We start from the raw sequence: 72,089 nt of genomic DNA, 5'->3' as shown, positions 1-72,089 counted from the left end.
GCTAGATATGTGCTTGGTTAACCTTTTTTCTCTCAATGGCAATGGTGTTGGGGATGCTAAACCTAGATACGCACCACTAATTTTGATTTGAAGAAGCCAAATAAGTGCTCTTTGAGCTTTTGACCCATAATTTTGTTTTGATGATTCATCTAATCATATGGAGCTTGTTTTGCTTTAAAAATGTCTAGAATTTGTCTTGGTTTGCAGGTGGACCGTTTCATTTCTCTCTTGTTTTCATGGAAATAATGAAATGTTACTTTCGAAAAAAAAAAAAAAAAAAAAAAACTACTTCTGGTTAATTTCCTCTTTGTTGGAGATCTTGTTAATCTAACACTTCCTAAACCGTTCAAATCTTACACTACTTATTTCCATTTTTCTTGCTTCTTTTTCTTAATGTCTACCTTATACCACTAGATGAAAGAAATGCATCAATCAATTAAATGTCAAATCTTCGCATAACAACTAGTTTACCACCATAAAGTTATACCTCTAATCCCATTATGGTGAAAAATTTGCAAGATGCCCTCTCTACCTTCTTAGCATTTACCACAACATGGTTGGTATTTCTAGAAAAGAAATGGCTCGACTACCTTCCGATCTAGATATTGAGAACAAAAGATAATTCTAGTTAAAATGGCACTTATTAAAGTACATATTCACTTACTCAAAAGCCAAAAAAAGAGAGTACATAGTCACTTACTTAAAAGTAAGGTTAGGAGTACCTTTTGAGTGGTGGCATTTTTATGATGCATCTCTGTGACAAATTGGTTGGCTTCTCCATATTCGACTATCTCTTCATCCTGTTCATTACAAAATAAGTCAACAGCATATTGACACACATAGAGACTAGAGACAAAATGAATAAACCTTACCTTTTTCTCTTGTTTCAATGGACAATTTCTTGAGTTGTGATCTGACTTGAAACACAAATGTAATGTGATTTTTGTGCCTTGTCTAGACCCTTTGAATCCATTGTTTAGACTCTCCTTGTTTTCTTATCCTTTTATGCTTAGGCCTACTAAGCATAACCTGAGGCGTTGGTGCCACTAAAGATTTTCTATCGCTAGAAGGCCAAAGTTATTGCCCTTCATTGCTTTCAAGCAGTGATTGTGTGTATTTAAATATATATTCTTATTGTACCAATGGGCAACAAAAATTCTATTTCCTCCCCTTTAAATAGAATGACACAGATTGCATGTGGATATGAAATCCCACTTAAATCCCACGCTCTGCAAGGGCATGAGTTTTTATTTAGTTATTTATTTATTATTTTTTTATGTCAACTACAAGCTTATCATTCCTATGGCATACTTCAAATCCATTTTCTCCATTCCAAAGCACATGACAAAAGTTGCTTTCTTTTTTATTGCCTTCCATCGTACCTGATATCCTAGGCACAAATTGTTTTGTCATTTTTTACATGCATCTCTTCACACATTCTTTTCAATATCTTCTCTCCAACATCCTCAAGCATAGAGAGGATAGACATGCATCTAGCTTCTAGTATCGAATAATTAAATGCTTCTAATTATCATCCAAAATATTTGACTTGCGCACAGTTTAAAGTAAAGCCTTGCACTAATATTTCAGAGCAATCCTCATCAAGTCCACCTTTCCTCTCTTGCTCTTCTTATCCAATTCCTCGGGCTATTTTTGAATTGCAGGTTTAGAGTTGAGCTTGCACATAGCCAAAATTGATTGCAACACTCGTTTCCCCATCGCTATGGATCCCACAACGTCCTTCGTCCCAAGATTATACTTTGAAGCCACTGTAAACCAGCCTCATGAATCCTTATTCTCAACCTTAACAACGGCCCTTGTGACGGAATACATTTATTATTTGCATCCCTTTCAACAACGATCAAGAACTCATCCATTAACATTGCTTTTAGAAAACATCAATCCAATCTTATCAAAGATCTACAACCTTCAAGTAATGCTAGATATGTCTCAAGTTAAGCCGGAAAAAGGAAAATTTCCTAATGCAAGTAGGTTTCTTATTTTGAATAGGTTTCATAATTGAATGATTTTCCTAATTAGAGAAAGTTTCTTTGAAAGAGGTTTCCTACTATGGATGTCACGCCCCAAACCTCGAGCGCGCACACATCCCTCGATGGTCGATTTAAAATGCGACGTCCCAGGATATGTCGCCGACTCAATCCTTTTTTTTTTCTTTCGATTAAGCACTTGTGGAAGCTAATTAAATACAACACCCATTCAAACATCAGAAATAGGGATAGTACAAACACATCACAAAAGTTGCCGAAAAAAAAATTATTCAATTAACTACTGTTGTCCCTAGGGAGTTTAATGATTTACAAGTCCATACACTACCAACTTCCGACTAACCCTCTCAAAAACCTTTAGGGATCAAGGTCACCCTAAACTTCACTAACGGCAAGGCCAGCCAAAAGGTGTTGCATTTCGTGCCAACCACATGTACACTCAGCAGATCTCCACGCTATGGCCATGAAAAAGATTAGCCTACAACAGGGTGAGATAAAATCTTAGCGAGTCAAAACCCTAAACCCCGATTAGGATACCAATTTACTCAGAGGCATCCTAAACATGCACCAGATAGGACTTACCTCGCCTTGGCATGTTCCTGAACATTAGCTCATCACATATACCATATGAATACAACAAGTGTATTTAATAACCATGACACTTCATTTCATTCTCAAACAATCACATGGGTCCGATTATAAGGTCAAACCGTTATGACACATCCCATGTCGTACCACACAATTTTGTCCCATAATTAGGCATAACTATCTCAATCACTCATGCATGTCCCAGTTATTATGACCTATCGGTCACAGCCAACTTAACAGTCGGCGGTCATCCAGCATAACCGCACGTCATCCTGCTCCGTCGAGCATGGCAACGTCTACATCTAGATGGCATTCCATAAAGGAGCATCGACCCAGCCTTCACTACAACCGGCATTCGTTGACTTGCGCCATTCAAACTTAATCAGGCATCGCCCCGCGTATTCATACGCATCAGGACAAGTTCCGATAGTGACTACATGCACATCCATACTCGGCCAAGAATATCGTGCTTTGCACTCAAATGCCTCAATTTCAAATAATGGACTTGGCTAAGTTTCTTCATATTAAAAATTCCTGGTAAAATAATTGTGCGTAGTCACACATTCCAATTGAACCATAAAACGTGATACTCTCATTTCAAAATTCCACGATTTTATATAGTACATAAAATATTTTGGCATAAAAAACCGGCACTTGGTATTTTTCTATTTAAATACCAAAAAATCAATTTTTGAAAAAATAATCCAAACCAACAACCAAGCACTCAATTGCACAAATAAGCAATTAATTGCACATATAACTTCAACCACAATGATCAGCGTAAAATTCTAAAAACGGCTATTTCGTCACAATTTACGATAATTATAATTAATTAAATAAATCGCGAGTAATTAAATAAATTGTGTTTAATTAAACTGAACCACTTAATTAACTTAACCATGTAGGCACATCATTAATCAAGTCAACTTTTACTTGCCATCATATAGCCGAAACACCAAAATCCCCTTTTTAAAAATAAACTTAGTAACTCTTTTTTTTTTCCAACTTTCCGAAATAAACTCGCACGGGGTCACGTATATGAAATTAACCCACCAAACTTTGCACGCATCTAGTATAAAACCTCCTCATTTTATTGAACACGTAAAATTCGGCGTCCAAACCCAACACCTCATTTATTTTCTATTTTCTTTTCCAAACACCCCTTTTAAAAGACAATCTTTAGTAACCCTTTTTTTTTGTTCAATACTTTTAGAAATAAATTCATAGGTGCTCATGTACTCAAAATTAATCCATCAAAATTTGCACACACCTAATTTAAAACCTAATTGTTTTATTGGGCAAATAATTTTTGGTTCCGGACCCGACACCTCATTTACTTTCTATTTAATAGTCCATAAGATCACCTTTTGCAATAGTAATAAACAACCAATATAGAGCAATCAACCTCATGATATCACACATGAGTTCGCGGTATGTCAAACATCAACCAAATCACAACATATTCATTTCCCAACAAGTAAGATACCAAGAATAACTACAAAACCACAACTGGCCTTAACCAGCAGAAACCGGTCCACTCGCGCGTCTCCAAATTTAAATCTAGAAACCTAACTATATGAGTTCAAAAAATTCACAAATTGTAATATGTTATAAAGGACACTTAGAAGAACATTTTTCATGAAGACACCTTGACCTAAATCTTTCTATATTGAGAGCAGTAATTCGTCCAAACCATTACAAAAACTGTGACCGTGTCCAAAAATTATGTTTTCCGAAATCAGTTTAATTCGAGATTCAAAACTTGTATGTTTGCTCTGAAATTTGACTATGTTAAATTAGAAGATGTGATGAACAGCTTTCATGAGAAACTCTTTCAAAAATCGAACCCTAAGAGTTGATAAAAATACTTTGAACACCCAAAGGTCACAAGTTCCAGCACTAACCCGAGATTCTGTTTTGCAATGACGAAGCTGAAATCTCATTCTTTTGAATTCCTAAAATCTTGAATAAAATATATGCCATATTTGAAGATGTCTAGAACATTTTTAAGAATGAAGTAACCTCAAAATCGGAGCACATTTTTCCCCATAAAAATAGCAAAGGGCGAGTGTTCAGTAAACCGAATCTGAAATTATGCTAATCCACTTAACACTAACCTAACCAGACTAATTAACACTAATCTAACTAAGATAATTAACACTAATATAACCCCTAAGCACAATTAATAACCTAATCAAGGATTAGAGAGTTAACTCACCGGAATTCGATGGCAGCGGGTTAACGGCGACAGCAGTGAGGACCCGAGTCTACCACATCTCCAACGAAGGCCTAACGGTGAAGGAAAACAGCCCACAAGCTCATAGCTTGTGGCTGGTTCGGTTTTGCTTGGCTAAGCTTGCTGGGGCTGGTTGGGTTGTTGCTTGCGGGGTTGAAGTCGTGGTCTTGATGAAGCAGTGAGCTGGTGAGGAGTCAGGCGTTGGGGTGGTGGACGTGTGGGCTGGGTTCGCTGGATTGTAAGGTGTTGGTGAGGTGGCTGGCTGTTCTGGCGGTGGTTTGCTAAAGATGGGTGACGCTGTGGTGTATGGGGGATGATGGCGATGGAGGGAGGTGGTGGGTTGATGGGGATGAGGAGAGATGATGATGGATGGTAGGATGCTGGTGGCATGTGAAGTGGATGGAGGGTGAGGCTACTGAGTGTGAGGGAAATGGAGTTAGTGGCAGAACCAAAGAGGAGAAGAAGGTGAGACGTGCGTGAGAGAAGGGCCGAGGGAAATGGGCAGGAAGAATTCGATAGAAACGGGGGAGGGGAAAGAAGTGTGTGCATGGGAGAGGAGAGAGGGAAAGAGAGAGAAGGGGGGAGAGAACATGAAAGTCCAAACTCTAACCAATGGGAACCTAGGGAGAAATATCTAATGCATCATTGCATTGCCCAAAAAGTCTTCATGCACAACTTAGTTCATGTTTCCCTCAATCGCAATTTACCTCAATTTTCCACAAACAAATCCATTTTGGGCAGCCAATTCCCCATTTTTCCTCTAATTTTGAATTTCCTCTTTTTTTCCATTTTGTTCGAAAACCAATTTTCCGTAAAATTCCGGATTCGACAAAATTTCTCTGAAAGGTGAGATGATATCCTAAAATAAATCGTGACACGCTCGAATGTCCGATTCCCGAAACCAAATTCAATTTTGTGATTAAAATTGACCGAACGTGATTTTAGTACAACCTAACATATCGGATAACTTTTAGGGATTTTAGCGCATTTGACCCGTGGTCGATAATTTTCGATCCACGTTTGCACGTTTGTGCATCTCCGACTCATAGGTGACTCTCGGTTATCGTAAAAATCACAAGGTTTCAATTACATGTCCCAAGTGCACTATCGATAGAAAATCAGGTTATAGCGGTTCGATGTGAATATCGCAATCGTGTAGAAACACCTGCAATTCAATTATGTTTTTCCATCAAATCGACTTATATCCAATCTCAATTCGATTATACAGTGTTGTATTGACCCTTGCCGATTATTATGGTCGAGCAGTCGATTTCTGATCAAATTCTCTAGTCTGCCACGTTTATATCCCTTAACGACTTTACTTAATAGATTAGTTAACTTGTGAGTGGCCAACTTAGAGTAAAATGACCATAGGCGCGTCGACGAAACAACTATTTCATAAATTCAAGACGGGGTTGAATTTCAAGATGTCACAATGGATTTGATTCTCACCTATATAAAAGAAATTGAGACACAAAGAGTTCAAGCTTTCCAGAGTCACTTTTTGTAATCTATGATTTCTATAGTGGATTTTGCGTTTCCTCTCCGTGGTTTTTCTCGCAAGGGTTTCCACATAAAATGTGGTGTTCTTTATTCTTCTCAATTTCAATTTTGTTATAGTTTCCACATCTGCCATAACAATATGGTATTAGAGCCTTAGGTTTTTTTTCTTGATCTTTTGGTTATCGCTTTAAGTGCAGTAATGAGATTTGATATTGAGAAGTTTGATGGGAACAACAATTTCAACCTATGGCAAGTTCATATGTTGGCTGTTCTTACACAGCAGGGTTTGAAAAAAACTTTGTTCAAAAAAGGGAAGAAATCAAAAAGCACGTCAAATGAAAAATAGGAAGAATTGGATGAAAGAGCTGTGTTTGCTATTTAGTTGTGTCTCATGAATGAAGTTCTATAGGAGGTACTGGATTAGAAAATAGCTATAGGTTTATGGAATAAATTGGAGAGTAATTTTTTGACAAGATCCCTCACCAATCAATTGAGGCTCAAGCAACGACTCTTCACTCTTCATATGATTGAAGGTGCTTCTTTTAAATCTCATATTTCTAAATTCAATGATATTGTCTCTGAATTAAGAAGTATTGATTTTAAGGTTGAAGATGAGGATTGAGCTCTCTTATTGTTAGTTTCACTACCTTCCTCTTATAAGAATTTTAGAGAAACCATGATTGTTAGTAGAGAAACTATTGATGTTAAAGATGTCAAAACTAGTCTCCTAAATAAGTCTAAGGGGTACATCAAGATAAATTGTATGGAATTGAAGGCGAAACAACAAAGAGAAAATAACATGAATAAGCAAAATCAAGGGAGCACAAATTGGCAAAACAATCAGAACTACTAGATCAGGCAGAGTCAGGGAAACAAAAACCTCACTCAAGCTTGTATTGCTAAAAAAGAAAATGAAGATTTGTTATTGGTTTCAAATGATAAAGATAAATTTAGTGATGGTTAGATTCTTGATTTAGGTTACTCGTACCACATGTGCCCTAATCATGATTGGTTCTCCACATACAAAGAATTTAACAGTTGAGTTATTCTAATGGGAAACAATGCCAAATGCAAAGCAGTTGTGATAGGGACTGTCAATATTAAGATGTATGACAACATCATTAGGACTTTGGATAATATCAAACACACTCTTAATTTGAAGAAAAATCTCGTCTCTTTGGATATACTTGATGCTAATGGTTGTAAGTTTACAGCTGAAGGTGGAGTTATGAAGATTATGATAGATTCACTTCTATTGATGAAAGGACTGAAAACTAGCTCCTTGTATTAGCTACAAGGCACTATAGTTACCGGTTCAGCTGCAGTCTCATTTGCTATGTCGGACTTAAACGACACTAAATTATGGCATATGAGATTTGATCATGTGAGTCTTAGAGGGATGGAAGAGCTGAGTAAGAGAGGTTTTCCATGTGGTCAGAAAATTAGAAAACTGGATTTATGTGAGCATTGTATCTTTGGAAAACATAAAAGATCAGTTTCAAAATAAGAATTCACACAACGAAGGACACTTTGGATTATATTCACTTTGATCTTCAAGGGCCTGTGAAAGTTCCTTGGAAAGGCCTTGGTTCGAGGTACTTACTTATTTTCATTGATGATTTTTCAAGAAAGGTTTGGGTCTATTTTCTAAAATAGAAAAGCGAAGTTTTTATTACATTTAAACAATGGAAAACATTAATTGAGCAGTAAACCAGTAAAAAGATTAAGAACAGATAATGGGCTGGAATTTTGTGGAGGTAAGTTTAATGAGTTTTGCAAAGTTGAAAGTATCATGAGGCATCACACTACAATGAATACACCATAGTAGAATGGTATTACAGAATGCATGAACATAACCTTATTAAAAAGGACTAGGTGCCTATTGTCTAACACTAGTTTAGGCAAAGAGTTTTGGACTGAAGTGGTCAATACAGCTATTTAGTTGATAAATCGTTCTCCTTGCACATCTATTGAGTGCAAGACACCTGAGGAGGTATGATCAGGTAAACTTGTTGATTATTCTTCTCTTCGAGTGTTTGAATGTCTAGCATATGCATATTTTAGTGAAGGCAAATGAGAGCCTAGAGCAAAAAAAATGCATCTTTCTTGGTAATACTTCTGATGTAAAAGGTAATAGACTTTAGTGTGTTAATTCATCTAAGATTATTATTAGTAGATATGTTACTTTTGATGAGTCTTCTATGCTTCATTCTAGAAAGAATCATCTATTTCTCGTGATGAAAATTTAGAAAGTGTTGCAGAGAAGGTAGAGCTTGAAGTAATTTCTTCGCAACCAGTTCAATCGTCTACTAATAATATTGAGTTTAGAGAATGTGAAGAGGAACAATATTCTATTGTTAGAGATAGACCAAGAAGGACGGTGAAACCTCCACATAAATATGGGTTCTCAGATTTTGTTACTTTTTTTTTTTTTCAGTTGTAGAGTCAATAGAGTATAATGAGCCTAAAACTTACAAAAAAGCTATTTCTTCAAAAGATTTAGCAAAGTGGTTAGTTGCTATGAATGAAGAGATGGAACCTCTTGAAGAGAATCAAACTTGAGAGCTTGTCAAACCACCGAGAGGAAAGAAAAACGTGGGCTGTAAATAAGTTTTCAAAAGAAATGAATGTATTCCTAGAGTTGAAGACATTAGGTTCAAACTTCGTCTAGTTGCTAAAGGCTATAGTTTGCTTGAGGGAGTTGATTTTAATGATGTGTTTTCACCTATCGTTAAATATAGCTCTATTTGGGTTTTTCTTTTGTCATGCATGATTTAGAGTTGGAGCAACTCAATGTGAAAACAACTTGAAAACAACTTTCTTGCATGGTGAACTTGAAGAGAATATCATGGGTCAACCATAAGGTTCTCAATTTGAAGGTAAGGAAGATTATGATTATCTATTGAAAAAGTCTATATATGGCCGTGCCTAGACAATGGTATATAAGGTTTGATTCATTTATGGTGCATCTTGACTATTGTAGGAGCAAATATGATAGTTGCGTATATTTGCGCAAACTTCCAAATGGCTCTTTCATTTATCTTTTATTATATTTTGATGATATGTTGATTGTGGCAAAAGATACATATGATATATAGAATTTGAAGGCACAGTTGAGTGTTGAATTTGAGATGAAGGATTTAGATGTAGTGAATAAAATCCTAGGCATGAAAATTCTGTGAGATTGTAAAAGAAGAAAATTATATCTCTCCAAAAAAAGTTACATTAAGAAGTTGTTAGATCATTTTGGCATGAAAGATGCCAAACCAGTAAGTACTCCTCTTGCTGCTTATTTTAGATTATCAACTAATTTATGTCCACATATAGATGAGGATGTAAAATATATGTTACATATTTCATACTCTAGTGCAATTGGTAGCATTATGTATGCCATAGTTTGTGCTCAACCCGATATTTCACATGTTGTTAGTGTGGTAAGTAGATATTTATCATGCTCGGGGAAAATTCATTGGCAAGTTGTGAAGTGGATTTTGAGATATTTGATAGGTAACTCTAATTTTGGTTTAAGTTTTGGGAAAATTGGTGACATTTTGATAGGATATGTTGATTTCGATTATGCTGATGACCTTGATAAGATGAGGCCTTTGATTGGATACATCTTCACTATTGGAGATTGTGCAGTCAATTGGAAAGCTACTTTATAACATAAAGTAACTTTGTCTACTACAGAAGCAAAGTATATGGCTATTGCAAAAGCAATTAAAGGGGCCATATGGTTAAGAGGCTTATTTAGAGAGCTCAATATGGATCATGTTGTGATTGTTGTCCATTGCGACAATCGGAGTGCTATATATCTTACTAAAGATCAAATGTATCATGCGAGGACAAAGCACATTAATATGCGATATCATTTTATTTGAGAATTCTTGCTGATGGCTATATTAAGGTCTTGAAAATTGGTGCAGAAAATAATCCAATGGATATGTTACCAAAGCCTTTGCCTATCGCCAATTTCAAGCATTGCTTAGATTTGGTTAATATTTACTGCAATTGAGTTTTACTCTAATAGGAGGAGAAGATTCTCTATTGCTTATGTGGAATTCAAGTCAAGTGATTGTAACTTGACTCAAACGTTGAGCCAAGGTGGAGATTATTAAATATGTTTCAAGTTTGAGCTCGAAAAGGAAAGTTTCCTAATTCAAGCAAGTTTTTTATTTTGAATAGGTTTCCTAATTAAATAGTTTTCTTGGTTGGAGAAGGTTTCTTGAAAAGAGGTTTCCTACTTTGGATTTGATTCTTGCCTATATATAAGAAGTTTGGATAAAAAGAGTCTAAGCTTTTTAGAGAAGACTTTTGTAATCCTTGATTTCTATAGTGGATTTTGCTTCTCCTCCCCCAATGATTTTTCCCACAAGGGTTTCCATTTTAAATCTAGTGTTCTTTTATTCTTCTCAATTTCAATTTCATTATAGTTTATGCATCTGCCATAACAAGTAATTTCTTTCCTCACAGCATCAAAGAGAACATAAAACCGTTGGAAGATGGGTCTTTGAATTTGGTTATTCTCTCATAACCTTTCCCTTCATAGTATTTCAAGGATTTCTACAAATAATTTCTTCATAATAATTCCACGACATGTCGAATTTATAAGTGGATATCCCATTTATTTATGATTATCCTAGGCTTAGTCCTTCTGCATTGGCAAACATCTAAGTTCATTTGCTTTCGCGCAATTTTCTTGAACTCTTTCAACTTCACTTTAGGAACTGGCCTCCACAAGCTTAGATAATGTTTTGCTTGCACGTAGATGTAAAGCTTCTCACTTGGAAAGACCAAGTACACGTGTGCTCATCCTTGAAAGTGTTTACTAGAAACAAGCTCGTCTGGTCATCTCTAGCAGCATAAATAACCTTACATTTTGCCCTATGTGTCACTTTGTCATTCTTGAATAAATTCAATATTAATCTTTTGGTGGTTGAATATTTGTTGATAGCTTAGGACAGTCATTTACTATATGTGATGACCTAGATCCAGGAAGTATGGAGGGACAGTCTAGTGTAATGCCTCGGCAATACGCGGGTGAGGCTATCCACATCACCTGGGGAGGGAGTCTTGAGTCAGTTGATAAAACTTGGGTTCTCTATGATGTGTAACGCATTCTATAGCCGTGAGGGTTAGAGGCCCAAAACGGACAATGTTACATAGTGGTAGCCATTGAGTCCTTACAAGTGATATTAGAGCTGACTCCCCTAGCGTGGGGGGACACAATGGGGATGTTGTGCCCAAAAGGGGGGAGAATATGATGACCCAGACTCAGGAAGTATAGAGGAATGATCTAGTGCCATTGTGCCCAAAGGGGTAGAGAATGTAAAGACCTGGACCCAAGAAGTGTGGAGGAACAGTCTAGTGCAATGCCTTGGCAGTATGCGAGCGAGGCTAAGCGCATATCTTTTGTCCCACATCGCCTAGGGAGGGAGTCCTAAACTTATTGATAAGGTTTGAGTTCTCTACTCTGTGTAACACGTTTCAAAATCATGAGGGCCAGAGGTCCAAAGCGGATGATATTACACAGTGGTAGCCTCCGAGTTCTTACACTAGATTTTATGCAAAATGAGGTATCACTCTGGTTTAATCATACTACACGTGTGATTTTCCTTCTAACAGCCTCTTCTATATCTAGTTCTATTTCATCACTCATGATGAAGCTCGAATTTAAGTCACTTGAATCGAAATATTCAGCATCTATGGACTTCCGAAGCAATTGCCTTTATTCATGTACATGAAGTACTTCATGTGTCTTTTGATATAACTCTTTGGTGAGTCAAAATAAGTTTGCCACAGAAGCATTAGGAGTAGTAAACAAGAGTTCCTCTGTTTCGCGCGTCTACAGGTGCTTGAAGCACGCCATAGGCATTGTTTCCGTCTCTTGTTGAGATCTGTGGTAATCTTCTCCATAGGCTATGATGATATCCTCTCTGTCTGAGTTCCTCTGTTTTGCGTGTCTACAGGTGCTTGAAGCACGCCATAGGCATGGTTTCTGTCTCTTGTTGAGATCTGTTATAATCTTCTCCATTGTCTATGATGATATCCTCTCTCTCTCTCTCTCTCTCTCTCTCTCTCTCTCTCATCAATCAGTTAGTGGAATCTTATCTTTTCTGGTTAATGATTTGTTTTGACTGTATTTGACGGTGCTATATGCAGTATTCAATACTAAAAATCAATTTTCTCACAGACTCGTTCTTTACTGCAACCTCTCATGGGAGTTCGTAGTCTAATGTCCAGAAAGCACTCTCTTAGTGGAATTACTTACCGTTTTACCCTCATCTTGCGACTGAACTAAAGTCAATTCCTGAATACCGAGAGTTGGAGACGCGACTGCTCTTTGTGGAGACAAAGCATCCAGTCTCGAATCTGGAATTATTTCAGATTCCACTGGAAACTTTAGCCAGAGATGGATTCTTTATGGGAAATCATGTCAGATTAATGGTAACTTTAGACAAACAATAGTATGATCACCCAGCTTTAGCAAAGAATTTGTTGCTGCCGTGTTTGAAATGAGTAGTTCAACACTCCTGTTCTCCGTGACTTTACTGCGATTGGACAATAGAATTCCAACTATCTTGACTAGCACAAAAGCGTGTTTGTTGAGCTCCATTACGCATGCTTGGATGACGAGGGCAATAATTGATACTGCGTGAGTAGACATGTTCTTTGATCTTTGCTGGGTTTTTTCTGCTTTAGTTTACACTAGATGCTCATTGTCCGTCACATGTTAAAATCTTGAAATGCATTTAAGCGTGCCAGTGTTGACACAGGTAACATATTTACATGGTTAACTAAGCATGTCTGAGCATGTCGATGATAGTTACATGTGTAATATGCCTTGGCAAGATTCCTAGATGTGTTGGCAAACTTTGCACTGACAACTCCTATTGAATTAGTAAGGGTGCACTGCATAGAAGCAAAGCGTATGATATATGGTCTGAGATGAATTCCTTCCATGCATCGGGCTCATGGGACCATCAATCACAGACCTCACGATGTGCTGGAACTAGCGATGAGGATTGGTTTAGTTCAATCATGTGGGCTTGATGTCACCAAGTTTTATCTTCCCTACTCATCTAGAAGGCTCGATCTGTCATTACCGGGTCATCCTGTGGAAAATTTGCGCATGCACTCAACTCCACCAGAAGACCAATTACATCAGGAAACTAATCAGAAGCTGTCCCAATGGAGAATAGGAGGCCACGGCGAACATTCAAAGGTTGGCCATTTGACTTGAACATTAGGGAAAAAAAAGAAAAGAAAAAAAAAGGGCACCAGGACAAGTGAGAATCAATCAGAATCATTCAGGTCGCTGTCTTGCCGATCTATGGAAGGTACGAAACTTGAGTGTGTTGCAACAACTCTAAGCACAAACGTTAGCGTGTTGCGACGACTCCAAGCACTAGACCCTAGTCGATACAACAAAGACTTCTTTCTCATGAAGACTAACGAACAGAGACTTGTTTTTCTGCTCGAGTAGAAGTAATAGTCAAGATAGAAATGAGTAAAAAATTATCATGCGATCACTCAGGACAAACGGACTTAAAAAAAATCCTTGACTACATAAATTTCAGCTAATTTTAGAGATTCATTGTATTATCATTGTGACAGCCCAAGCGGCAGTGTGCAGGGAGGAGGGATGGCTGTCACGCCCTGATCCTCGAGTGTGTGCCCATTCCTTGGTGGTCGAATATATTGCGATGTCCCAGAACGCATCACCGACCCTTTCGTTTTAATGCGCATGCGGAAGCGAATAAATAAATCCCCAGACAACACAAAGATGTGATAGAAAAGTAGGGCTAAAATTTTGAAAAGCACAACACACATTTATACATAGCAGACTAGGTCATTTACAATACTAGTCTATATTCACAAGTCTACAAAAGTTGAAAGGCTACAAGTCCTCTAAGCATTCGAACCCTCAACCAAAGACTCCGGGATCTCTTGGGGACTCGGGTCTACCACTGCACCATCGGGAGGGTCAGCCGTACCCTCGCCAAAAGTGATCTCTAATACCGACATAGGGATCTCAGACTCCGGTAAGGGACCTTCTCTGGGTCCATCTTGCTTGCGACGATTCCACGATCTGAATTGATGGGGTACCCTACAGGGTAGACCCACATCAACCCTAACAATAGATGTCACGAGTTCGTAGACCTATGCTCCTTGGCCCTTAGGAAGAGGAATTAGAGAGACCTGTTCGGTGACGGGTTGTCCAAAATGTTCAAGAGGAACCGCCATCTAAAGACCTGAAAATATTAGCCCACAACGGGGTGAGACGATGTCTCAGCAAGTTCACCCCTTAGACTCCGACTAGGGAAGAAATACTTTTAAAGGCTGCCTATGCAAATAGAAGATAGGGAACTTACCTCGCCTCAGTTCCTTTCTGCAAGTCAATACAGTTCATAATCTCAACCAATCCACTCCAGTCAAATCAAGCCATCAATCAATCAGTCAATCAGCTCAATTACATACCAACAGTACTATCTATCAATTCAAAACCATATATCAATCCCCTTAATACCACCACTACTCACATAAGCTGCAATATATGGTCATAGCTCGCTCAAGCTGATAAATATATAGATCGTGCTCGCACAAGCTGATAAAACGATCTTAGCTCACACAAGCTAATATATATATGTCGTGACCAATTTTTCGGGTGTGAACCACCTAGAGTTTGGCTAATGGATTGTTAAGCCTAGACTTAACTCGGGCTCTCCCAAGCTCATACCAATTCACGACTTATATTCATATTCTTAACATACAAATAGATTTTATTTAGGAGTCACCACTAATCTATTTTTGGTGGGTCGATTAGAAACCCAAGTAAAGTAACGAGAGACTATGGGTACAATGACTTGATTACACTAGATTTTTCTAATGCCCTTTTGGTATCATTCTTTTATTTTCAAAAACGTTTTTTGCAGGTAGCTTAAATTGATTTTAAATCTATTTCCCTAACATGTGAGGCAATCATGCAGGTGCACAAAGCACCAATTTAACACCCAAGTAAAGCAATAAATAAATTGTAGGACTTATCTCAAAGCAACGAAAGCATTTGCATTGTTAGATCAGAATTTACATAAGCAATCTTAGATATGATTTCTAATTAACAAGCAATTACTCAATTTTTATTTTCACTTTTTTAACAAGAATATAGTCCATATGCAATGCAATTCTTCTAATCTAATATGAAATAATATGGCATGGCAATATATCCTAAACTATATGATGAGTAAAAAAAAACTAATGATTTCTTAATGAACATGCAATAATTAAATATGCAATATAAATTAACAAAAATGACCTAATTCTAATGACGGGCAATTTCTAATTAAATGAACCTAGCAATAATCACTAAATGACGTGCATTTTATGGGCCTAATTCTATATGACGTGCACAAGATCCTTTATATTCTAAAAAAAACCATGGAATCTGTCCTAAAAAATTGAAACTAATTCAACCTAAAACAAATTTTATTTTTTTTCCATGAAATTCGAAATTAAGGAAAATGCAAAAAATAACTATCTAGATTAAGATTCTATTTAGCTTATATTAAGGATCAGGTCAGACTAAATCCTAATTTAAACTAAGATATTATTTTAACTTAGTAGACTCTAACCTAGAATGCAAAAATCAATCTAAACTCTAATATGCCATTACGTACAAAGAATGCCCAAATTCTAATTTTTCTTTTATGAAATTCGAAATTAAAACTAACACATAATTAAACATGCAATTCAAATAAATAAAAAAACCTAACATCCTAAATGAATGCACTTTTTTGTTTTCTTTTTCATGATTCAAAATAAAATCCATATTCTAAACATGCAAGATAATTAAAAAAAACAAAAACAAACCTAATCCTAATTCAATTTTTCTTTTTTGATTTCCTTTTCCTTTTACGAAAATAAAACTGACTCAAACACCACGACATCAAATCAAGCAAGATAATGTTGATATCCAAAAATTGGCGAACCATATCTTGTGCATGAGATCGAGTTGACTAATTTTAAAATTAAATCGCGAATTGAATCTCGGGCGTGAGATTGGATTGTTGATTTTTGTAAGAGATTGCAAGTTGGATTTCGGGCGCAAAAATTGGACTGTTAATCCCTAGCTTGAGGGACTTTTTCCATGTCGGAATATCAATCATATATTTAAGGAACAATTCTACTAAAAACAAGATATAAAGGAAAAATAATAAAAATTCAAGAAAGAGATAAATAAATAAATAAACTACCTAATTTTCTTTCTTCTTTTTTTCTTCTTTTCCCTTTTTTTCAAACACAGCTTGCTCGCGGCTGGTCTCCGGGGAGTGGGTCATCGGTCCGGTGGCGGAAGTGCAAGCTCGAGCCGAGGCCGTAGTGGGCTTCGGCCGGGCGGCGTCGCAAGGTGAAGATGCCTGGCAGCAAAGACGTCACTCAAACGTGTGGGGGCTCGAATCTGGGCTTGGCATTGCGAGTCAGCAGCAAGTCGAGGGCGAGATCGGCGCTCCGGTGCGGTAGATCGGGCTCCAAGCGGATGCGGGGACTAAGCAGAGGGAAGTGATGGCGCGATGTGGTGTCCGGCAGGGAGGTGGTCTGCTGTGACCATTGATGTAGGGGTGGCGTTGGGTGGCAATGGCTCGTTGGAATCGTGGGTCGGCGCGGCACGGGGAGGAAAGTGGTAGCTTCACCGGACTCCGGGCTGGGCAAATTCGCGGTCGGATCGGCGTAGCTGATGCGTGCGTGCAGCAGCTTGGACCGCCGGCGAAGGGTGTCGCGGGCCGAGAAACTTCAGGTGCATGCATAGATCGGAAGCAGGGCCATCTAGTGTGGTGGCCCGATGAGGCAGCACCGGCCATCGCAAGGAGGGTGGATCAGATTCGGATCCGGCAGGAGGGAGGCAGAAGCGGAAACGGTAGAAGGAAGGGGGTAATGAACAATAAATGTCCAATCACCTTTACCCCCTTTTACTTTTTTTCACTTTTTCCCTTTCTTCCCTTTTTGTGCTTCTCTCCTTCTCTCGAGGACTCCACAGACGGCTCCCTAAAGCACCAAAATTCTTTTCCCTTTCAAAGTGGATTTTGACTTGAAAACCAAGAAAAGCCCCCATCTTTCTTCGTACATGTTGCTTTTATAGGTAAAAGTAGGTGATCTTTGTAGAATATTTGATCTCGTTTTTTCAATATACACGAAGATAGTCTATAACCTCTCGATCACCAAAAATCCTCTTATTTTCCTTATCTCCTTAATATTCCAAACGATTTTATCATCTAAAGACTAAAGATAAGATTGCAACCCGATTCCAAAAACCACCGTAATATCGCATCAAATCTCAATTTCCCACGAGATAATTAATTAAAAAAAAGGCTTGGGTTAATTTACTCCTTTCGCGGGCCTAATCCGGCTTGCCAAGCTAGAGCTCGGAAATATTATTCAAACCCATCTACCAAGAGTCCTAAAAATAAAATGCAAAACATGTAAATTAAAAATAAATGCACTTTTTACCATAAATAAATAAATAAATAAATGCACCTAAAATTGAATTATAATATTTCTTCTTAGGGGTTAAAAATTAATCCCTAATTTTTATGCAATAAATGACTAAACTGGTCGTCAAAATTTAGGTGTCAACAATATATATATCGTGCTCACTCAAGCCGATAAAACGATCTTAGCTCACACAAGCTGACATATCGAGCTCATAGGCTGATATGGTATACTACTCTCACAAGCTGACGTGTAAAGGAGCTCACATAAGCTAACAATTCACCACATTGATAATAACCGATAAAATAATCATGTGTGGGTACACGGTCGACCTAAGCCAAAAAAACAATATCTTTCTTTTCAAAATCACACTAATTATAGTCCACAAAAACATTTTCGATGTTAAAAACTGACACTTGGTATGTTTCAATTAAATACCAAAATTACTCAATTTTGGGATAAATACCCAAAATTACAATTTCCACTCAATTTGCACAAATCAACACTCAATGAAATAAACCAAACATACCATTATAATCAGCACAAAATTCTGGTCACTGGCTATCCCAGTATAATTTTTGAAAATAATAAATAATTAAATAAATACAATTAAAGGCCGGAAAAAACCTAATTAAATACCGAAACGTGCTCGGAAATTTCCAACCTATCTAGATAAATAATACAACCTATCTAGTCGCTAATTAAGCCAATCTAACCACCTAACATGCAATAATGAGTAATTAAATTGTTAATCCATTCTAATTAACCACCAAAACCATACTTAGGCTAAACTAATCAATCCTTAAGCATCATTAACTCCTTAAGTAGAGTTTAGTGAGTAAAACCAGTTTTGAAATCCAATGATTTCACAACAACGGCAACGTGAAGGCGGGCAATAAACTTTGAAGCGGTGACACCTTACAAGGCCCGTAAGAGGTCCGAAATGGGTCCTAAAGCCCACGGAGGCTTGCTGGACTTCAATTCTATTAATGGGTTGAGAGAGGTGGCATGGGGCTCGACTTGGGTTGGAAATGGCTAGGCAGGCGAGCGGAGTAGGCGGTGGCTTTCGGCGGCGAGACGAGCAACCAAGTGGCTCCAACGGCCAGGGACGATGGCTTGAAGGCATCAGGAGGCGATACTAGGTGCAATTGGAGGCAGAACGGCGTGCGGACAAGCATGGCTCACGTGAGGGCGCGATGGTAATGCGGCGGCAGCAGGGGGATCCAACGGGCTTGAGACGGCGAAGGGGGGAGTTGGCTAGCTTCTCTACAACTTTTGAGCTCAAAAACTCTTTTAATGGAGAAAGGAGGCTGCTAGAGAAGAATGGGGACAGTAGATGGCTTGAGGGGGCCACAAAGTCTTCTAGAAGCCAAAGTTGTCTCCTTTGAGCTCATCCAATAAGCCCCACCTCTCCAGCCTTGGTCAGCAGCTCCTATCCACTCTAAAACTTCCCAACACACTTGCCAAAAGGTCCAAAATGTTGTGCACCAAGGGGACCTACGAATTTGGGCACCACTTCCCAAATTGGATCAATTTCTCTTCAATTGAACCTAAAATGGTCCCTATAAATCCAATCAAGATGTCCTTGACCAAATTGACATTTTTCTTTGCCAATAGAATCAACTTGCATCTAAAAAACACGAAAAAAAAAAGGTCCCCTGAATTTTCCAGACAAAAACAGCCATATTTTATATTTTCGCCAAAAATCTCGATTTGTAGAAAAATCTTCGAAGATGAGTTGACGTTCCTAAAATAAATCGTGACATGATAGAACTTTCAATTTTTTGAAATCGAATTCAAATTCACTGTTAATTTCAATCTGAAGCGATTTTAGCGTGACCTAGCCTATCGAGTAGCTTTTAGAAATTTTTATTGCAATTGCCCCGTGGTCAATTATTTTCGAGCCATAATGTACATCTTTGACACATTGGCGACTGTTGGTTGTCGTGAAAATCTCAAGGTTTCAAATGCGAACACGGAGTACCAAAACAACAGAAAAATCGATTTAGTGCCGATCGATGAGAATTTTGCAATCCACACTTTCATCACATATTTCAATTAGATCGACTTATCTCTGATCTCTGATCGATTTTTAACTGTGCCGTAATAACCCTTACAGATTAGCACGGTTGAACAGTTGATTCCTGGTCGAATTCTCAAATCTATTGCATTAAAATCCCTTAACGGCTTCCTCAAATAGACTAGTTATCTCATGAGTGATCAACACAAAGAATAGAACTATAGACGCGTCAATGAAAAGCTCAACTTATTCAATTGAAAATAGGATTGGAAATTAAGGATGTCACAATGGCGGTGCGTCCATGCCTCAGTCCCTAGACGTGCGTAGGGAGGGGGCATGTCTCTTGTCCCACATTGCCTAGGGAGGGAGTTTCGGGCTGCCTTATAAGGCAATGGGACATCTAATTGTAGACATGCGTTTTCTTGGAGTAGTATGGACTACCTTGAAAAGAACAAAATCGTGAGGAGTTAGTGTCCAAAGTGGACAATATGTATACAATGAAGACCTAGAATGTTACAATCATAATACAAGAGACACAATGAAAGGAGACCCAGGATGTTACAATCATAATACAAGAGACACAATGAAGAGAGCTTAAGGAGCGAGCAAGCTTGAGACCAAGTAAGGGTGAGAGAGAATGAAGAGAGAATTATAAAGAAGGGTTGGGTATAAGTAAGTTATAAACCCATTTATGAATATTTTAATATCCAAATTATGTTTAAGCCCATTATAACTCATTTAGTGAACATGACTTAACTATATAACAACTCATCCCATCTATAACTTATTTTGATAAGTCTAATATTATGCAACAAATTCTACAACTCAATCACACTTCTTTTTAATTAATTTTACTATTTTTGGTGAATTTGATCTTTCTTTTCTGTTTTTTTTTTTTTTTTTTTTTTTGGCTAAACAATCCTTTTGGCACCGAGAATGTTCTTGTCCATAGGATTTTATTAGATAGTCTTGCTCAACATTAATTCCGGAAGTGAGCCAACTTGAGTTGGGGAAGGAAGGGTTCTGCAATAAGGAAGGGTTATTACCATTAAATATTCTAAATTGATACCTTAGGACACATTTATTTTCAAACTAAATTCCATTTCACAAAAACTCCTAAATTGAAACTTATGACATATTCACCTTAAACTAATTTTTCATTAAAAAAAATCCATGTTGGTACCCTAAGTCAAATCTACCATCGGTTAAAATTTTATTCAATATCCCGTTATATGTATATGTGTTCACATGCGATTGCAAGACGGATCACACGTGGCAAACGATAGTAAGATAGTTTTGACACGGAAATTGATAGGACCAACGTGGGAAATCCATGTGTATGAACATGTATATATTTTAATAGAATGTATATTTGGGTCAATAATGTCGATTTGGGATTTTCATGAGGCAAAAATTAGTTTTAATTAAATATGTCATGGAGGTCCTACTTAATGATTTTTTGTCAAACGAAAATAAATTTGAGGTGAATGTCTCATGGAGATATAGATTTAAGATTTTCAATGATATTAACCCGTGAAGGAATTGGAGCTTCACGCCTTTGAAAACATCAACATTGGGATAAATTTCACAGCCAGACTTAATCATGAGAAAGCAATACTTAGGAATCTCTAATCTCAATTTCAATGCAAAACCTAATTATAAAAAAACAATTTATAAATATTTGTAAATACGAGGGTAAGTACATTAAAAGTGACAAAAGTTATGTATGGCACTCACATTTTTGCCAAAAATTTATTTGTGTTCACTTAAGTGCTAATAAGTTTACAAAACTATCATTTCAATGTCAACGCTGATCTGATTGGCCGAAAATCTGACGTGACACTTTTTTATTAATTTTTGAAGCCGACGTGACTTGTCGGAGAGTACAGTTAGCATCCAATCAACAAAACGACGCCATTTTGGTCCTTCCCCTAAGTAAGAACCCTAAATTCCCAAATTGAAAGATCAAGAGAGAGAGGGAGTGGGAGGCATGCAAATGGGCATATTAGTGATGAGCAAAGGCAGGAGCAGTGACTAGAACTTGTCGGGCATACGCTTCTTTCTCGTCTTCTTCCCTGAAGAACAACACAAGCACCAGCACCAGCACTGCTCTACCTCCAATTCATATGACATTGTCGACAAGCCCAAGCTCTTGTCCTCCTCCTCCTTCTCCCTCCCCCTTCAGAAGGACCCACTCTGACCGCCTCTTGAGCAAAACCCAGTCCACCATCTCCATATGCGCCTTCCTTGTCTCTCTCACCCTTCTCGTCTTCGTTTTCTCCACCTTCAACCCCCTTCTTCCTCCTCCTTCTCCACCCTTGCCTCTTATTCTTCATGTCGCTTCTTACCCGAGCAACCACCTTAGCCTCTCCTCGCTCCCAAGTCTGGAAATGACTACACGCCTCTGTCATTTTGGTCATTCCCCCACCTTCTCCTAGCAAGCCAAGCCCAAAAACAACGGCTCCAAGCACCAATTTGAGCTATAGGGGATGGGCACCCTATACAGGAGGGGCATGCGTGCCATGAACGAACTCGTCGTCGCTCACCTGATGGAGCAACTATGGCGATGGCCGAATGATGGCGACCAAGCAACGGTGGACAAGCGAGAGTGGGTGAACAAGCTAAGGTCGGCGTCAAGCGAGGATTGTGGATGAAGAACCCTAATTTCAATCCATGTACAATGGCAAAACAACGTCATTTCTTAAGATGAACATAAAACAATATCGTTTATGCCATTCCACGTGGAATGCATTTTTAAATTTTTACCACATCAACTTTTTTTCTAATATAAAAGCCACGTAACCAATTTAGCAAGAATTTTTCGCCGATGGCACCAAAGTGATTTTTTCTCCGATTAGACAGTTAAGTGATCCAACATAAACTTTTGGTATCAAAGTGAGTGCCGTATACAACTTTTGGCACTTCTAATGTGCTTTTCCTTAAAAATACCTCACAAACATCCTTACTTGATGTCATCCTCAATAAAACCTACTAGCTAAGGATGACACTGATAATGATGCACCCATGAGGAAGTGAGGGAGGGAGAAACACATAACCAAAACACAGTAAGTGATGTCGTGGATGTTTGGTTTAACTCAATTAAAGCGGGTCTCTACTTTCATGATTGAGACTTTTTTTTTCTCTTCTCTTCTTTTTCGCAAGTTTACTTTCACATCGTTTATCATACTTTGTGTCCTTTTTGTTGGATTGGAAATCATCTCTTTCCACACGGTCAAGAAACAAGTGTGTTACGGATGGGATACGTGGTTCACCCCTTGTTTTTTAAGCATGTGAACTCCAGTGACTTAGATAATTGTGTCAATGCAAAAATCTCAATATTCAAATGGTGATGATAATCTAAGAAAATGGTTGAAGATGCTTGAAAACAGTCTTTCATTAGACATTATTAAGTCATCATTACTACTTGTTGATTGTATATGTGATTGAAGTTCTTGCCATATCATAAAACGTGATCACAGATAAATTAACTATTTTTTGTTAGACTTATTGACATGTTGTTGTCTTAATTTTCTAATTTCCACCACTAGAAACAATAAGTAAAAGTGCTCAATATCTACTCGTGACCTCTAAGATGAATAAGATTCAACGAGTTTGATGAATAGTTCTCAACTTTCGGCCATACTACCACTCCATAATGGATCGGTTTGCAAAATTCTTGATAAAAATTATTTCATCTTATCATGATGTCTATCAAGCAACTTATTATATTTCTTTTCGAATTTCATAATTTCGACTTGCATATCCTAAATTTAAAATTAGAATTTAATCCAGATTAATTGAAGGCATGGGAAGAGCACAAAATAGAAATCATGGTTGTCAACCAATCTACATCGTGTGGCGTTAAGGGAGGGGCCAGCCAAGTCAAAGTGCAACATCCTTGATTCCGACCTCATAAGGATCGGCCACAAGGTCCTGAAAGGATTGATCATGGGCCATTTGCCATGGATCGATCGGTTCGATCGGTAAGGAATTGCGGATCGGTCATGACCAACCAACCAACCGACTGATCACGAATTGGTCGAGGTGTCGGCCGTGAATTTCTACCGACCATACCAATGGGATATGATCACCAGCTCATAAGATGACTTTTTGATCACGGAATTGGTCATGGGCTGATTTTGGATCAGTGGATGGTCACGGGTCGATCCGACCGATCACAATTTCTGGTGGCGGGTGATTCCACCCAATTATGCACTGATACACGAATGATCTAAATTGATCAAATGTGACTGTCTTTTGACCAAAAATGCATCATTCCCTCTTTAATTCTTAGTGATCAGAACGGAATCTCAAATTGGTGATGTCCGATCATGGATTGGTAATGCACCGACCATGAACCCTACCGGTGGATCAGGTGCCAACTGAAATGAGCCCAAGGATAAACCTGGCTATTCCATCACCAATTCTAAGATTCATGAGTGTCTTGGCTTTGTAATAGGACATGGGTAGCCTTAGGATTGGAACCAATCAGAGGACAACCGACCCTATTAGTCGACCGACTGTTTAAAGGAACAGTTTGGGGGAATATGGGGTGTGATGGTCAAACCTTGGGTGTATGTGATTCAGTATTTTGAGGTGTACCTAATGATCTCTTCCCCAGCCTCGAAACCAACTTGGATGATAGAATTCTCTAGACCACCTTATTAATGAAGGAAAAGGCAAAATAAGGAAATTTCTATAAACCCCTCATTAAATGAAGGGGTGAGTTGTTCTTTGAATGGTCAAAAGCCATGACAGTGGCCAAATATCTTTAAAGATTCTAGAGAAAGGCGGCACATAATTCAACCAATTAGAGAGCGATACATGAGGCCTTATTAATGACCGAATGTTCTAGAATTGCCGAGTTGGCAACTATAGCACAATTATTGTCAAATTTCATTAAATGTCCATTAAATGCGGCATATAGGTGGACCAATGGAAGAGCGACAAGCGAGCCACCATCGATGATGCCTAGAAGCTAGATCGCCAAGCAAAGCCTTTTGGTGTAATCATGAGACAAGTAGACTTGCCACCCAAGGACTTTAGGCAGGACACTTGGAAAAATTAGAGTGGACCATTTGGTTTGGTAATGATGGCTTGAAATTTGCCTTGGAGAAAAAGTTAGTAATTCATGCTTAGGTGTCCTCTAGAATCTTAGGTTATGATAAGCCTAAAGAATAGCCTTGGTGAACAAGGCAAAGGCCAACCAATCAAGAGAGGACATTCGACGTCAAAGGGGCTTATGTGTCCCTTAGGACCATAAGCACATCATGAGCCTAAATTAAACCTTGGAGAGCAAGTCAATAAGTGATCCAATAAGAAGATGGCAAGTGGTCTCTTATGACCCTAGGTGTGCCACCTTGCAAACTAGGCTTGCCACCTTGATGCCATAGCCGTGCCACTTCAAGAAATGTGATTGGGCTGCTTGGATAAGTAACGATGGTGTCGAGTAGTATAAATAGGAGGATCCCTCATCATTTTTCACTATGCCATTCACTTTCTCCTTTCCTCCTCTCTTTCCTTTTTCTCGGCCTTGCATCCTCAAATCCTCAAGCTAATCTAAGTTGGTCTTCAAGGTTGCCACGGTAAGTTAGATCTCAATGTCTCCTCTAGGGCAGTAGTCTCCATTGTTGAGTCTAGTTAAATGCTCACCCGTCAAGCCATGGATGGATGTTGGATATTTTGTATGGTTTTACTCATGTTTGTGCATGAACATGTGCTTGAGTTGTTCATGTTCGTAATGGAGCCGAGGTTCGTTCAGGTTGAGTTCATCACAAGAAAAAGTCACCCAAGCCATAAAGCATTGGTTTTTGGCATAAATAGGATGCCAGGTCCAAGTCTCACTTGGTGTGGGAATCGCCTAAGGCTGCAAGGTCCTAAGCCGACATTGAGGTGTGTCGATCTTATGCCTTGATCGGTTTGGGGATCACCCAAACCCACGAGGTCTGGGTAAGGCACCAAGCATACCGATTTCCATGGTCCAAATGGATGCAGGGACTTTGTGCTTGACGTTGAATGAAACTGCGAGCCAAGGATCATTCTCGATACATGTGTAGTCACATCGGGTTGGAGCCGAGGTCTGTTAAGCCTGGGATCGTCACCTAAGCGAGGTGTACCCATGCCTCAAGGTCACAGATCGGCATTAAGGCATGCCATTTCCGAGCCTTGTCCAGTGCAGGGATTGGCACTAAGTGATTGGTTCAAGTTACGGACTAAAGATTATTCCTAACATATTTGCTAGTGAAGTATAAGAAATTCATGACACACACGAATGAATGAGCACGTCTTCATCCCATGCATGTGTCAACTAAGAGCAAAGAAAGAACCGCTTGTGTGATGCATTTATGGATGCACTTAACGAGGAAAAGGCGTCCATCGCCACACAACGTTGGCGGCGATGCCTCATTCATTGAACGGGATGCCCTAGTTGAGCTAGGATGCCTGGGTTGAGCACGGATGCCTTGGTGAGCTAGCGCCAAGATACCTCAATTGAGCCAAGATGCCCTGGTTGAGCCAGGATGCCGAGCTTGAAGTTGGATGCCTCGATTGAGCCGCGAGAGCCTAGTTGAGCCAGGATGACGATAAATGAATTTGCATGAGTGCCGGTATATGCATAAGTATGATATGTTGATATGTTCATTGGCAAGCTAAAGGTAAGCAGGCATTGAAGCATGTTGCAGTGGACATTTGCATGTAGTTGAAGTGTAGCAATGAGTTTGCTAATGATTTGCCATCGATATTGCATTGCGAGTGTTGTATCTACAAGATTTTGACAATGAGATGTCTTCCTAATAGAGAATCAGGGGTTTTACTTACTGAATCCATGACTCACCTCATTGTTTTTTAGATTGTAGGTATGGAGGGATTGAAATCTTGATAGAGGAGCTAAGATTTACCCTGGCCTTTTTTTAGCATAAAGCATGTAATGGTTGTAAATATAACGGCCATGACAAAAAAAAAAGCTTGTAAATATAACTGATGTAATTGTATATTTTTAAATGATTGTTTTTTTGGCTACTTGTTGTTGTCCGGGTATTATATATACGCTTCCGCATGTGTTTAATGAAAAGATAAAAAGGGAATGAGACAGCGACGCACCTGGGATGTTACGAAAATAACCCTTGCTACTCGTGACACAGAGTCTTCCATCATGTTGCTTGTTTTGTCAGTATTTTCTCCAAATTCTTTGCTCCCAACCCAAAAGAAAGGAACAAGGCAGAAGCTAACACAAAATCTTACGTTTTTTTTTTTTTTTGGTCGGTCATATTTTACTTCTATTCTAACTCTCATTTTCAGACTTTTGACATGTCTTCTTGCAAGGTGTTGGAGTCGAAACTCATACTATAAACTAAATTATCCCCACCCCAATCCCCCCTGAGAATGCGGAGATTGGAACCTTTTACCTCCCCCTTCCATGTTGGAAGAGTGGCTACTGGGCAAATCCCAGTGGTTACACAAAATCCTACTTAAAAAGCCAAAAAGTCTACAATCAACATTCAAAGTTGGAGGGCTTCTAATTGTCCCCCAGAATTTTCCCCAATGGCGCATGTAGATCTGGAGGCAATCCCCCGTTTTTCATGGATTTCGCAGGGTCAACGTCTCACGTGGTGGTATATACTTGGACAAGAGACCGGTATATATCGTGAAAATTTTGTGTATATTTAATTTAGAGTTAATGTTGATAAAAAAAAAAACCTTGAATTAGTACATTTATGACAAATTTATTATAAATTAATTTTTTAGCCACAAAAAATCCAAAACTTGTACACATGATATAAATTTACCTAAACTAATTTTTTAATCACAAAAAACCTCAAATTGGTATATTTGTGATAAATTTATTTTCAGTCAATTTTCATTAAATTTGATTAATATAATGAAAAAATACAAATGGGTATATATGTGACAAATGAAGGGTAAAACTCGAAACTGGTATGCCACATGTTATACAACTCAACAATTTAATGGTAAAATTTACTGAAATTAACAAAGAGTAAGTTTGTCATGGTTGTACTAGTTTTAGGTTTTTTGTAGTTAAAAAATTAGTTTTGGTAAATTTATTACATGTGTATCAATTTAAGAATTTTCTTCACATTGACCTTTCAACTTGTAAGTGATGTGACCGTCAAAACTAATCATGACATAATGATCGCATGGAAACTTGTGTTTTTGAGTTGGTGCAATGTTGGGTCTCCTAGTTTCTATAATTGTTTTAAGAAATGTTAATATCCGACAATGTTGTGCAAATTCACACGAATGAGCATAGGTTTAGGTTCGGCCTCAATGGGAAAATAAAATGGAGCACCTAACAATGTATCTTCACCAGTAGTCTATTCAGGGTTCCAAACTCAACGGTGGTATACTTTGCAATTTGTCTATGACTTTAAATAAATATGGTTGATCTGATAACATATGTTGTAATGGTTACTGTTATGTGACTAGTCTTCCTTTTCTTAAAATGAGGAAAAAAAAGGTGATCCAAGAGAGGTCAGATCAGTAAAACACAAAAATATTCGACACATGTGGTTACATAGGTTTGAGGACAGTTGAAATTGCATAGGCAAGATTGACCACCACCTGATAAAAGTCCGTCTTTCAACCAAAAAATAAGTAAATAAATTCTGTCAAATTTCCATCATTGCCCTAATATCTTCTCCCCTGCTTGCTTTGCTCATACTGCTGTTGAAAGGAGGACCATGTACACCTAGCAACATTTTTGTCTTCTGCAGAGGAACAAACTTGTCGTTTTCTGGCTTGCCGTTAAACTGATCCGGAACATCTGTTTTTGCCGGCTTTTATCGGTTATAGAACCACAGATGTCGAAGGCATCTTGTTGCTCTTCGAAGTGTACTCCAGAGTGGTGTTAAGATAAGTAGATTATCATTGGCTCTTTGACTCTTCCCCTCTTTCATCCGTCCAGTGTGATGAGACATTAGTGGAGAGAAATGGAAAAGATCAAAAAGGAACAAATGCATGCACACCCATCATCTTAGGACCCACCGAATTTTAGCACTTTCAAACGAAGTTAAAAACCCGGGAGTTCTGCCGAGCAATACACAAGCAAACCAACACTTTTTGCTTCATGTTTTGAGCTCATAGATATCTAGCTCCAACACCGGAGAGTCTCTCTAACCAGAAAAAGACTCTGAACTACCTCCAATTATGCCGAGACTAACCTCATCACCTCCTCATATTCACTTCTTCTTCTACATCCCGTGTCTCGTCTTCCTCTGCTGCCTCTCCCATGTTGCAGAGTCTCAAATCCCGGATCAAGAACAGCAAGTCCTCTTGAAGCTGAGGCAAACCTGGCAAGACCCATCTTCCCTCGATAACTGGGTCCCCTCCAATTCAACCTCCCACTGCACATGGCCCGAGGTCACCTGCCAAGATGGCTCGATCACCGAGCTCAAGCTTGCCAACCTGAACATAAATTATCCAATCCCCCCATTCATCTGCGACCTCAACAATCTGACCAGGCTCGATCTCTCCAACAACAATATTCCCGGAGAGTTTCCCACAGTTCTCTACAACTGTTCCAAGCTCCTGTACCTCGACCTGTCCCAGAATTACTTCGAAGGTCCAATTCCATCTGATATCGATGGCATGGCCAATCTTCAGGTCCTGATTCTCGCCGCCAACAGCTTCTCTTTCGACGTCCCAGCATCAATCACGAGGCTGCAGAGGCTGAGGATCCTTCACCTTTACCAGTCCGAGTACAATGGCACGTACCCTGAAGAGATTTTTGGCCTCTCCAATCTTGAAGAACTGAGGCTGGAGTACAACTACAAGTTCATGCGATCGCAGCTACCACAGAACTTCACTGCCCTGAAGAAGCTGCGGTTCTTCTCAATGGCGCAGACAAACCTGTATGGTGGAATCCCGGAGACGATCAGCAATATGGAGGCTATCGAGCACTTGGATTTGGGGATGAATCCACTGACAGGAGAGATCCCGGGCAGCATTTTTGCTCTAAGGAACTTGAGCGAGTTGTACGTGTACGAGACTAATGTGTCCGGGTCGATCCCTCAGAAAGTCAGCGCTGCGAACCTGAGCGTGATTGATCTGTCTTCTAATAATTTGATGGGGAACATACCTGAAGTTTTCGGAAAGCTCAAGAATCTATACAGCTTGAATTTAGGGTTCAATCAATTGTCTGGCGGAATCCCGAAAGGTATCGCGCAACTTCCCGCTTTGTCTGATGTCAGGTTGTCCAACAACAATCTATCGGGCACGATCCCCCCGGACTTTGGCAAGTTTTCCCCGCTCACGAGATTTGAAGTGGCCTACAACAACTTGACCGGTACATTTCCAGAACATCTGTGCCATGGTGGCACGCTGTTTGGTTTGGCCGCTATGGACAACAATCTCAATGGGGAGTTGCCCAAGTCACTTGGAAATTGCAGTTCTTTGTCCGTGGCAAGGTTGAACAGCAATGGATTCACCGGCAATGTGCCTGGAGGACTCTGGATGTCACGGAACTTGACAGCTTTGATCTTGAGTGGTAATAGATTAACCGGCGAGCTTCCCCAGGAGCTGTCCCCTAACCTCACTCGGATCGAGATGAGCAACAACAAATTCTTCGGCAAGATTCCCAGCACGGTGTCTTCGTGGAGGAACATGGTGGTGTTGGATGCCAGTAATAACCTCCTCAGTGGCACGGTTCCAACTGAATTGACCGAGCTTCCTAAGCTGACGATGCTTTTGCTTGGTCAGAACGAGCTCTCTGGGATTCTTCCCACAGACATCGTTTCATGGAAATCCTTGACCACTCTGAATCTCAGTCACAATAAGATCTCGGGACCGATTCCTAGTGAAATCGGTTTTCTACCTGGACTCACGCAGTTAGACCTGTCTGACAACCAACTGTCCAGCTTGATTCCTCCTGAAATCGGCCAACTGATTCTGAACCGTCTGAATTTATCATCCAATCGCCTCAGTGGACCAATCCCAGCCAAGTTAGAGAACACCGCATATGACACCGGTTTCCTGAACAACCCCGGGCTCTGTGCATCCAATTCGTTCATGAGGATCAATGTCTGCAACGCCCAATCCCATAGCTTGAGCAAGACCAATCTCACCTTGATCATGATCTTGGCCATTGCAGCGGCGATGTGCATTTTGTCGGTGGTGCTAATCACGATCAGAGCTTCCAGAAAGAACAGGGATTGGTTTGATTCAACTCCGAAACTGACTTCATTCCAACGTTTGAATTTTACGGAATCAAATATTCTGTCGGGATTGAAGGAGCATAATGTGATTGGAAGTGGCGGATCAGGAAAAGTATATCGCATTATTGTGAATCCTTCTGGTGACGCTGTCGCTGTGAAAAGGATTTCGAATAACCAAAAGTTAAATGAGAAGCTGGAAAAGCAATTCGTAGCAGAAGTGGAGATACTTGGGAACATTAAGCATCGGCACATCGTCAAATTGTTGTGCTGTATTTCTTGTGAGAACTCGAAACTCCTAGTGTATGAGTACATGGAAAATAGCAGCTTGGACCATTGGCTTCACAAGAAGAACAGATTGTCGCCCATGTCAGGTGTTGCCAACAATATGATCTTGGATTGGCCCAATAGGTTGCAGATTGCACTCGGAGCAGCTAAAGGACTTTGCTATATGCATAATGATTGTTCATCACCCATCATCCACCGAGACGTGAAATCGAGCAACATTCTCTTAGACTCAGAGTTCAACGCAAAAATTGCTGACTTCGGCCTTGCAAGGATGTTGGCCAAGCCTGGAGAAGCTGTTAGCATGACAGCCGTTGCTGGTTCTTTCGGCTATTTGGCACCAGGTTCGTCTATTTACTTGACGTGAGTTCATTTCAGCTATGCCAGTTCGCCCTCCTCATACTTTACATATCATACCAGCAGGAATATTTAGTTTTGTCTTGCCTTTTTTTTGCTGTTGAACAACAGAGTATGCTCATACGACAAGAGTCAATGAGAAGATTGATGTCTATAGCTTTGGGGTAGTTCTCTTGGAACTAACCACTGGGAGGGAGGCTAACGACGGGGATGAAGACATGTGCCTCGCTGATTGGGCATGGCGTCACATCCAAGATGGCAACCCGATATCTGACGCATTAGATGAGGAGATCAAGCACGACTCAAACGTGGATGAAATAAGCAATGTTTTCAAGCTCGGGATCTTTTGCACTGCTACTCTGCCTTCCACGAGGCCTACAATGAAGGAGGTACTGCAAGTGCTGCTCAAATGTAGCAATCCGCTGTACAATGTCTAGAAGAAATCCCAACACAAGTTCGATGTCATCCCACTCCTCGAAAATTCCAAGCATGAGGAAATGCCACGCAGCAATTTTCATGTTCTTGAGTGCAACACTTACTGACCGTTTGCACTAGAACAGTTGCAGAAGCTAAGTGTAGGAGTCTTCCAACTTTTGCAAAACTTTTCTAACTTGTCCCACAGAGAGACAAGCATCAAACGATTTGTCTAACTATGTATTAGTCATCCATACTTAAGACTAGTTTCTGAATGAACAGAATATGAGAGATGGCTATGTCAATTTGAGCTAGATAGATAGACTTCGATGGAGATAGCCACTTCAGCAATGAAAGATGTTGCTGTTCCATGAATATCGCCATTGAATGTCTGATTTTTTGCCGCATTTGCGTCTCAATAAAGTTGGCAAATCCATTGATGGTTTGGAAATAAATTCTTTAACTCAGACAGTTCTCATAATTGATATTATATGATAATGACACAAAAGGAACCAAGAAATAAGACCCTTTTTCTTAATACAATTGAGGTTTTCAGAATTATGCTCAAGTAAACTAAAATGCAAACAGTTCGTCACAATGACTTGCCGACTCACCATTGTTGCCTCTGAGATATAAAGACAATATTTCATTGAACCATCTATTATTGATCATTACAAGTGGAGACATCCACAAAACAAGAATCCTTGAGGTTCCAGCTAAAATAGTTCCCGCTTTATTGGGAGAGTGATAAAGGGCTCAAAAGGAGCTTTCTAAAGAGTCCTGGTGTGAGCCTGATCATTTATTCGTAGACTTAATAAATTTGCATCTCTTCCTCCTCGGATACTAGAGCTTTCTAGGCTAAAGTTGCTCAGTAGACCATCGCTGGTCCCCCACCTCAAAGTATGATACAACGAGACCCAAAGAGACCCAAATTATATCCTGAGAAAAGGGTCACTTCGTCTCAAGGTATTGTGAATGAGAGAGGCCATGAGAAGGGCAGCCCCACTGCCAGAGTTGTCATTCGACTGCACAATCACCGTGTCACAGCAACCTCACATCGGCTTCCAGCAACTCCCCGAGAGTGGCCCCCACGCAGTTCCAGAATTTGGTGTAGTGCTCCTGCAGACCTCCATTTAATGCTATAACTGATCTCTGCTTCTCCCCGTCCCCGAGGGTATCTCTTCCCAGCTACTTCAGGATGCCAAAATATCCTGGCAGCAGCAAGAAAAGCACCTCGTGAGGCAACTATGTCGCATAGATCGACTACAACTTTACTCATTCTCAAGGAGGTGTCGGATTTCCAAGGACGGACAAATCAGCATTAACTATAGGGGGGCTCAGCAATTCCTAAAGTTGGGCACTGAATTTAGGAAAGTGGAGCATTAAATAGGGATTACTTTTTCATTAGTACTAGTCAAAACGGAAGTGAAAAAGCGATGCTACTAGAGAGTATAATATTAAGCTGCAGATGGACTGGTACCTCCGAGGAGTCCTGCAAATTTGGGACGGAAGTTTGAGGAAACCCAACCATCTCATGTTCATAAGTAGAAGCAGCCAGGATTAAATTTATAATTGCACCTTAGTATGCAAGGAATTTTCAGCTTCATTGGAACGACATCTCCAAAAAATGCCGACTCCACGGCCATTCTCAACAAAGCTATCTGGACAATTTCTCGGAGGTAAATGCCAGAAATCAGCTTCTCATAAAGTCTACCAATAAACAACAAAATGACATGGGACATCTTTCTTAAACTATATTTCCTTCATTTGTTTTTTTTTTTAAGTAATATAAATAATCATTTTTTTAGAAATATTTTTCAAATTATTTATATTTCGTGAACTGAACAGAGCCTTGCTTTGTCCATCGGTGAGTTGGATAATACATAAAAACTGCATTAACCAGAACAAACTGGTTTTCCTGCCTTGCAACTCCTGAGCTGCGTTTTTACCCTTTGTTAGGATTTGGATTATCATCCGTCCACTTTCTGTCAGGAGCACTGAAATAATTTTCAGGTTCTATGTAGTCAGAATCATCGTGTGCAATGTTTAAAGGTTGCTTTTGGTCCATTGTTCAAGGAATCGATTCGTGTCCTGTCGAATTTCCAGCTGAACAGGCTTTTCTCTTCTCATCGTTCGTCAGTCCACGCGATACTTCTCTCTGTGGCCTCTGGAAAAGTCCATATCAATTCTTTATCAGCGCCGATGTTTATAGACATCTTTGACTCCATTATTTTCACAAGTTTTACAACTTCATTATATAAAAGAAAACAATAAAAGAAAATTGGAACTTAATTACATCTCGTTCATCGATTTTATAATATTTTGTGTGTTTATCTTATCTCTTTTTTCTTAACATTTCCTTTGGGTTCTTAGAGTTTCCTTGATACAGGAAGTTATTAGATGGTCTTACTCAGCTCCAATTCCAAAAAAGAGCTGCCTGAGTTGGTGATAGAATTAGAACTTAACCCATCGAAAAACATTTAGGTTTATTTAGTAACCATTCTATTTTTGGAAACAATTTATGCTTAGAAATGATTTTTTTCTATTCCCTAGAAGAGTTTTTGAGTATTTAAATACGTTTGATAATTGTCCAAAATTTCTTCTCCTGAGATAGCAATGCATTTGGTAAGATCTCAAATTTTTTATGACTTAGAATTTCTTTTAATTTTTTAATAATTTTATTATATTTTTCTCTTTTTTTTTCTTTTCATTTTTCCTTTTATTCTTCTTCTTCTTCCTTTTTAGCCAGCGACTTTGTCGAAGTGTCATTAGCCCTCGGTGAGACCGAGCCTCGTCGACCGAGCCTCCCTAGCGGGTGGGTGAGGCTCAACTAGGTGAGCTCGGCCTCGCTAGATCTGGCAAGGCTTACCTAGCCAAAGCGAGGGCGAGCCTCGTCTAGCCGCTGCGGAGCCACTGCAAGGGCAGCGTTGCCCAACCTTGGTGAGGCCAACCTCATGGTGGCCCGGCAATGTAAAGCCTCGCCAGGGGTTGGGCAAGCTCATCCTAAGATAATTTTATCTAGTCTATATTCTCATTATATTTGACTTTATCTTGTCTTTGAGTAGGCACCAAACGTAGAATAGTATAAATTTTTCATATCCTTAATTATATCATGATTGCCAAACACAACCTTACATTCATCGACGAGAGGGTGTCAGCCGACTAGTATCTTCAAGAGATATGTCATCAAGCTCTTCACTTGATGTGGTTAGAACAATGCCTTGTGGGTAACGTGATTAACATGCATAACTAACATAATACTCAAACTTACCGCTTGGCTCTCTCAATATGCCAATAGTAGGATCTCCTTCCTAAAACCTTTGTTTGAATGACTTCTTCTAAATTTGCCCCCTAGGGAATATGACTAGATCAAATACTTTGGGGCGACTCGTTTGACCGATATGATTAGGACTGTTGATAGAATTCAGTGACAACTATACCTTATATTTTGGCCAGGAAATCCTCCTCGTGGCATTTTTTCTTTACGCTAGGTATAGTAGCTTCGACCTATTTCTCGCTTGCAACGAGCACACGAATTTGGTTACCGTGGCTTCTTACCTTTTAGCTTCACACACACCACAATCATGAGAGGGAATGGGTCAACATCTATCTCCAATGGAGCCTTTTCTTTTTCATCGGTAAACTTAATCTTACCTATTGGAATTACCTCATTGGATATTCTTTCTAATAATAATGCAATCGGCAATATTATGGCTCCATGAGTGGTGCTATTTACAATATTTCTTGTTTCCAAATTCTTTTCTGCTCCGTATGGTTTGGCCTTCGATCAGTTTTATCAGGCCATCGGCTAGAAGCAAGTAGAAAGTCTCATCCATTTTGTTCACATGAATTGAGTAATACCAAGTATCTTTCGCCTAGAGCATGATGTTCTCCTTCAACTTCTCTTTAACTCTATGCTGGCCTGAATAATTGACAAATATATGACTTGTCGATAACCATTTTAGCTACTGCTATCTTAGCATATTCTCCTTGGTCTAGATCATCCTTAGGTCCATACCTCTCCACGAAGGTCACATCATGTTTGTCCGGCTTCTTATCTTTTTCCTTCAACAAATTTTCATGCCCAATTTGCCTTTTTGTTGCTAATTGGAAAAGGTCATTGTATAGTTGCCCTTCCAATCTATTCTTAACATGATTTTCAGGCTACTAAAATCTATTTCGACAAAAGATAATTTTGTCAGTGTTATAAGACATCGATTCTCGCTCTTTTGAATCTAGACGTAAACTACTTTACCAATTTATTGTTCTGCTATTTAAAGCGGCCAAATCCGTGAGAGACACATATTCAGTATCTTCTATATCTAGTGCACTTCATCACTCATGATGAAGCTCGAATTGAAGACACTTGAATCAACATATTCAGCATCTATGGACTTCCGAAGCAATTGCCTTTATTCATGTACATGAAGTCTTTCATGTGTCTAGTTCGTAGTCTAATGTCCAGAAAGCACTCTCTTAGTGGAATTACTTATCGTTTTAGCCTCATCTTGCGACTGAACTAAAGTCAATTGCTGAATACCCAGAGTTGGATACGCAACTTCTGTTTGTGGAGACAAAGTATCCAGTCTCGAATCTGGAATTAGTTCAGATTCCACTGGAAACTTTAGCCAGAGATGGATTCTTTATGGGAAATCATGTCAGATTAATGGTAACTTTAGACAAACAATAGTATGATCACCCAGCTTTAGCAAAGAATTTGTTGCTGCCGTGTTTGAAATGAGTAGTTCGACACTCCTGTTCTCCGTGACTTTACTGCGATTGGATAATAGAATTCCAACCATCCTGACTAGCACAAGAGCGTGATTGTTGAGCTCCATTACGCATGCTTGGATGACGAGCGCAATAATTGATTCTGCGTGAGTAGATACGCTCTTTGATCTTTGCTGGGTTTTTTCTGCTTTAGTTTACACTAGATGCTCATTGTCTGTCACATGTTAAAATCTTGAAATGCATTTAAGCGTGCCAGTGTTGACACAGGTAACATATTTACATGGTTAACTAAGCATGTCTGAGCATGTCGACGATAGTTACTTGTGTAATATGCCTTGGCAAGATTCCTAGATGTGTTGGCAACTTTGCACTGACAACTCCTATTGAATTAGTTAGTGTGCACTGCATAAAAGGGAAGCGTATGATATGGTCCGAGATGAATTCCTTCCGTGCATCGGGTTCATTGGGACCATCAATCACAGACCTCATGATGCGCCGGAACTGGCGATGAGGATTGGTTTAGTTCAATCATGTGGCCTCGATGCCACCCGGTTTTATGTTCCCTACTCATCTAGGAGGCTCGATCTGTCATTGCCGGGTCATCCTGTGGAAAATTTGCCCATGCACTCAAGTCCACCACAAGACCAATTACATCAGGAAACTAATCAGAAGCTGTCCCACTGGAGAATAGGAGGGCACGGCGAACATTCAAAGGTTGGCCATTTGACTTGGACATTACCAAAAGAAGCGCCGGGACCAGTGGGAATCAATCAGAATCATTCAGGTCGCTGTCTTGCAGATCTATGGAACGTACGAAACGTGAGTGGGTTGCAACAACTCTACGCACAGATGTTAGTGTGTTGCAACGACTCCAAGCACTAACGCTAATCTATACAACAAAGACTCCTTTTTCATGAAGACTAACGAACGGAGACTTGTTTTTTCTGCTCGTGTAGAAGTAATAGTCAAGATAGAAATGAGTAAAAAATTATCATGCGATCACTCAGGACAAATGGACTTCAAAAAACACCCTTGACTACATAAATTTCAGCTAGTTTTAGAGCTTCATTTTATTATCATAATACAAGAGACACAGTGAAGAGAGAAGAGGGAGTGAGCAAGCTTGAGATCGAGTAAGGGTGAGAGAAAATGAAGAGAGAGTTATGGAGACGGATTGGATCTAGGTAAGTTGTAAACCCATTTATGAATATTTTAATATCCAAATTATTTTTAAGCACATTTATGACTCATTTACTGAATATGACTTAACTATATAATAACTCATCCCATCTATATGAGTTTATCACTTATTTTGATAGGTCTAATATTATGCAACAATTTCTACAACACAATCACATCTCTTTTGATAAATTTTAAGGTTTTTGGTGAATTTTATCTTTCTTTTCATCTTTTTGCTAAACATTCCTTTTCTTTCCAAGAATGTCCTTGTCCATAGGATTTTATTAGATAGTCTTGCTCCGCATTAATTCCGAAAGTGAGCCAACTTGAGTTGGGGAAGGAAGGGTTTTGCAAATAAGGAAGGGTTATTACCCTTAAAAATTCCTAATTGATGCCTTATGACACATTTATTTTCAAACTAAATTCCCTTTCACAAATACTCTTAAATTGAAACTTATGACATATTTAACTTAAACTAATTTTTTGTTACAAGAAAGAATCCATATTGGTACCCCAACCCAAATCTATCATCGGCTAATGTTTTATTCAATATCCCGTTAGTATGCACACATGCCGGCACACGTCACTTGCAACTGTGAGACGGATCACACATGGTAGATGATATTAAAGACAGTTCCGACATGGAAATTGACAAGACCAATGTGGGAAATCCATGTATGTTAACATGTATATATTTTAACGGAATGTAGATTTGGGTCGATGGCATCAATTCGGGATTTTTCATGAGGCAAAAATTAGTTGGATAAAATGTATCGTGGAGGTCCTACTTAAAGATTTTTTGTGGAACAAAAATAAATTTGAGATGAATGTCTCATGGAAATACCGGTTTAAGATTTTCAATGATATTAAGCCATGAAGGAATTAGAACCTCACGCCTCTGAAAATATCAGCATCGGGATAAATTTCACAGCCAAACTTAATCATGAGAAAGCAATACTTAGGAATCTCTAATCTCAATTTCAATGCAAAACCTAATTATAAGAAAGCAATTTCTAGATATTTGTAAGTACCTTGCGGACATCCTTAGCTGATGTGATCCTCAGTAAAACCTACTAGCCAAGGATGACACTGATGATGACGCCCCCATGGGGCAGTGAGGGAGAAACACATTACCAAAACACAGTAAGTCAAGTCGTGGATGTTTGGCTTAACTCGATTAAAAGCGGGTCTCCGCTTTCACGATTGACTCTTTTTTTACTCTTCTCTTCTTTTTCGCAAGTGGAGTTTCATATCGTTTACCTTACTTTTTGTCCTTTTGTTGGACTGGGGATCATCTCTTTCCACACGGTCAAGAAACACGTGTGTTGCGGATGGGATATATGGTTCGCCCCATGTTTTTGAAGCGTGTAAACTCCCGTAATTTAGACTATCGTGTCAATGCAAAAGTCTCAATATTCAAATGGTGATGATAATCTAAGAAAATGGTTAAAGATGCTTGAAAAGAGTCCTTCCTTAGACACTATTAAGTCGTCATTACTACTTGTTGATTCTATGCACAATGGAAAATCTTGACATATTATATAACCTGATCATGAATAAATTAACTATATTTAGTTAGATTAATTTTCTAATTTCCACCGCCATAAACTATTAGTAAAAGTGTTGAATACCTACTCGTGACTCTGCAAATGAATAAGATTCAACGAGTTTGGCGAATAGTTCTCATTTTTCGCCCATACTACCATTCAATAATGGATCGGTTTGCAAAATTCTCAATAAAAATAATTTCATCTTATCGTGGATTTATTATATTTTATTCTGAATTTTATAATTCTGAATCGCATATCCTAAATTTAAAATTAGAATTTAATCCCGATTTATTGATGGCATGGGAAGACGAAGAGCACAAAATGGAAATCACGTTTTTTAGTCAGTCTACATCGTGTGGCGTGAAGGGAGGGGCAAGCCAAGTCAAAGTCTTCCATGATGTTGCTTGTTTTATCAGTATTTTCTTTAAATTCTTCGTTTCCAACTAAAAGAAAGGGACAAGGCAAAAGCCCACACAAAAACCTACTTAAAAAGCCATGAAGTCTACGGTCAACGTTCAACGTTGGAGGGCTTCCACCTGTCCCCCGGAATTTTCCCCGAAGGCGCCTGTAGATCTGGAGGTACATCCTCTTTTTTCGTGGTTTTCACAGGGTCAACATCTCACGTGGTGGTGTATTCCTATCTCCATGGGCGATCGAGGTTACAAGCACATGGGTTATGATCAGGACGGGACAAGAGACCAGTATATACCGTGAAAATTTTGTGGACATTTAATTTACGATTAATATTATGAAAAATCTTAAAGTAATACATTTATGATAAATTTATCTTAAATTAATTTTTTAATTATCAAAATCTCAAACTGATATATCTTGGATAAATTTACTTAAAACAAGTTTTTTTATCACAAAAATCATATTTTTGTATATTTGTGATAAATTTATTTTTGTTAATTTTCATTAAATTAGATTAGTATCACGAAAAATTACAAAATTGTACACTTACGACAAATGGGGATAAAATCTCAAACTAATATACCCGTTAATTGTCACGTGTTATTCAATTCAGTAATTTAACAGTAAAAATTAATAAAATTAATTAATAAAAAATTTATCATATGTATACTAGTTTTAGGTCTTTTGTGATTAAAAATTAATTTTGATATATTTGTTAAGATGTATCAGTTCGGAGATTACGGTGATATTGACCCTTCAATTTGAAAGTGACGCGACGGTCAAAACCAATCATGACATAATGATTGTGTGGAAACTTGTGTTTTTGATTTGGTTCAATGTGGGGTCTCCTAGTTTCTCTTAAATATTTTAAGAAATGTTAATATCTGACAACATTGTGGAAATTCACACAAATGATGTATATTATGCTTTATAATTTGTCTGTGACTCTAAATAATTACAGTTGATCTAATAGCATACGTTGTAATAGTTATTGTTATTTTCTCTTCTTAAAATGAAAAACAACGATGATCCAAAAGAGGTCACGATCCATAAATGTGAAAGCAAATATGTTCGATACATGTGGTTACAAATGTTTGAGGAAAGTTAAAAGTGCATAGGCAAGATTGACCACCACCTAATAAAAGTCTGTCTTTCGACCAAAAAATAAGTAAATAAATTCGGTCAAATTTCCATCTTTGCTCCAATTTCTTCTCCCCTGCTTGCTGTGCTCATGCTGCTGTTGAAAGGAGGAACATGTAAACCTAGCAACATTTTTGTCTTCTGCAGAGGAACAAACTCGTCGTTTTCTGGCTTGCCGTTAAACTGATCTGGAACATCTGGTTTTGCCGGCTTTTATCGTTATAGAACCACAGATGTCGAAGGTATCTTGGTGCTCTTCGAAGTGTACTCAGAGCAGTGTTAAGATAAGGAGATTATCATTGCTTTCATCCGTCCAATGAGATGAGACATTAGTGGAGGGAAATGGAAAAGAACAAAAAGGAACAAATGCATCCACACCCATCATCTTAGGACCCACCGAATTTTAGCACTTTCAAACGAGGTTAAAAACCTGGGAGTTCTGCCGAGCAATACACAAGCAAACCAACACGTTTTGCTCCATGTTTTGAGCTGATAGATATCTAGCTCCAACACCGGAGAGTCTCTCTAACCAGAAAAAGACTCTGAATCACATCCAATTATGCCGAGACTAACCTCATCAACTCCTCATATTCACTTCATCTTCTACATCCCGTGTCTCGTCTTCCTCTGCTCCCTCTCCCATGTTGCAGAGTCTCAAATCCAAGATCAAGAACAGCAAGTCCTCTTGAAGCTGAGGCAATCCTGGCAGGACCCATCTTCCCTCGACCACTGGGTCACCTCCAATTCATCCTCCCACTGCACATGGCCCGAGGTCACCTGCCAAGACGGCTCGATCACAGAGCTTAAGCTTGCCAGCCTGAACATAAATTATTCGATCCCACCATTCATCTGCAACCTCAAGAACCTGAACAAGCTCGATCTCTCCTACAACAATATTCCTGGAGAGTTTCCAACAGTTCTCTATTACTGTTCCGAGCTCACGTATCTTGACCTGTCCCAGAATTACTTCGAAGGTCCTATTCCATCCGATATTGACCGTATGGCCAATCTTCAGGTCCTGATTCTCGCTGCCAACAGCTTCTCGTTCGACATCCCAGCGTCAATCGCTAGGCTGCCGAAGCTGAGGATCCTTCACCTTTACATGTCCGAGTACAATGGCACGTACCCTGAAGAGATTTTTGGCCTCTCCAATCTCGAAGAACTGAGCCTTGGGTACAATGACAAGTTCGCACCGTCACAGCTGCCACAGAACTTCACCGCCCTGAAGAAGCTGCGGTTCTTTTCGATGCCGCAGACAAACCTGTTTGGTAGAATCCCAGAGAAGGTCAGTGATATGGAGGCTCTCGAGCACTTGGATTTGGGGAAGAATCCACTGACAGGAGAGATCCCGAGCAGCATTTTTTCTCTGAGGAACTTGAGCCGGTTGTACGTGTGCGAGACTAATGTGTTCGGGTCGATCCCTCTGGCAGTCAGCGCCATGAACCTGAGCGTGATCGATCTGTCTGCTAATAATTTGACAGGGAAAATACCTGAAGTTTTCGGAAAGCTAAAGAATCTATACAACTTGAATTTAGAGTCCAATCAATTGTCCGGCGGAATCCCGGTAGGTATCGCTCGTCTTCCCGCTTTGTCTGATGTCAGGCTGTCCAACAACAATCTATCGGGCATGATCCCCCCGGACTTCGGCAAGTTTTCCCCACTCAGAAGATTCGAAGTGGCCTACAACAACTTGACCGGTGCATTGCCAGAACAGCTGTGCCATGGCGGCACGCTGTTTGGGTTGGCCACTAAGCACAACAATCTCAATGGGAAGTTGCCGGAGTCACTTGGAAACTGCAGTTCTTTGTCCGTAGCAATGTTGAACAGCAATGGATTCACCGGCAATGTGCCTGGAGGACTCTGGATGTCGCGGAACTTGACGGCTTTGATCTTGAGTGGTAATGGATTAACTGGCGAGCTTCCCAAGGAGCTGTCCCCAAACCTCACTCGGATCGAGATGAGCAACAACAAATTCTTCGGCAAGATTCCAAGCACGGTGTCTTCGTGGAGGAACTTGAAGGTATTTGATGCTAGTAATAACCTCCTCAGTGGCACGGTTCCTACTGAATTGACCGAGCTTCCTTCTCTGATAAAGCTTTTGCTCGGTCAGAACGAGCTTTCCGGGATTCTTCCCACAGACATCATTTCATGGAAATCCTTGACCACTCTGGATCTCAGTCACAATAAGATCTCGGGACCGATTCCCAGCAAAATCGGTCTTCTGCCTGTGCTCACGCAGCTGGACCTGTCTGACAACCGACTGTCCGGCTTGATTCCTCCTGAAATCGGCCAACTGAATCTGATCCGTCTGAATTTATCATCCAATCTCCTCAGCGGACCAATCCCGGCCAAGTTAGAGAACGCTGCATATGACGCCAGTTTCCTTCACAACCCCGGCCTCTGTGCATCCAATTCGTTCATGAGGATCAATGTCTGCAACGCCCAATCCCAGAGATCGAGCAAGACCAATCTCACCTTGATCGTGATCTTGGCCATTGCCGCAGCGATGTGTGTTTTGTTGGTGGTGCTATTCACGATCAGAGCTTCCAGAAAGAACAGGGATTGGTTTGATTCAACTCCGAAACTGACTTCATTCCAAAGTTTGAATTTTACAGAATCGAATATTCTGTCGGGATTGAAGGAGCCTAATGTGATTGGAAGTGGTGGATCAGGAAAAGTATATCGCATTATCGTGAATCCTTCTGGTGACGCCGTCGCTGTGAAAAGGATTTCAAATAACCAAAAGTTAAATGAGAAACTGGAGAAGCAATTCGTAGCAGAAGTGGAGATACTTGGGAACATTAAGCATCGGCACATTGTCAAATTGTTGTGCTGTATTTCTTGCGAGAACTCGAAACTCCTAGTGTACGAGTACATGGAAAATAGCAGCTTGGACCGTTGGCTTCACAAGAAGAAACGATCATCACCCATCTCGGGTGTCGCCAACAATATGATCTTGGATTGGCCCAAAAGGTTGCAGATTGCGCTCGGAGCAGCTAAAGGACTTTGCTATATGCATAATGATTGTTCATCACCCATCATCCACCGAGACGTGAAATCGAGCAACATTCTCTTAGACTCAGAGTTCAACGCACAAATTGCTGACTTCGGCCTTGCAAGGATGTTGGCCGAGCCTGGAGAAGCTGTTAGCATGACAGCCGTTGCCGGTTCTTTCGGCTATTTGGCACCAGGTTCGTCTATTTACTTAAACATGAGTTCATTTCAGCTTTGCCAGTTTGCCTTCCTCATACTTTACATATCCTACCAGCAGAAATATTTAGTTTTGTCTTGCCTTTTTTTTTTGAACAACAGAGTATGCTCATACAACAAGAGTCAACGAGAAGATCGATGTCTACAGCTTTGGGGTGGTTCTCTTGGAACTAACCACTGGGAGTGAGGCTAACGATGGGGACGAAGACATGTGCCTCGCTGATTGGGCATGGCGTCACATCCAAGATGGTAACCCGATATCTGACGCATTAGATGAGGACATCAAGGACGACTCAAACGTAGATGAAATAAGCAATGTTTTCAAGCTCGGGATCTTTTGCACTGCTACTCTGCCTTCCACGAGGCCTACAATGAAGGAGGTACTGCAAGTGCTGCTCAAATGTAGCGATCCGCTGTACAATGTCGAGAAGAAATCCAGACACAAGTTTGATGTCGTCCCACTGCTTGAAAATTCCAAGCACGAGGAAACGCCACGCAGCGATTTTCATGTTCTTGAGTGCAACACTAACTGACTGTTAGCACTAGAACAGTTGCAAGGGCTTAGTGTAGGGCTTTGGACTCCCAACTTTTGGGAAACTTTTCCAACTTGACCTACAGAGAGACAAGCATCAAACGATTTGTCTAACTATGTATTAGTGATCCATGCCTAAGACTAGTTTCTGAATGTATCCTATAAAATGTACAGAATATAAGAGATGGATATGTCAATTTGAGCTAGATACATGGACTTCCAAGGAGATAGTCACTTCAGCAACAAAGTATGGTACAACGAGACCCAAAGAGACCCAAATTATATGCTCCGAAAAGGGTCACTTTGTCTCGAGGTATTGTGAATGAGAGGCCATGAGAACGGCAGCTCCAATGCCCGAGTGATCATTCGACTGCACAATAATTGTGTTCACAGAAACTTCACACTTCAGGTCCCAGCAACTCCCTGCGAATGGCCTCCACGCAGCTCCACAATTTGGTGTAGTGCTCTTACAGCCCTCCATTTAATGCTATAACTGATCTCTGCTTCTCCCCGTCCCCAAGGGCATCTCTTCCCAGCTTCTTCAAGATGCCAGATATCCTGGCAGCAGCAAGTCGAGAACCTCGAGAGGCAACTATGTCACATAGATCGACTACAACTTTACTCATTCTCAAGGAGGTGTCGGATATCCAAGGACGGACAAATCAGCATTAACTATAGGGGGCTCAGCATTTCCTGAAGTTGGGCACTGAATTTAGGAAAGTGAAGCATTAAATAGGGATTTATGGATTCAGCTGTAGATAGTTGCAGATAAGAGAAAACAGAACCATCTTTCATTGTTCCAGAAACATGGGCCATCAGATTTGCATTTGAACTCCCCGAATATCCAATCGTCAGAATCAATCCACGCTGTAGAAGTAGAATTTACTGCACAACTGATTAAATTAGAGATTACTTTTTCATTAGTACTAGTCAGAACGGGAGGGAAAATGCTATCAGAGACGCCACAGGTATACTATTAAGCTGCAGATGGACTGATACCTCCGAGGAGTCCTGCAAATTTGGGATGGAAGTTTGAGGAAACCCAACCATCTCGTTTTCATATGTAGAAGCAGCGAGGATTAAATTTATAATTGTACCCTAGTATGCAAGGAATTTTCAGCTTCATTGGAACGATATCACCAAAAAATGCCGACTCCTCAGCCATTCTCGAAAAAGCTATCTGGACAATTTCTCCGAAGTACATGTCAGAAGTCAGCTTCTTATAGTCTACCGATAGACAACAAAATGACGTGGGACATCTTTCTTAAACTATTTTTCCTTCCATTGTATCTTTAAGCAATACAAGTAATCATTTTTTAAAAAATATTTATCAAATTATTTATTTTTCATGAACCAAATAGAACCTTGCTTTGTCCACTGCTGAGTTGGATAATACATGAAAACTACGTTAGCCAAAACAAACTGGTTTTCCTGCCTTGCAACTCCTGAGCTGTGTTGTTAGCCTTTGTTAGGATTTGTCATGAGTCCACTTTCTGTCCGGAGCACTGAAAAAAAATTCAGGTTCTATGCAGTCAGAATCACTGTGTGCAGTGTTTAAAGGTTTCTTTTAGTCCACTGTTCAAGGAATCGATCCTTGTCCTGTCGAATTTCCAGCTGAACCGGCTTATATCTTCCATCATTGGTCAGTCCACGCGACGCTTCTCTCTGTGGCCTAGTCCGTATCAATTCTTAATCAGCGCCGAGGTTACTAGACATCTTTGACTACAATATTTTCACAAGTTTTACAACTTCATTATATAAAACAAAACAACAAAAGAAAATTGGAACTTAATTACATCTCATTCATCACATCTCATTCATCGATTTTTTTAAATTTTTGGTGTGTTTATCTTATCGTTTTTTCCTTTAACATTTCCTTTGGGTTCTTAGAGTTTCCTTGTATAGGAATTTATTAGATGGTCTTACTCAACTCCAATTCCAAAAAAGAGCTACCTGAGTTGGTGACCGGATTTGAACTTAACCTGTCGGAAAACGTTTAGAGCTTATTTAATAATCATTTTGTTTCTAGGAATAATTTCGGGTTAAAAATGATTTTTTTTTAATTATGTTCCCTGGAAAAGTTTTTGAACATTTGAATGTATTTGGTAATCGTAAAAATTTATATTCCCGAGATAGAAATGTACTTGGTAGTACCTCAAATTCTTTTGTGAATTAGATTTTTTTTTTTTTTTTTTTTTATTTTCTTTATAATTTTATTATATTTTTCTTCTTTCCTTTTTTTATCCTTCCTCTTCTTCCTCTTTGGCTAGCAACCTCATCGAAGTGTTGTTGGCTCCCAACAAGGCTGAGCCTCATTGGCCAAGCATCCCTAGTGGTTAGGTGAGGCTCGACTGGGTGAACTGGGTCTTGCTAGATCTAGGTGAGTCTCGTCCAACCAAGGCAAGGCCGGGCCTACTCTAGCTACCAACGAGGCTTGCCCTCATTAAGCCACCGCGAGGGCGGCGTCGCCCGGCCTTGGTGAGGCCAACCTCATAGTGGCTCGGGGAGGTTGAGCCTTGCTAGGGGTTGGGCAAGCTCATTCTTACCAGATCTTAGTGAGGCCAAGATCATCTAGCCGGTGGGGAGGGTTGGCCTCACTGGGGTCGGCGATACTTCGACTAGGATGCCAGCCCTCATCTAGCCGATCACCAATGACAGCTAGGTTGGCAACCAACCAAAGAGAAAGTAGGGGGAGAAGAAAAGGAAAAAAGAAAAGAAAAAAAAGGGAAAAATGAAGATGAACTTGATACTAGAGTTGTTCTCGAGGATAAAAAAAAATAATTTTTTCTAGTTTTTGATTTTGTTCCAAATCTATTCTCGAGAACATATTTGATATGTGGAACAAAAAAGTTACTAAACGAATTTCCGTTCCTTTTTTTTGTTTCGAATAATAAAAAAATAGAATCATATACCATTTGGCAATTAACAAATACACCCTTAATATCCCAACATAAATTTCACGGTAAGACTTAATCATGAGAAAGCCGTTCTTAAGAATATCTAATCTTAGTTAGTTTCAATGCAAGACCTAATCATGAAAAAAATAATTCATAAAAATCAGGGACATGATTAGCAAAACCATTTTCCCGGGGAAAAAGGAAGGGAGGGAGAAAAACATAATTTAAATATCTAAGGATGCGTTTGTGGGAGCATTTCCAAAGTCCCTTAGGCCTAGTTGAGGCGTTGATTGACAAAATCGCAGAAGCCTTCAGGCGAAAGTTCAGCTTCATAATTGCCGAAAAGCCCAATCCAACTTGGGACTAGCATGGTCTTTCGTCTTTTTTAAAATGCCGCTTTCAGGGATTAATGGATTTTTTTTTTCCCCGTTCTTGCCTTCATTAAATCTCGTATGCATGTATTGCCTCTAGTTACAGTCTCTCCTTCTCACAGGCATTGTTTCGCTCCATATCTGTTCGTCGATCGACAAGGGGGGACAGTCACCGGTCGCGAGGCTCGCCAAAGCTCCAGATCTATCCGTCAAGGGTTTACAGGGCTTGCCATGATACCATATCTGCTCATCAACGGTCACTCCAGATCTATTTGTCATGAGGCTCGCCAAGGTCCCATGACCCCGGTATTGCCATGCCTAGGGTGTCGCGACCTTGGAGCCCTCTCCTGGGCTCACACGGCCCGTAGGCGAGCTCATTCTAGCTTTTTTTTTCCTTTAAGTTACTTATCAGATCGGATATCAAAGTTTACAAAATGTGTTTACCAAGCACCGAACATCTACTCTTGAAGCCTTGCCTGTTAGATTTGAAGTCAACAAAAACCGCTGGTTTGCTTTGATAAATGACTCTTCTTTCCCTTGCCTTCTTTTAGCAAGTCAAAGGTTTCACATCATCCATCTTACTACTAAAAGTGTCCATTTGTAGGGCCAGGGACCATCTCTCTATAGATTCTATACGCTTCACGTGTGTGTGGTCAGGATCAGATTTCTATTGCCCAATTTAATCGAAGCATATAATTGCCAATAATTTAGACTATTACGATCATGCGAAATCTTATCATTTTTCCGATAGTATGCTGATAGTTTGAGAGACGAGAATTTCGGTAAACATAATTAAGTATCCACTACTTGTTCGGTGTATGGGTGATTAAAGATCCTACTAATAGGATTGCAGATAGATACATTATATTTTTGTAGACTTACGTTTATCTTGTTGTACTATTTTCCAATATTCCTCCAGAAGAACAAATAATAAATATGCGAAATACATGATTGTAACTTTATGAATGGATGGATGGGGTTTTGCCTGTGCCGACGAATAGTATTCAATTTTCAGCCACACTACTACCTAATAATGGAATGATTTGCAAAGTTCTATAGCTATTTCATTTAACAATAACGTAACTGCAAGGAGCTCCGTATATTTTGTTTTCAATTTTAAGTTGCAAGTAACTTATCTTAAATTTTAAATTCAGATTTCAAAAGAAGATAATGATAGTAGGCAATGAATACTCATATTTAAATTTCAAACCACCGCTTTGAATTTCTTTGGTTTATAGTATGCCGTGAGAGTTGGACTAACCTGGCTAATGTGAACTTGATTGATTTCTTGTTGTAGCTCAAGCATCTGTTTCTTCCTTTGCATGTTCCTCTTCTAAGTTATAGACATGTTATCCCCCGGTCCTTGTATCTATCTAGCTTCAAACCAATGCACATTTGACGAATTTTGAGGCACTTTAAGGTTACATTTGGTTGTCAGGATTTCTAATTAGGATAGAAGTAGATAAGATATGATATAAAATCTAGGAATTTTACTATATCTTATATATTATTTGGTGATTGCAATAATAAAGTTGGATATATTTAATTCATATTATATACATTATATGGTATAAACAACATATTACATACCACGTGTGTTAACAGTTATGTATTTTAACAGAATGTAGATTTGGGTCGATGGTATCGATTCGGGATTTTTCATTAGGCAAAAATTAATTTGGATTAAATGTATCACGGAGATCCTACTTAAAGATTTTTTGTGGAATGAAAATAAATTTGAGGTGAATGTTTAACGGAGATACCGATTTAAGATTTTCAATGATATTAACCTATGAAGGAATTAGAACCTCATGCCTCTCAAAACATCAGCATTAGGATAAATTTCACAGCCAGACTTAATCATGAGAAAGAAATGCTTAGGAATCTCTAGTCTAAATTTCAATGCAAAACCTAATTATAAGAAAGCAATTTCTAGATATTTGTAAATACCTCACGGACATCCTTAATTGATGTCATCCTCAGTAAAGCCTACTAGCTAAGGATGACACTGATGATGATGCCCCCATGGGGCAGTGAGGGAGGGAGAAACACATTACCAAAACACAGGAAGTCATGTCATGGATGTTTGGCTTAACTCGATTAAAGGCGGGTCTCCGCTTTCATGATTGACTCTTTTTTTACTCCTCTTCTTTTTCGCAAGTGGAGTTTCATATCGTTTACCGTACTTTTTGTCCTTTTGTTGGACTGGGGATCATCTCTTTCCCCACCGTCAAGAAACACGTGCGTTACGGATGTGATATATGGTTTACCCCATTTTTTTGAAGCATGTAAGCTCTGGTAATTTAGACCATCGTGTCAACGCAAAAATCTCAATATTCAAATGGCGATGACAATCTGAGAAAATGGTTAAAGATGCTTGAAAAGAGTCCTTCGTTGGACACTATTAAGTCGTCATTACTACTTGTTGATTGTATACACAATGGAAAATCTTGACATATTATAGAATCGATCACGAATAAATTAACTATATTTAGTTAGACCCACTTACATGATGTTGTATTAATTTTCTAATTTCCACCGCCATAAACTATTAGTAGAAGTGCCGAATACCTACTCGTGACTCTACAGATGAATAAGATTCAATGAGTTTGACGAATAGTTCTCATTTTTTGCCCATACTACCATTCAATAATGGATCAGTTTGCAAAATTCTCGATAAAAATAATTTCATCTTATCGTGAACTTATTATATTTCATTCCGAATTTTATAATTCTGAATCGCATTTCCTAAATTTAAAATTAAAATTTAATCCCGATTTATTGATGGCATGGGAAGACGGAGAGCACAAAATAGAAATCACGGTTGGTAGCCAGTCTACATCGTGTGGCGTGAAGGGAGGGGCAAGCCAAGTCAAAGTTTTCCATCACGTTGCTTGTTTTATCAGTATTTTCTTTAAATTATTTGTTCCAAACTAAAAGCTAGGGACAAGGCAAAAGCCGACACAAAACCCTACTCAAAAAGCCATAAAGTCTACGGTCAACGTTCAACGTAGGAGGGCTTCCACCTGTCCCCACGAATTTTCCCCGAAGCCGCGTGTAGATCTGGAGGTACATCCCCGTTTTCGTGGTTTTCGCAGGTTCAACGTCTCACGCGGTGGTGTATTCCTATCTCTACAGGCGATCATGGTTACAAGCAGATGGATTATGATTAGGGCGGGACAAGAGGCCGGTATATATCGTGAAAATTTTGTGGACATTTAATTTACGATTAATATTATAAAAAATCTTAAAGTGATATATTTATAATAAATTTATCTTAAATTAATTTTTTAATTATCAAAAATTCTAAACTGATATACCTAAGACAAATTTACTTAAAACTAATTTTTTAATCACAAAAAATCATAAATTTGTATATTTATGATAAATTTACTCTTCGTTAATTTTCGTTAAATTAGATTAATATCACGAAAATTACAAACCGATAGACTTATGATAAACTGAGAGTAAAACCCCAAACTGATATACCCGTCAACTGTAATTTGTTATTCAATTTAGAAATTTGACAGTAAAATTTAATGAAATTAATAATAAATTTGTCACGTGTATATTAGTTTTAGGTCTTTTGTGATCAAAAAATTAATTTGGATAAATTTGTTAAAGATGTATTAATTCGGGGACAAATTTGTTAAAGATGTAGCAGTTCGAGGATTATCGTGATATTGACCCTTCAATCTGTAAGTGACGTGATAGTCAAAACCAATCATGACATAATGATTGTGTGGAAACTTGTGTTTTTTAGTTGGTTCGATGTGGGGTCTCCTAGTTTCTCTTAAATGTTTTAAGAAATGTTAATATTTGACAAAGTTGTGGAAATTCACACAAATGATGTATATTATACTTTACAATTTGTCTGTGACTCTAAATAATTACGGTTAATCTAATAGCATATGTTGTAATAGTTACTATTATGCGACTACTCTTCCTTTTCTCTTCTTAAAATGAAAAACAAAGATGATCCAAAAGAGGTCACGATCCACAAATGTTAGTGCAAATATATTCGATACATGTGGTTACAAATGTTTGAGGACGGTTAAAATTGCATAGGCAAGATTGACCACCACCTAATAAAAGTCTGTCTTTCGACAAAAAAATAAGTAAATAAATTCTGTCAAATTTCCATCTTTGTCCCAATTTCTTCTCCCCTGCTTGCTGTGCTCATGCTGCTATTGAAAGGAGCCCTAGCAACATTTTTGTCTTCTGCAGAGGAACAAACTTGTCGTTTTCTGGCTTGCCGTTAAACTGATCTGGAACATCTGGTTTTGCTGGCTTTTATCGGTTGTAGAACCACAGATGTCGAAGGCATCTTGGTGCTCTTCGAAGTGCACTCCAGAGTAGTGTTAAGATAAGGAGATTATCATTGGCTCTTTGACTCTTCCCCTCTTTCATCCGTCCAGTGAGATGAGACATTAGAGGAGGGAAATGGAAAAGAACAAAAACGAACAAATGCATCCCCGCCCATCATCTTAGGACCCACCGAATTTTAGCACTTTAAACGAGGTTAAAACCAGGGAATTCTGCCGAGCAATACACAAGCAAACCAACACTTTTTGCTTCATGTTTTGAGATGATAGATATCTAGCTCCAACACCGGAGAGTCTCTCTAACCAGAAAAAGACTCTGAACCACCTCCAATTATGCCGAGACTAACCTCATCACCTCCTCATATTCACTTCTTCTTCTACATCCGTGTCTCGTCTTCCTCTGCTCCCTCTCCCATGTTGCAGAGTCTCAAATCCCGGATCAAGAACAGCAAGTCCTCTTGAAGCTGAGGCACACCTGGCAAGACCCATCTTCCCTCGATAACTGGGTCCCCTCCAATTCAACCTCCCACTGCACATGGCCCGAGGTCACCTGCCAAGACGGTTCAATCACCGAGCTCAAGTTTGCCAACCTGAACATAAATTATCCGATCCCCCCATTCATCTGCGACCTCAACAATCTGACCAGGCTCGATCTGTCCAACAACAATATTCCTGGAGAGTTTCCCACAGTTCTCTACAACTGTTCCAAGCTCCTGTACCTCGACCTGTCCCAGAATTACTTCGAAGGTCCAATTCCATCTGATATCGATGGCATGGCCAATCTTCAGGTCCTGATTCTCGCTGCCAACAGCTTCTCTTTCGACGTCCCGGCGTCAATCACGAGGCTGCAGAGGCTGAGGATCCTTGACCTTCAGCAGTCTGAGTACAACGGCACTTACCCTGAAGAAATTTTTGGCCTCTCCAATCTGGAAGAACTGCGCCTCGGGTACAATGACAAGTTCGTGCCATCACAGCTGCCACAGAACTTCACCGCCCTGAAGAAGCTGCGGTTCTTCTCGATGCCACAGACGAACCTGTATGGTGAAATCCCGGAGACAGTCAGTGATTTGGAGGCTCTCGAGCACTTGGATTTGGGGAGAAATCCACTGACAGGAGAGATCCCGGGCAGCATTTTTGCTCTGAGGAACTTGAGCGAGTTGTACGTGGACCAGACTAATGTGTCTGGGTCGATCCCTCAGGCAGTCAGCGCCACAAACCTGAGCGTGATCGATCTGTCTGTTAATAATTTGATGGGGAACATACCTGAAGTTTTCGGGAAGCTCAAGAATCTATGCAGCTTGAATTTACAGTTCAATCAATTGTCCGGCGGAATCCCGGAAGGTATTGGGCGTCTTCCCGCTTTGTCTGATGTCAGGCTGTCCAACAACAATCTATCAGGCACGATCCCCCCGGACTTTGGCAAGTTTTCCCCGCTCAGAAGATTCGAGGTGTCCTTCAACAACTTGACTGGCGCATTGCCAAAACAACTGTGCCATGGCGGCACGCTGTTTGGGTTGGCCACTAAGCACAACAATCTCAATGGGAAGTTGCCGGAGTCACTTGGAAATTGCAGTTCTTTGTCCGCAGCAATGTTGAACAGCAATGGATTCACCGGCAATGTGCCTGGAGGACTCTGGATGTCGCGGAACTTGACGGCTTTGATCTTGAGTGGTAATGGATTAACTGGCGAGCTTCCCAAGGAGCTGTCCCCAAACCTCACTCGGATCGAGATGAGCAACAACAAATTCTTCGGCAAGATTCCAAGCACGGTGTCTTCGTGGAGGAACTTGAAGGTATTTGATGCTAGTAATAACCTCCTCAGCGGCACGGTTCCGACTGAATTGACCGAGCTTCCTTCTCTGATGACGCTTTTGCTCGGTCAGAACGAGCTTTCCGGGATTCTTCCCACAGACATCATTTCATGGAAATCCTTGACCACTCTGGATCTCAGTCACAATAAGATCTCGGGACCGATTCCCAGCAAAATCGGTCTTCTGCCTGTGCTCACGCAGTTGGACCTGTCTGACAACCGACTGTCCGGCTTGATTCCTCCTGAAATCGGCCAACTGAATCTGATCCGTCTGAATTTATCATCCAATCTCCTCAGTGGACCAATCCCGGCCAAGTTAGAGAACGCTGCATATGACACCAGTTTCCTTCACAACCCCGGCCTCTGTGCATCCAATTCGTTCATGAGGATCAATGTCTGCAAGTCCCAATCCCATAGGTTGAGCAAGACCAATCTCACCTCTATCGTGATCTTGGCCATTGCGGCGGCAATGTGCGTTTTCTTGGTGGTGCTATTCACGATCAGAGCTTCCAGAAAGAACAGGGATTGGTTTGATTCGACTCCGAAACTGACTTCATTCCAAAGTTTGAATTTTACGGAATCGAATATTCTGTCAGGATTGAAGGACCCGAATGTGATTGGAAGTGGCGGATCAGGAAAAGTATATCGCATTATTGTGAATCCTTCTGGTGATGCCGTCGCTGTGAAAAGGATTTCAAATAACCAAAAGTTAAATGAGAAGCTGGAAAAGCAATTCGCAGCAGAAGTGGAGATACTTGGGAACATTAAGCATCGGCACATTGTCAAATTGTTATGCTGTATTTCTTGCGAGAACTCGAAACTCCTAGTGTATGAGTACATGGAAAATAGCAGCTTGGACCGTTGGCTTCACAAGAAGAAACGATTGTCACCCATCTCGGGTGTCGCCAACAATATGATCTTGGATTGGCCCAAAAGGTTGCAGATTGCGCTCGGAGCAGCTAAAGGACTTTTCTATATGCATAATGATTGTTCATCACCCATCATCCACCGAGACGTGAAATCGAGCAACATTCTCTTAGACTCAGAGTTCAACGCACAAATTGCTGACTTCGGCCTTGCAAGGATGTTGGCCGAGCCTGGAGAAGCTGTTAGCATGACAGCCGTTGCCGGTTCTTTCGGCTATTTGGCACCAGGTTCGTCTATTTACTTAAACATGAGTTCATTTCAGCTTTGCCAGTTTGCCTTCCTCATACTTTACATATCCTACCAGCAGAAATATTAGTTTTGTCTTGCCGTTTTTTTTTTTTTTTTTTTGAACAACAGAGTATGCTCATACAACAAGAGTCAACGAGAAGATCGATGTCTACAGCTTTGGGGTGGTTCTCTTGGAACTAACCACTGGGAGAGAGGCTAACGACGAGGACGAAGACATGTGCCTCGCTGATTGGGCATGGCGTCACATCCAAGATGGTAACCCGATATCTGACGCATTAGATGAGGAGATCAAGGACGACTCAAACATAGATGAAATAAGCAATGTTTTCAAGCTCGGGATCTTTTGCACTGCTACTCTGCCTTCCACGAGGCCTACAATGAAGGAGGTACTGCAAGTGCTGCTCAAATGTAGCGATCCGCTGTACAATGTCGAGAAGAAATCCAGACACAAGTTTGATGTCGTCCCACTGCTTGAAAATTCCAAGCACGAGGAAACGCCACGCAGCGATTTTCATGTTCTTGAGTGCAACACTTACTGACTGTTAGCACTAGAACAGTTGCAAGGGCTTAGTGTAGGGCTTTGGACTCCCAACTTTTGGGAAACTTTTCCAACTTGTCCTACAGAGAGACAAGCATCAAACGATTTGTCTAACTATGTATTAGTGATCCATGCCTAAGACTAGTTTCCGAATGTATCCTATAAAATGTACAGAATATAAGAGATGGATATGTCAATTTGAGCTAGATACATGGACTTCCAAGGAGATAGTCACTTCAGCAACAAAGTATGGTACAACGAGACCCAAGAGACCCAAATTATATGCTCAGAAAAGGGTCACTTCGTCTCGAGGTATTGTGAATGAGAGGCCATGAGAACGGCAGCTACAATGCCCGAGTGATCATTCGACTGCACAATAATTGTGTTCACAGAAACTTCACACCTTCAGGTCCCAGCAACTCCCTGCGAGTGGCCTCCACGCAGCTCCACAATTTGGTGTAGTGCTCTCACAGCCCTCCATTTAATGCTATAACTGATCTCTGCTTCTCCCCGTCCCCAAGGGTATCTCTTCCCAGCTTCTTCAAGATGCCAGATATCCTGGCAGCAGCAAGACGAGAACCTCGAGAGGCAACTATGTCGCATAGATCGACTACAACTTTACTCATTCTCAAGGAGGTGTCGGATATCCAGGACGGACAAATCAGCATTAACTATAGGGGGGCTCAGCAATTCCTAAAGTTGGGCACTGAATTTAGGAAAGTGAAGCATTAAATAGGGATTTATGGATTCAGCTGTAGATAGTTGCAGATAAGAGAAAACAGAACTATCTTTCATTGTTCCAGAAACATGGGCCGTCAGATTTGCATTTGAACTCTCCGAATATTCAATCGTCAGAATCAATCCACGCTGTAAAAAGTAGAATTTACTGCACAACTGATTAAATTAGAGATTACTTTTTCATTAGTACTAGTCAGAACGGGAGGGAAAATGCTATCAGAGACGCCACAGGTATACTATTAAGCTGCAGATGGACTGATACCTCCGAGGAGTCCTGCAAATTTGGGATGGAAGTTTGAGGAAACCCAACCATCTCGTTTTCATATGTAGATGATGGTTTTTTAATTAGTGATGGGCCTAAGTTGGCCCGTCCGCCCATGCTGGGCCAAAAAGGCCCGGCCCACGGGAATAGGGCCCGTGGAGAGGGAAGGTATAAAAGGGGGGAGAGAGAGAGAGAAGACACCTCTTGGAATCAGAACCGACGTACATTCTCTCCCTCGCTCTCTCTCCAACAAAAAGAAAAGGACAGTAAGCACAAGGCCACTGTTTTCTCCCCTTCAAGCGTCATCGGATCGAACAAGGGATAAATTCTCTTCCTCTCTTCGGCATTGGTGTCTAATCGTGGCTAACAAGCTACGTTCGACTCCGTGGTGTGCTTTACAATCGGTGATACGTGTTTTTCCTGGGGTTCGTCTTCCGCATTGATTTAGGGGTTTGATTTAGTGTCGAATCCGGTTTTCGGGGATCTGTTATTCCCAACATTGGTATCAGAGCCCTAGTTCACGTTTTTCCCGATCAATTTGATGTTTTTTGCTTGATTTTTCGCAAAAAAAATTTCAGCCGTACGGATCGGGGCGAGAAATCCCGACACCCGAGCGTTGTTCGGCCATTTTTCTGAGTTTCAGTAAGTCGGAATCAAATTCTCAAGGCACTGGGTGAAAGGCGACGTCGAGACGAGTCCGGCGACATGTCGTGCGTCACCGGACGACGCCGCACGCGCCCACACGCGCGCCACAAGCCGCTGCGCGTGGGCACCACGCGCCCGAAGCGCGCGGGCTATGGCCGGCGCGTGCGCCACACGCCGCTGACGAATCGGCACGTGCGCGCCGACGACCGGCAAAACGGCAAGCGCCGGTCGGCGAACCGATGCGTGCTGACGTCACCCGATGACGTCATCGTGACGTCACCCAATGGTCGATAACCGTCGGGATGATGTCATTGATGACGTCGATCTGCCGACGACGGTTGGCCGGCGGTCACCGGCCGGGCGACCCGACCCGACGACGACCGACCTGACCCAATCAGCCTGGCGCATGCCGCGCACGTGCGGCTGACGTCTGCATGACCTCAGCACGCTCACGCGCAAGGCACGTGCCGGCTGACGTCTGCGTGACGTCAGCTAGCGCACGCGCGCGGCACGTGCGGTCGGTTCGTTCGACCGTCACGGCCGGTCCGACCGGCCCGACCAGTCCGTCCGGTCCGACCGGTCCTCTGACCCGCGCGCCCGTTGACCCGACCCGTTGACCGTTCACCCGTTGACTTTGACCGTTGACCCGAAAAAAAAAAAAAAAAGAAAAAGTAATTTGTTTCTTTTTTTCAATTATGTCCTGTGTGGGTTGTTGGTAATCCATTTTTATTCTGCATTTGTTGCATGAATCATGGAAATTTATGTATTTTCCATTTTGTTTATTATGGGTTATAAGTGATCCATTTTAGTTCTCGCATTTGTTGCGGGAACTATGATGCGTTATGCACGGATACCCGCAATCCCAAGAACGGACGAAGGAAGAGCTAGACCGAAAAGGCTGATGAAAGAGTTAGCTGATTATCGGTGGCTTGATGGTGATTTAGTATCACACATGGTCAAGGTGAATCAGATGATACAGGAAATCATCTGGAATGGTTATCTTATGCCAGACTTTGAGAAGGTGCCGGCTTTGATGAACACTCTTCTACCTGAATGGCAAGCAGTGTTAGATCGGCTATGGGAGGTCAACGTGGTCCCGGATTACAGGGGGCTAGTGGAAGCTTTTGTAAGAGAGTACTATAGGATTGAGTTGGCCAAAACTTCAACCCTTAGATTGAGCACCACATGGCGCGAGTGAATGCGCCTTGGTGGCGACATGAAAGCTCTCCAAAAGTTTTTTCCATGGTTGGCAAATGTGCCTTCAGTTTTCTCATATGTTTTGACTAATAGATTAGAAGGGACATTCCCTAATTATTTCTTAGATTAATTGTGAGATTTTTTATGGATGTAAATATCTCTTTCCAAAAGTTAATATTTTTCTTTGTATATATTGCTTAGTGTAATGTATAGTTGTATTATGTGAAAGCATTGTTATTTTATTGGATGTTAGATAATATTTGCTTTCATTTGTTATTGCCGATTGCTTTGTGGGTAGTTAGCTGTGGGTAGTTATAGAAGTTGTTGTAACTTCATAGAATTGATTTTGCATATGACAATCATATTAATGATAGTTTTAAGTTATGATTTTTGGAGGATGATTGGAAACGTAGTGACCTTTTGATTCTGAAGCCTTACTTAAAATTATTCATTAATATGATGGGTCTATGTAAAAGTGGATGCATAAATGATATGCATTAATAATTCGTGCATGTATGTCTGATGTGTTCAGATCGATGTTTTCAGCAACTAAGAACGTTATTGCTGATATGAACGGCAACAATTGTGAAATATTGAATATGAAGATTCAATATGTGCTGGAAAAGCAAGAAGCACTAGAAGCTCTTGACCATGTTATGGAAGATCTTGAGGATGCTGTGCGCCACCTTGAGCTGGTAGAGGACCGCTTGACGGCATGTGAGCCGAAAATAGATATTTTCAATGCTGGTTCTAGCTTAGAAAGGGCTTTGTGCTAGAAGCGCAAACGTATTGATTCGTTCAATATGTGGGAATGCAAAGGATCAAGTCCTTATTGCAAGAAATCAAGAGTTAACCAACACAAGAGAGGAAAACGTCCTTAAGTGAAGAAAATGTCAAGGGTGAAATGTTACAATTGTGACAAGAGAGGTCACTATGCTCGCGACTGTCGTGAGCCAAAGAAGGCATGCACCTCTTGTACATTTTAGAACTTTGCTTATGTGTCAAGTTCTGCATTATAGGCTGAATCCAATCCTTTGTGGAATGTAGATTCAGAGCGATGACCATGTAGCAAAGGATAGAGGATCCTTCATGGAATTCCGACGATACCAATTGGAACTAAGTGGATCTATATTGGAAATAACTCCAGAGCTGAAGTTAAAGGGATTGGCACCTGCCAATTGAACATGCATGGTGGACGCATCTTGATGTTCTATATGCTCTGGAGATTCGTCGAAATTTAAGTGTCTGTTTTGGTGTTGGTCAAGCTTGGTTTTTATATGAACTTCCATAATAGAGGTGTAGATTTTTGTTTAGATACAAACTATTATGGTTGTGGTCACTTACTGAATGGTTTTATTGTACTAAATGTTGACTGTGATGATGTCAATATGTTATTCCCTTGTTTCACGTCTTCTACCTTATATGATAATGATGTGAATATGGTGGCATGCTAGACTTGGTCATATGAGCCAACAACATATGAATAGACTAGCCAAAGAGGGCTTGTTGGGCAATATTGAATAAGTCGATTTGTCCATATGTAAGCATTGCCTAGAAGGGAAAACGACAAGGAAACCATTTGGAAAAGGTAAAAGAGCTAACGTTCTTCTGCATTTAATCCATTATGACGTTTGTGGTTCAATGAATGTGAGAGAAAGGCATGGGACTGTTTACTTAATCACTTTTAATAGATGATTATACTCGATTCGGATGTGTCTATTTGATTTCTCATAAATCTGAAGCATAAGTTGTTTCAAAAGGTTTATGAACTTGGTTGAAAATCAATTAGACAAGAAAATAAAAGTATTTAGATCCGATCGAGGTCGATAATATTTATCTCGATGAGTTCAGAAAATTATGTGGTGAAAAGGAATAGAAATACAATTGTCTATTCCATATACTCCTCAACAAAATGGTGTTGAGAGAAGAAACAGAACCCTACCGGAAATGGTTAGGTCCATGATGGCGTATGCTAACTTACATATCACTTTTTTTGAAGTGATGCGTTGTTAATCGCTGCTTAAATACTTAACCGGGTGCCTTCCAAATCAATTAGTTCCACTCCATATGAGTTATGGATAGGTAGAAACCGGACTTAAGTTTACTTAAGCCATGGGGTTATGCTACCTATACTCATATGTTCTCTCACAAGTTTGGGAAATTGAGTCCCAGATAAAAGTAGAGTATTTTAATGAGATACTCCGAACACTCGAAATGGTATGTGTTCATAGGTGAACAGGAAAGTGGGAGAATAACTGAATTTTGAATCACGGGATGTCACATTCTTAGTGGATGAATTTCCTAAGAAGGGCGAAATAAGGGAAGATTACTTCCTATTTGAAACCTTGGATCAAGATAATGATATTAATGGAGTTCATCCAAGTGGGAGTAATATGAGAAGTGATGAATTGAATTCAACTCATTCTCAATTACAACCACATGATGAGACAACATCATCATTATCTAATTCAAGTGGGAGCATAATGGGAAATGATGTGCTAAGTGTACAATCTTCCAAACGGCGGACAGTCGCCAAAGTATTCCCCGTCGACGTTTTGACATTGAAGGGGAAACTTTTATGATTGCTCCACAAGATGAGGATGAGCCAAGAAATATTAATGAGGCTCTGAATTGCCCTAATAAGGAAAAATGGATTCATGCAATGAAAGAGAAAATTGAGTCAGTGAAATCAAACCAAATCTGGGAACTGGTTGATCTTCCAAAAGGACGCAGAGCTATTGGGAACAAGTGGGTTCTCAAAATAAAGCGAAAGGCTGATGGCTCGATAGAAAGGCATAAGGCTCGCCTTGTGGCGAAGGGGTATAATCAACAGGAAGGAATTGATTATGTAGAAACATTCTCTTCTGTAGTGAGATTTACCTTGATTCGCATAATTCTGGCAATAGTGTTTGGTATGGATCTTGAGTTACATCAAATGGATGTAAAGACTGCTTTCCTCAATAGAGAATTAGAGGAAGAAATAAATATGGAACAACCTGTTGGTTTCATAGTGAAAAGGCTAAGAAGAAAAGGTATGTCGACTTTGGGGGTCGATATATGGCTTTAAGCAGTCGTCAAGACAATGGTATATACGATTTTATAATGCCATAATAGCATATGACCTTACAATGATAGATGAGGATCATTATATATATATCAAAATATCCAAGGATCAATTTGTGATCATATCATTATATGTTGATGATATACTAATTGCCGGAAGTAATATGGAGTTTGTTAATATTGTCAAAAGTTGGTTGTCTTCCAATTTTGAATTGAAGGATATGGGATTGTAAACCCATAGACACTCCTATTGCAAAAGGTGAAGGATTGAGACATAGACTGTGTTCAAGGACTCCACAAGAGAAGGAACAAATGAAACATGTTCCTTATGCTAGTGCTGTTAGAAGCTTTATGTACGCTATGATGTGTACAAGACCTGACATATGTTTTGCAGTTGGAATGGTGAACAGATACAAATCCAATCCATGTCAAGCACATTGGAAAGCCGTTAAAAGAATACTATGGTATCTAAAGGGAACTGCTGATTATATGCTGAGTTATTAAGGAAAGGATCTGCGACTCAAAGGCTATTTTGATACCGATTGGGAAGGAGATTTAGATGAAAGAAAATCTATCTCTCGGGTTTGTTTTCTTACCGAATAATGGCACCATATGTTGGAGCAGTAAGAAACAAAAGTGTATAGCCTTGTTCACGATGTAAGTTGAGTTCGTGGCATTATCGCGCGTTAGTATAAGAAGGTGTTTGGCTTAAGAGATTTTTTGGATCATTTAGGTGTTATTGGAAGTGCTGCAGATTCATTGTTGGTTAACCGTGATAGCCAAGCAGCAAAAGTGTACACCAAAGATCCAAAATATCATGGCAAGACCAAACATATAGATACCAAGTATAATTTCGTCAAAGATATGGTTGCACGAAAAGATGTGAACTTATAGTACATACTACGCATAGAATGGTAGCAGATCCTATGACAAAGCCAATACCTAGAGATGTGTTTAGTGGCCATATGAAATCTCTAGGACTGCGTAGAGGCTAATGTACTGAATATTATAATTTTCCTAAGTGTTCACATATGATGAATTTATGTTTTTCATCATTAATGCCTATGAATCTTTGTTTGATCTTTATGCATCTTAATGCTCAGTGCATTACTTTAAGTTAGGAAAGTATGTCGGACAGATATGAGATTAGTCCACTCACACGGGTAATCGACTCTATTTACTGTGTGATAAATAGAGATGAGACTGTTTTTAAGCTTATTATCTAGGTGATAATCGAGAGCTCAAGCTTAAAACACGTATGTCGCCTTAACTGGGTGTTAAGATGAGAACATAATACTTACTATGTCCAAGAGTAAAATACCCCACATATTTTACTTTATCTGTCTATGATGACAAATGTGAGTTCTGATGAATTTAGTGAATGAGTAGATACGTGAACTCAAGTTAGACATTGGGTATGTCTGAACTATCATCTGTACGGTATTGAAAGGTGTAAACATACGCTCCATGGGAAAGGAGTTGATACCGTAATACGTATTTCATACTACGTATGCATGAGACGACCAATAAGAGTGGCAAAAGTTTGATCTCAACTTTTTTATGTCGTGTGAGACTCTTGAGGAAAAGAGTTCATCAATTTTTTAGTCCCCTCATGACTCTTACTTATTTTCAAGATTTCTATTTAGTGTTTGCTATCTTATGATGTTGCCAATGGTCATGAGTTTGATTTGATCTAATGGGGCATTTCTAGAAAAGCAAGCTGAACTGAAATTGAGAGTTTGAAGGAAAGAGGAAGATCGATTTTGGAGAATCACATTGTAGTTTTGTATTCACCGGTTAACCAATTATGACTATCTTTGGGATAATCATAATTGTGAATACAATATATATATATATATATATATATATATATATATATATATATATCATTGTTTAAAAGAGATCAAGAGAGATATAAATGTGATCGATCGATCTAGGGTACTGCATACTAAATCTACTCAAAGTGTGACGCCCAATTATGAGCTGCTACATATTCCTAACAGATGTATAGCAACGAGCTCTCAAAGTATGCTGGTCGCACGGATTATTCACCGGTATGAATGTTGAAGAGAGGTAAAGAGAATTCTGTTCGGAGTGGGAGATGATGGTTTTTTAATTAGTGATGGGCCTAAGTTGGCCCGTCCGCCCATGCTGGGCCAAAAAGGCCCGGCTCACAGGAATAGGGCCCGTGGAGGGGGAAGGTATAAAAGGGAGGAGAGAGAGAGAGAGAATACACCTCTTGGAATCAGAACCGACGTACGTTCTCTCCCTCGCTCTCTCTCCAACAAAAAGAAAAGGACAGTAAGCACAAGACCACTGTTTTCTCCCCTTCAAGCGTCATCGGATCGAACAAGGGATAAATTCTCTTCCTCTCTTCGGCATTGGTGTCTAATCTGTGGCTAACAAGGTACGTTCGACTCCGTGGTGTGCTTTACGATCGGTGATACGTGTTTTTCCTGGGGTTCGTCTTCCGCATTGATTTAGGGGTTTGATTTAGTGTCGAATCCGGTTTTCGGGGATCCGTTATTCCCAACAGTAGAAGTAGCGAGGATTAAATTTATAATTGTACCCTAGTATGCAAGGAATTTTCAGCTTCATTGGAACGATATCACCCAAAAATGCCGACTCCTCAGCCATTCTCAACAAAGCTATCTGGACAATTTCTCCGAAGTACATGTCAGAAATCAGCTTCTTATAGAGTCTACCGATAAACAACAAAATGACGTGGGACATCTTTCTTAAACTATTTTTCCTTCCATTGTATCTTTAAGCAATAAAAGTAATCATTTAAAAAAAAAAATTCAAATTATTTAGTTTTCATGAACCAAATATAACCTTGCTTTGTCCACTGGTGAGTTGGATAATACATGAAAACTGCATTAACCAAAACAAACTGGTGTTCCTGCCTTGCAACTCCTGGGCTGTGTTTTTAGCCTTTGTTAGGATTTGGATTGTCATGAGTCCACTTTCTGTCCGGAGCACTGAAAAAATTTCAGGTTCTATGCAGTCAGAATCATTGTGTGCAGTGTTTAAAGGTTTCTTTTGGTCCACTGTTCAAGGAATCGATCCTTGTCCTGTCGAATTTCCAGCTGAACCGGCTTATATCTTCCATCATTGGTCAGTCCACGCGACGCTTCTCTATGTGGCCTCTAAAAAAGTCCGTATCAATTCTTAATCAGCGCCGAGGTTAATAGACATCTTTGACTACAATATTTTCACAAGTTTTACAACTTCATTATATAAAACAAAACAACAAAAGAAAATTGGAACTTAATTACATCTCATTCATCGATTTTATAATTTTTGGTGTGTTTATCTTATCGTTTTTTCCTTAACATTTCCTTTGGGTTCTTAGAGTTTCCTTGCATATAGGAATTTATTAGATGGTCTTACTCAGCTCCAATTCCAAAAAAGAGCTACCTGAGTTGGTGACCGAATTAGAACTTAACCCGTTGGAAAACGTTTAGAGCTTATTTAATAATCATTTTGTTTCTAAGAATAATTTATGCTTAAAAATGTTTTTTTTTTAATATTATGTTCCTTAGAAAAGTTTTTGAACATTTGAATGTATTTGGTAACTGTCTAAAATTTATATTCCTAAGATAGAAATGTATTTGGTAGTATCTCAAATTCTTTTATGAATTAGAATTTTTTTTTATTTTCTTAATAATTTTATTATATTTTTCTCTTCTTTCCTTTTATTCTTCCTCTTCTTCCTCTTTGGCTAGCAACCTCATTAAAGTGTTGTTGGCCCCCGACAAGGCTAAGTCTCATTGGCCGAGCATCCCTAGTGGTTAGGTGAGGCTCGGCCGAGTGAGTTGGGTCTTGCTAGATCTAGGTGAGGCTCGCCCAACCAAGGCAAGGCCGGGCCTACTCTAGCTACCAACGAGGCTTGCCCTCGTTGAGCCACCGTGAGGGTGGCGATGCCTGGTCTTGGTGAGGCCAACCTCATAGTGGCTCGGCGAGGTTGAGCCTCGCTAGGGGCTGGGCGAGCTCATTCTTGCCAAATCTTAGTGAGGCCAAGATCATCTAGCCAGTGGGGAGGGTTGGCCTCACTGGGGGTCGGCGACACTCCGACAAGGTTGCTAGCCCTCATCTAGCCGATCACCAATGATAGCTAGGTTGGCAACCAACCAAAGAGAAAGTAAGGGGAGAAGAAAAGAAAAAAACAAAAAAGGAAAAAGGAAAATGAACTTGATACTAGAGTTGTTCTCAAGAATAAAAGAACAATTTTTTCTACTTTTTGATTTTGTTTCAAATCTATTCTTGGGAATAAATTTGATATGGGGAACAAAAAGTTACTAAACGGATTTCTGTTCTCTTTTTTTAATAATAAAAAAATAGAATCATATACTATTTGGCAATTAACAAATACACCCTTAATATCCCAACATAAATTTCACAGTAAGACTTAATCATGAGAAAGCCATTCCTAAGAATATCTAATCTCAGTTAGTTTCAATGCAAGACCTAATCATGAGAAAAATAATTCATAAAAATCAGGGAGATATGATTAGCAAGACCATTTTCCCGGAGAAAAAGGAAGGGAGGAGAAAAACATAATTTAAATATCTAAGGATGCGTTTGTGGGAGCATTTCCAAAGTGCCTTAGGCCTAGTTGAGGCGTTGAGTGACAAAATCGCAGAAGCCTTCAGGCGAAAGTTCAGCTTCATAATTGCCGAAAAGCCCAATCCAACTTGGGACTAGCATGGTCTTTCATCTTTTTGAAAATACCGCTTTCAGGGGTTAATGGATTTTTTTTTCCCATTCTTGCCTTCATTAAATCTCGTATGCATGTATTGCCTCTAGTTTACAGTCTCTCCTTCTCACAGGCATTATTTCGCTCCATATCTGTTCGTCGATCGACAAGGGTGGACGGTCACCGGTCACGAGGCTCGCCAAAGCTCCAGATCTATCCGTCAAGGGTTACAGGGCTTGCCAAGATACCATATCATCAACAGTCACTCCAGATCTATTTGTCATGAGGCTCGCCAAGGTCACGTGACCCCAGTATTGCCTTGCCTAGGGTGTCGCAACCTTGGAGCCCTCTCCTGGGTTTGCAACAGCCCTTAGGCGAGCTCATTCTAGCCTCTCTTTTTTTTCCTTTAAATTACTTTTCAGATCGGGTATCAAAGTTTACAAAATGTGTTTACCAAGCACCGAACATCTACTCTTGAAGCCTTGCCTCTTAGGTTTGAAGTCAACAAAAACCGCTGGTTTGCTTTGATAAATGACTCTTCTTTCCCTTGCCTTCTTTGAGCAAGTCAAAGGTTTCACATCATCCATCTTACTACTAAAAGTGTCCATTTGTAGGGCCAGGGACCATCTCTCTATAGAGTCTATACGCTTCACGTGTGTGCGGTTAGGATCAGATTTCTATTGCCCAATTTGATCGAAGCATGTAATTGCCAATAATTTAGACTATTACGTTCATGTGAAATCTTATCATTTTTCCGATAGTATGCTGATAGTTTGAGAGACGAGAATTTCGGTAAACATCATTAAGTATCCACTACTTGTTCAGTGTATGGGTGATTAAAGATCCTACTAATAGGATTGCAGATAGATAAGCTATATTTTTGTAGACTCACGTTTATCTTGTTGTACTATTTTCCAATATTCCTCCAGAAAAACAAATAATAAATATGCGAAATACATGATTGTAACTTTATGGATGGATGGATGGGGTTTTGCCTGTGCCGACGAATAGTATTCAATTTTCAGCCACACTACTACCTAATAATGGAATGACTTGCAAAGTTCTATAGCTATTTCATTTAACAATAACGTAACTGCAAGGAGCTCCGTATATTTTGTTTTCAATTTTAAGTTGCAAGTAACTTATCTTAAATTTTAAATTCAGATTTCAAAAGAAGATAATGAGAGTAGGCAATGAATACTCATATTTAGATTTCAAACCACCGCTGTGAACTTGATTGACTTCTTGTTGTAGCTCAAGCATCTTTTTCTTCCTTTGCATTTTCCTCTTCTAAGTTATGGACATGTTATCCCCTGGTCCTTGTATCTGTCTAGCTTCAAACCAATGCACATCTGGTGAATTTTGAGTTACTTTAAGGTTATGTTTAGTTGTTTGGATTTCTAATCAGAATAGGAGTAGATAAGATAGAATAGAAAATCTAGGAATTTGCTATATCCTATCTATTATTTGATGATTGTAATAATGAAATTGGATATATTTAATTCATATTATATACATTATATAGTATAAACAGGATATTAGTATAAATGAACCAAAAATTTTATAAACAAAAATAGTAAAAATCTCTTGTGACATTCTTGCCTACTTTATTTTATTTTATTTTTTATTTTCCTCTCTTTTTTAATTAATTCCTTTTTTATTTCTTTCTTCCCCTTCCATCATTCTCTAATAAAATTTTATTGAATAGTAAATAGTACTAATATACCTAACATACTAAATAACTCAAATATATAATAAATGTACCTAAAAATTTAATAATATATTTATATTTATATATTGAAATTATATTATAAAATAAAGATTAAATTAAAAAAGTAAATCGTTATTTTTTGTTATTTTGAATTTCTTATATTAAAATTCAATTATTGAAATTTAATTTTAATTTTGTTAATTTAATAAATTTATTGTTTGAGAAAAGTAACTTTCTTATTATGGATATTATAAATCATATTCACTTTTATACCATCTCCCCATGAGATAATTTTATCCGGTTTATATTTTTCTTATATTTAACTTTATCTTGTCTTTGAGCAGGCACCAAACGTAAGATATAATAGATTTTATTATATTCTAAATAATCTTAATTGCCAAACGCAGCCTTAGGTTCATTGATGAGAGGGTGTTGACCAACTAGTATCTTTAGGAGATATGTCATCAAACTCTTCATTCCATGTGGTTGGAACAATGCCTTGTGGTAAGGTGATCAAGATGCGTAACTAACATAATACTCAATGGTAGGATCTCTTCTTCAGACCTTTGTTTGAATGACTTCTTCTAAAGTTACCCCCTAGAGTTACCCCCTAGGGAATACAACTCAATCAAATACTTTGGGACGACTTGTTTGACTGATATGATTAGGACTGTTGGTAGAATTCATTTGACAACTATACCTTATATTTTGGCCAGGGAATCCTCCTTGTGGCATTTTTTCTTTACGCAAGGTATAGTAGCTTCGACCTATTTCTTGCTTGCAACGAGCACGCAATTTTGGTTACCGTGGCTTCTTACCTTTTTGCTTCACAAACACCACAATCATAAGAGGGAATGGGTCAACATATATCTCCACTGGAGCCTTTTCTTTTTCGTCGGTAAACTTAATCTTACCTATTGGAATTACCTCTTTGGATATTCTTTCTAATAATAATGCAACTGGCAATATTATGGCTCCATGAGTGGCGCCATTTACAATATTTCTTGTTTTCAAATTCTTTTCTGCTCCGTATGGTTTGGCCTTCGATCAGTTTTATCAGGCCATCGGCTAGAAGCAAGTAAAAAGTCCCATCCATTTTGTTCACCTGAATTAAATAATACCAAGTATCTTTCGCCTAAAGCATGATGTTCTACTTCAACTTCTCTTTTAACTCTATGCTGGCCTGAATACTTGACAAATATATGACTTGTCAATAACCATATTAGCTACTGTTATCTTAGCATATTCTCCTTGGTCTAGATCATCCCTAGGTCCATACCTCTCCACGAAGGTCACATCATGTTTGTCCCGCTTCTTATCTTTTTCCTTCAACAAATTTTCATGCCTAATTTGCCTTTGTTGCTAATTGGAAAAGGCCATTGTATAGTTGCCCTTCCAATCTGTCCCTTAACATGATTTTCAGGCTACTAAAAGTTATTTCAGCAAAAGATATTTTTTTCAGTGTTATAAGACATCGATTTCTCGCTCTTTTGAATCTAGACGTAAACTAGTTTACCAATGTATTGTTCTGCTATTTGAAGCAGCCAAATCTTCGATAGACACATAGTCAGCATCTTTTATATTTAGTGCTACTTCGTCACTCATGATGAAGCTCGAATTGAAGACACTTGAATCAAAATATTCAGCATCTATGGACTTCCGAAACAATTGCCATTATTCATGCACATGAAGTATTTCATGTGTCTTTTGATATAACTCTTTGGTGAGTCAAAATAAGTTTGCCACAGAAGCATTAGGAGTAGTAAACAAGAGTTCCTCTGTTTCGCGTGTCTCCATGTGCTTGAAGCACGCCATAGGCATTGTTTCTGTCTCTCGTTGAGATCTGTGATAATCTTCTCCATTATCTATGATGATATCCTCTCTCTCTCTCTCTCTCTCTCTCTCTCTCTCTCTCTCTCTCTCTCTCTCTCTCTCTCTCTCTCATCAAGGAGTTTGTGAAATCTTAGCTTTTCTGGTTAATGATTTGTTTTGACTGTATTTGACACTAAAATCAATTTTCTCACAGACTCGTTCTTTACTGCAACCTCTTATAGGAGTTCGTAGTCTAATGTCCAGAAAGCACTCTCTTAGTGGAATTACTTATCGTTTTACCCTCATATTGTGATTGAACTAGAGTCTATTGCTGAATACCGAGAGTTGGATACACAACTGCTGTTTGTGGAGACAAAGGGCACGTTTGTTTGTGTTTCTGTTCAAAAAGTGTTTAAGGGAACAAAAATAGAAAAAATTATTTCTGTTCCGAGGAACAATTTTTGACCAGAAAGACGCGTTTGGTAAACTTGTTCGGGAATAAAAAAAATGAATAGAAACACGTTTGGTAAATTTATATTCTTTTTTGTTTCTTTTAATTTTTAATATTTATTTTCTTTTTTTCCTTTCTTTTTTCTTCTTTTGGCCGGTCGCCGGCCATGCCGAGGCCGATCAACCGGCCGACGAGGGCGAAGCCTCGCCCAGCCACGGTGAGGCTCGCCGGCCCCCGGCGAGGCCGGGCCTCGCCATGGCTGGGCAAGGCTCGGCCTCGCCGATGGTTGGGCGAGCTCGGCCTCGCCTTGGCCGGGCGAGCTTGGCCTCGCCAGTTCGGCGAGGCCGAGCGTCGTCGGCCCCTAGCAAGGCTCAGCCTCGCCGGATTTGGGCGAGGCCGGCGTCGCCGGCGCGGGCAAGGCCGAGCCTCGCCGGGGGCCGGCGATGCGAGGTCGGCGACCGGCCAAAGAAAAAAAGAAGAAGAAAAGAAGAAGAAAAAAAAGAGAAGAAAAGAAAGAGAGAGAAAATTTATTCTTCAAAAGTATTTTTGGAACAAAAAAACAACTTTTGTTGTTTCTTATTTCCATTCCAATTTTGTTCCGGGAACAAAAAAACAGATTTTGAACAAAAAACGCAAGCAAATGCATTTATGTTCTTTTTTTGTTTCGGGAACAAAAAAACAAAATTTTTGTTCATAAACAAGAAAAAGAACATAAACATGCACGCCCAAAGTATCCAATCTCGAATCTGGAATTAGTTCAGATTCCACTGGAAACTTTAGCCAGAGATGGATTTTTTATGGGAAATCATGTCAGATTATTGGCAACTTTAGACAAACAATAGTATGACCACCCAGCTTTAGCAAAGAATTTGTTGCTGCCGTGTTTGAAATGAGAAGTTCAACACTCCTGTTCTCCGTGACTTTACTGCGATTGGATAATAGAATTCCAACTATCTTGACTAGCACAAGAGCGTGATTGTTGAGCTCCATTACGCATGCTTGGATGACGAGCGCAATAATTAATAGTGCGTGAGTAGATACGTTCTTTGATCTTTGCTGGGTTTTTTCTGCTTTAGTTTACAATAGATGCTCATTGTCTTTAACATGTTAAAATCTTGAAATGCATTTAATCGTACCTGTGTTGACACAGGTAAGATATTTACATGTTTAACTAAGCATGTCTGAGCATGTCGATGATAGTTACTTGTGTAATATGCCTTGGCAAGATTCCTAGATGTGTTGGCAACTTTGCTCTGACAACTCCTATTGAATTAGTAAGTGTGCACTGCATAGAAGGGAAGCGTATGATATGGTCCGAGATGAATTCCTTCCGTGCATCGGGCTCATTGGGACCATCAATCACAGACCTCACGATGCGCTGGAGCTAGCGATGAGGATTGGTTTAGTTCAATGATGTGGGCTCGATGTCACCAAGTTTTATCTTCCTTACTCATCTAGAAGGCTCGATCTGTCATTGCTGGGTCATCCTGTGGAAAATTTGCCCATGCACTCAACTCCACCAAACGACCAATTACATCAGGAAACTAATCAGATGCTGTACCATTGGAGAATAGGAGGGC

At 39.7% G+C, this 72,089-nt stretch overlaps 3 protein-coding genes across 3 annotated transcripts; all 3 read left to right on the top strand.

The window, feature by feature from the left end:
- Positions 1-28,909: 28,909 nt before the first annotated feature.
- Positions 28,910-32,433, top strand: LOC120285874 (receptor-like protein kinase 5). Its single transcript, XM_010049370.3, has 2 exons — positions 28,910-31,631; positions 31,756-32,433. The coding sequence occupies exons 1-2, from the start codon at positions 29,000-29,002 to the stop codon at positions 32,079-32,081; spliced, it is 2,958 nt and encodes a 985-aa protein (XP_010047672.2). The 5' UTR covers positions 28,910-28,999; the 3' UTR covers positions 32,082-32,433.
- Positions 32,434-41,474: 9,041 nt separating this feature from the next.
- On the top strand, positions 41,475-45,024 carry LOC120285873 (receptor-like protein kinase 5). The gene is made up of 2 exons (XM_039302745.1): positions 41,475-44,263; positions 44,385-45,024. The coding sequence occupies exons 1-2, from the start codon at positions 41,632-41,634 to the stop codon at positions 44,813-44,815; spliced, it is 3,063 nt and encodes a 1,020-aa protein (XP_039158679.1). The 5' UTR covers positions 41,475-41,631; the 3' UTR covers positions 44,816-45,024.
- Positions 45,025-52,795: 7,771 nt separating this feature from the next.
- Positions 52,796-56,141, top strand: LOC104436558 (receptor-like protein kinase 5). The gene is made up of 2 exons (XM_010049369.3): positions 52,796-55,371; positions 55,502-56,141. The coding sequence occupies exons 1-2, from the start codon at positions 53,181-53,183 to the stop codon at positions 55,930-55,932; spliced, it is 2,622 nt and encodes an 873-aa protein (XP_010047671.2). The 5' UTR covers positions 52,796-53,180; the 3' UTR covers positions 55,933-56,141.
- Positions 56,142-72,089: the final 15,948 nt, after the last annotated feature.

This window comes from Eucalyptus grandis, chromosome 10 (genome assembly GCF_016545825.1).
Source record: "Eucalyptus grandis isolate ANBG69807.140 chromosome 10, ASM1654582v1, whole genome shotgun sequence".
NCBI lineage: Eukaryota > Viridiplantae > Streptophyta > Magnoliopsida > Myrtales > Myrtaceae > Eucalyptus > Eucalyptus grandis.
The sequence above is the reverse complement of the archived record's forward strand: the minus strand, read 5'-3'. Positions and strand labels throughout refer to the sequence as shown.

Excerpts from the sequence above, each read along its gene's own strand:
- LOC120285874 (XM_010049370.3), top strand. The coding sequence starts at position 29,000 with ATGCCGAGACTAACCTCATCACCTCCTCATATTCACTTCTTCTTCTAC. Across the intron at positions 31,632-31,755 it reads TTTCGGCTATTTGGCACCAG|AGTATGCTCATACGACAAGA; the intron begins GTTCGTCTATTT and ends GTTGAACAACAG.
- LOC120285873 (XM_039302745.1), top strand. The coding sequence starts at position 41,632 with ATGCCGAGACTAACCTCATCAACTCCTCATATTCACTTCATCTTCTAC. Across the intron at positions 44,264-44,384 it reads TTTCGGCTATTTGGCACCAG|AGTATGCTCATACAACAAGA; the intron begins GTTCGTCTATTT and ends TTTGAACAACAG.
- LOC104436558 (XM_010049369.3), top strand. The coding sequence starts at position 53,181 with ATGGCCAATCTTCAGGTCCTGATTCTCGCTGCCAACAGCTTCTCTTTC. Across the intron at positions 55,372-55,501 it reads TTTCGGCTATTTGGCACCAG|AGTATGCTCATACAACAAGA; the intron begins GTTCGTCTATTT and ends TTTGAACAACAG.